This window comes from Macaca thibetana, chromosome 9, assembly GCF_024542745.1.
Source record: "Macaca thibetana thibetana isolate TM-01 chromosome 9, ASM2454274v1, whole genome shotgun sequence".
Taxonomy (NCBI): domain Eukaryota; kingdom Metazoa; phylum Chordata; class Mammalia; order Primates; family Cercopithecidae; genus Macaca; species Macaca thibetana.
The window spans coordinates 119,692,980-119,764,615 of NC_065586.1; the positions used below are offsets into that span (position 1 = coordinate 119,692,980).

Genomic DNA, 71,636 nt, shown 5'->3' on the forward strand with positions numbered 1-71,636 from the left:
TTTTCCCTGATCTCTAGTCTGACATCAGGCTCTGACACTGACCTTCCTTAAATGAAGCCACTGGATCAGATGCCTTCCAAAGCTGCAGAAATGGAAGCCTGTGGAAAGTTCTCTTGGGGAACATAGAATGCAACAGCCATTGAAGTGGCTGGGTGTGGCAGACCAAAGCCTTCTGAAGAAAAGGAAGAAGTGATACCATTGCAATCCACTAGCAGGCCTTCCACTTAAGGAGGGAAATGAGAGCTGTGTGGAGATTTCTCTCAGCCGGTGTGTCTGCTGTGCTTATGCAGGTTGGTACAAAGTAGAACCAAGCTTTGAAACTGGTGATGCTGGAAAGACCCCTGCCCTCAGATCTTATTGGAAAATCAGCTCTTCTCTAAAAGGAGCAGGAGGCAGGGACTGCAACAAACTCTGCTGAGGGGTCAGGGCTGACAGGGCTTTGTGATGGATTCCAGTTTCTATGACTCACTCATTGTAAATTGGCAAGTAACTCCAATGGTCAAATAGACAGCATTGCTGTTTGGGAGCAGCAGGACAAAGAGGCAAGCCTGGGGCTTTTGAGTCATTTTATCTAAAAAGGAATCCCAGCTGGTCCTTCACCTGTGGCGTGACCTTGGGCAGAGATTTCCTCTCTCCCAGCCTTAGTTTCCTCATCAGCAAAATGAGATGCTAATAACCATCTTGCAGAGTTGTGGAAAGGATGAAATGCAAAGTACATGGAATCTAGGAAGAGCTTACTTAAAGTTAGATTTTATTCTTCCTTGGCAGAATCTGGGTCAGAACTTGGGCCAGCTCCATGAAGGGTGCAACACTGGGTTTTTTTTCTAAAAGTGCTGCGGACATAGGGACAGCCTAAGCCCATACAATCTGGGAGTGGGGACAGCTGCCAAATGAGGGAAGAGTGGCTTCAGAGGGCTCAGGGTCAAGGGCTGAAATCGGCGTACACATATTTGTAGGCAGAGATGGCAAGGAAGCTATTTCCAACATCCTTTCTATTCCATTTTTCTGTGGCCGACTGAAATGCTTGATTCTATTCTTTGCTAATGCAGACACATGCTTTCTTTTCCCCCCCTGGTTTTCCATTCTTATGTATTTTTAATGCCAGGGAGAAACACTGACTTTGTGCACTGTTTGGCCTCCTCAAATGTCTGATTTGTGCCCAATATTATCATTGCACTTGGGGCAGAAAACCTTTAGTTAGCCCTGTTATTTCATGAACACTTTTTACGTGCCAGCTCAGGTAATGCAATGGTGAATAAGGCAGGTGCTGTGTAGCCTCATGGAATTTACAGGCTAAGGCTAGTCTTGGAAAAATAAAAGGTTACCTCTTAAAGGAAAGTATTGATTTAAGTTATTCTTATTATAATATTATTTAAATATATTCAAATATAAAACTGTATATCAATTCCCTAATTTCGTAGGTAGCTTCTAGAGAACTATAGAAGTAAAGCACATTTACAAAAAATAATTAAAACTACAAAGCAATAACATTCGAATTATTACATTAGTTTAATGTGACATGACAGATGATGCAGTTTTGCTGAAACTAAATGTCGAATTTGGGATTCAAAAGTAGAAAGATATTGCCTCATGTCTAGTTCTATATTTAATTTTGACTTTAATACAATGCATGCACACACAGAATGGGAGAAAATATTTGCAAATCATATCTGATAACGGACTTGTATCTAGAATATATAATGAACTCTTAACGGCTCACAAAGAAAAAGTTAAATAACACAATTTTTAAACAGGAAAATAATTTGAATAGACATTTCTCCAAAGAAGCTATGCAAGTGGCCAAAAAGCACACAAAAAGATGTTCAACATCATTATTCATCAAACACAAATCAAAACCACAATGATATATCATTCTGAACCCATAGAATGGATATAATCCAAAAGTCAGATAACAAGTGCTGGCAAAAAATATGGTGACTTAGAACCATTATACATTCCTGGTAGGAATTTTAAATGGTGTGGTCATTGTGGAAAATAGTTTGGCAGTTTCTGAATGTGTTAAACATAGCATCAACATATGACCCAGAAATTCTACTCTTAGATATATAACCAATATAATTGAAAGCCCACATACATTCACACAAAAACTTGTACACAAATGTTCATAGTAGCAGTAGTCATAGTAGTGAAAATGTAGAAATGTCCTCAGCTGATGAACGAATAAACAAAATATATTGTATTCATACAATGGAATATAACTTGGCAATAAAAAGAAGGAAATACAGATGCATGACACAAGGAATCATGAATGAACCTTGAAAACATTATAAGTGAAAGGAGTTAGTCACAAGAGACCACATGTTGTTTGATTTTATATACAGTGTCCCTTGAACAACATTAGGAGCACCAACCCTCATGCAGTTGAAAGTCCACATTAACTTTTGGCTCCCCCAAAACGTAACTAATAGCCTGCTGTTTACTGGAAGCCTTACCAACAACATAAACAGCTGATTAACTCATATTTGTATGTTATGTGTATTGTATACTGTTTTCGTGTAATAAAGTAAGTTAGAGAAAAGAAAATGCTATTAAGAAAATCATAAGGAAGAGAAAACATAATTCCTAGTCATTAACTAGAAGTGGATCATTAAGTGGAAGTGCATCATCATAAAAGTCTTCATCCTTTTTGTCTTCACATTTATTGGCTGAGGAGGAGGAGGAAGAGGGGTGGTCTTGCTGTCTCAGGGGTGGCAGAGGCAGAAGAGATAGAAGTGGTACAAGGGGAGGAAGGAGAGGCAGGCACACTGGGTATAACTTCTATTGAAAAAAATCTGCTCATAAGTGGACCCACACAGTTCAAACCAGTGTTGTTCAAGGGTCAACTGTATATGAACTGTTCAGAAATAGGCAAACTCATAGATACAGAAAGATTAGTGATAGCCTAGGCTGCCGGGTGTTAGTTGGGTTGGAAGTTGGAGATGGAGTGGGGATGAGAATAACTAACTGTTAATGGAAATGGGGTTTCTTAATTACAGTAGTAGAGGGGATCCAAAAGCTTACAAAATTAGAGGTGGTGGTGGTTGTACACTCAGTATATTTAGTATATTCAGAGTACTGAATATACTAAAAAAATTGAATTGTATACTTTAAATGGGTGAATTGCATGCTATGTTAATTGTATCTCAATAAAGTTGTTGTAAAGTGCAGATAAAATGCATGCCCAGAATGTTTGAAAAAATAAAGTGTATCCAGTGGCATCAGTTCTGCCAAAGCTCTGTGCTGGATATTCACAGCCTTCATGAAACCGAAACTTTCCACGAACAATCTGCCAATGCCAATATTTTAATGAGGTGTCCTGTCCCTTGATAACTCTAAAAAGCTACTTTATGGCACTGAAGATAGTTAGTGTCGCAGAATTATTTAGGTCCTAATTAAAGAGGTGCCTAATCCAATTATTGCTGGAATTGGAAACGAAACATTTTTTTTTTCATGATTTACTTACAGTGGTAGCTGCACGTTGGTGCACATAGAGATAAATCCACAGAGTGCACGTGGTTCACTGGCAATATTGTCTCACACTAGGGCTGGAAAGAGCCCAGTTCTTTGTTAAATGGCTTCACTGGTGCCATATGATGTCCTGCTTTTTTTCTTATCCAATCCACCAAACCTTCTATACAGAACACACTGACATGGTTGGTGTTTGCTTGACCCAAATGTGATTGTCAATACATAAGCTGACGTTGACATTCTAGACTAGAAATAGATTATTCAGTGGTCATCCTAGAAATCGTGTGTGTGCATATGTGTGGTTGCCATGCACATATATGTGCACAATTGTCAGAGAGAAATCTCAGGCCTGAACTGAGAAATACAAATTGAAAGGCTATAGAATCAGGGTTTGGGCAGAAGGCAATAAAAATGAGCCACACAGGAGAAAATGGATGTGTGTGCTGGTGGCGAGGTGGGTAGGGGTTGGTACAGGATCCGGGACAATAAATTAAGCATTTGGACCACAATGGGCCAAGGTGAGGCACCACAGGTGGAAGGGGGTCAGGCTTTAAAGGCCAGAAACTGTATTTGAAGAGAAGAATTTGAATGATAAAATGTCACCAATCTCTTCTGCTCCTTTAAAAGACCCTGGAGGCAGTTCCTGGTCTTTTTGCTATCCTGCACAAGGATTTGCAGCCATTTTTAGGTAAAGAGAAGAAACCACAGATGCAAAAAGTCTTTGGAAGCTGCCAGTGGTGAGCTGTTCCAGAGACTAGCCAGAGGGGCTGGCCTGCAGCCAAGGCCTGGTGCCTGGGTGTCTTCACATCTTTTGTTCCCGGGGATGGAAGGGAGAGAAATTGACTCAATTAATGGAACCTAGAGCCACTAATGAACAATGTGGATAAGTAAGGACTGAGATGTCAGTCCCTTTCCTAAGCAGCCTCAATGGTGGGGAGGAGCTGGTGAGTTTTCCATGCTGTGTAGCCACATTCGAATCCACAGACTCCTCTTAGCCCCATGCCTTCCAGAGTGAACACACTCTTTGCGAAGTGCAAATCATCCTTGAACAGGAACCCAGGGAGCAAATCCTCTTTTATATCGAGCACATATAAAGGCCTACGTTTTGCTTCCAGAAGGTGGTGCTAACTGCAGATGCTGAGCAATGGGAAGTTCAAGGGTGAGTTTTCATTGGGACTTGGGGAGTGGAGAGCAGCGGCAATGAGGAGAGTTTCCTATCCCAGCAAGTCAGTTTCCTCTGCCCCAGCACCTGGCTCAGGACCTGGCCCACAGTGGGAGGCAGCACCCATGGGCTGGCATGCCTGAGTGATGGGGAGACTGAATACCCACCTGTAGAGGACCCTGGTGTGGAGAAGTTCCCAGGATCCTGGGGTCCAGGCACCGCCACCCGTAAACCTGAAAACAGGGGTTAGGCACTTGCCACAGACTCTTAGAAAGGAGAGGTCCTGCACTGCCACCCTGGGGTCACATTCTGCACCTTACCAACTGCATGATCTTGGGCAAGTTGCTGAACCTTGTTTTCCATCCATAAAAAGGAGCTTACAATACCTAACGATGACTGTGACAATAAATAAGAAGATGCTGAGTGGCAGTAAACGGCCACTCCCTTCCCCATCCTCACCGCCCCCTCCACCCTCCGCCCCAATCTGTGGTTTCCTTCCTGTTCTTCCACTCACGATGGAGTGCTGGTTCCACTCTGTAGCATGATAGTAGGAATCCCTTACTTGAGCATCTGCATATCCACCACCTTATCGGGTCCTTCCCCAAGGGCACGTGGCTCATTATTTCTGTGCAGCTGATGAGTCAACGGAGACTTGGGAATTTAGACCACCTGGCACAGGTTCACTGGCTCTAAGTCAGGTGTCTGTGTCCCCTGCTGCCCCCTGGCGGAAGCGGCTGGTGGAGCCACTGTCGCGCGGAGCTCGCACTTCATCAGCCCTGCAGCCACTGCTTCAGGGCTGACAGCCCACCACCCACGGCCCACACTCTCACCTCCCAGCCTCAGGTATCAAGTGTCTTTCACAAAGGTGACATCGATGTCTCTTGTAAAAGAAGCAAAGGGATGCGTAAGTGAGAGCTGGACATGGAAAGGTCACTTTTTGGCCCCAACTCCTTCCATGTTTACCCCCACCCCAGCTCCCTCCATGAAGGTTCTGGAACATCCTTCCAGCCCTTTTCTAAGCATTTACATACATATTCATGTGAACATATTTTAAAATGAATGCTGCCATATAATATATATCATCCGAATTTGATCTCACCACTATGCCCAAAGGAGCCTTCTCAATCAGCTGCTTCACTTTTTTAAAGGATTTTCAGTGCTCTATTGTTGGCTGACCTCTTTTTGTCCAGGTCCTTAATGATGGATTTTAGGTTGCAATAATGTCACAATGACCATCCCTAGACAAGCATTTTTGTGCACATGTGTAGAATTCTGCATTACACTCATTTTACAGGTGAAGAAAGTAAGGTAAGACAAGGTGAAGGGATTTGCCAAAGGTCACCTACTACCCCACGTGGTACGACAGACTGGGTGTTCAGAATCCCCCATCCATGCTCTGTTCTCCAGAACACAAAGAAGGGAATTGTAGGATTCCCACGGAGGAGTGATTCTCATCCTCATGTGGAATTCTGCACACAGGCCCTTCCTCCCACAGTCGTCCCATGCTTGCAGCTCTGCCTATGCCTTTCTGTGTTTAAAACAGCCTGGGGTTCCCACTGTCTTCAGCACGGAGCCACACCGGGAAGCCTGTGGGCCCCCCTGCCCCTGTCATGTGCTTCCCAAACTCCTAATCCACTGGGAAGGAGCCAGCCATGCCACATGTTTTCCCGGAGAGCTCTTCCCATTTCTCCACAGTCTTGTTCTGGGACATCCTTTTGCCATTGCCCCCTGGGCCAACTCCCACTCAGCTCTCAGATCCCCACTGACCTGTCACTCTACCCAGGAAACCCTCCTTAGGCCCCCTCCGCAGACCTTCCATCCTAGACTGTTGTGATTCCCTGCTTACCTGCTCTTCTCAAGCCAGGTTGCGAGCTCTGTGGGAGTAAGGCTGCATCCGCCACCTACCAGCACATCTTCAGTGCTATCAGCCTGATAATGAGTGTGGATGTGGGGAATGAATGAACACATGCATGCATGCCAGAGACACACTGTGCTCCACCTTTGGTGCCCCTGGGATGCTGGAGATACACCAGTAACTTGAGAACACTGACATTTAAACTCAAGACCACCCCCTGTATCCCAGGACGGTCCTGTATGCACAGAATTAGGCCACTTCAGTTGATTGTATTTCTACTGTTGACATAGCCATAAGGTCTGAATTTCCCTCAATGAAAGGGGAAGAGAGAAAAGAAGGAGGCCAAGGAGGAGCATCAGAGATGCCCTGAGGGGTCACAGGTGAAGATGTCTTCAGACACTGGCATCTCAGTGGTTGTGAATGTCACAGACTTTTTTTGTGAACAGCTTGTGTTTGGGGACCATGAAGTATGAAATACTCATGATGGGCAGGGTGGTGGTGGTGATGATGGCACTTGGGACTCAACAAGGTGGGGAAGGAACAGGGCAAGGAAATGAGACAACATTGTGGTTACACAATGAGCACCTCCCTTCAGCCTCCATTCTAAAAGGACCAGCTCCCAGGAGCATATCCAACTGACAAGACCTGGGAGAGCTCACCTTCTGGCTCATCTACCTGGTGTCGGCTGGTCTTATGAATGTGAGCACAGACAGAACCATTCTGGGGCTTCCTGCTCAGGTGCGTGATGTCTCAGCACCTTCCGCACATGTGTTCATCTGTTATTCCTGCACTCATGCCTTCCTGCGATGCAGTTATTATTATTCCCATGGTACAACTGAACAATGAAAACCGGAATCTGGAGGATGAGCAGTGCACCTACAGGCCCAGGAGCCCCAGCACGGTGGTTCTGACTCCAGGGTTCCAACTCTGCCTGCAAGGCATTGCTGCTGGATCTTCGGGGTGCACAGACTTAGTCAGAGCCACAAATGAGATCTGTGTTTCTCTCTCCCTGCCTTCTTATCCAGCCTTCTTGCTTCTTTTCTGCTGCATTCTATGCCAAGCCTCTCCTTCAGAACAGACCCCATGAGTAATTGTTCCTAGGAACATACAGTCTCCCGGGAAGAGACCCCTGCTGGCCTGTGGAAGGGTCTGTGCAGCTAAAGCAGATTGAACGCTCGGGGACTGGAATATGTTTTATTTTGAGGCAGGTGGTTGAGGCAGAGTAATCCCTAAAATTAGAGAAATGTGTAAAACGTATGCTTTAGATTTTCTTTGAAGATTATTTACCAGAGACTGGTATACCTCTCAGGCCCCAGTTTTCAGCCCAGCTCAGCATCTTCCCAGGAAATTTGCAATGAGTTTCAGGTCCTTCACAGGTGGCTCCAATGTTAGAGTAATTCAGAGATTCCTCCAAATTCCAGGAAAGGCCAGATGGGAGCATCCAACCCACAGGGGAAGGAATCAGAAGACAGAGACAGGCTTTCCACTGTTCACAGGGGGAGGCGCCCAAGTCCAAAGAGAGACACAATTAAAGGAGAAATCAGTGAACTCATGCATGTCGGTTACAGGGAAAAAAATGGTTACAGAAAATTCAGGGGAGAGGGGAATTAGTTAATGCCACCATGAGAAAGCAGCTGGAAAAAGGCTGGGTGCGGTGGCTCATGCCTGTAATCCCAGCACTTTGGGAGGCCGGGGCAGGTGGATCATTTGAAGTCAAGAATTTGAGACCAGCCTGACCAACATGGTGAAATCCCATCTCTACTAAAAATGCGAAATCAGCCAGGTGTGGGGGCACACACCTGTGATCCCAGCTGAAGTGGGAGAATTGCTTGAACCCAGGAAGCAGAGGCTGTAGTGAGCTGACATCATGCCATCGCACTCCAGCCTAGGCAACAAGAGTGAAACTCTGTCTTAAGAAAAAAGAAAAAGAAAGGAAGGAAAGAAAGAAAGAAAGAAAGAAAGAAAGAAAGAAAGAAAGAAAGAAAGAAAGAAAGAAAGAAAGAAAAAAAAAAGGAAGGAAGAAGGAAGGAAGGAAGGAAGGAAGGAAGGAAGGAAGGAAGGAAGGAAGGAAGGAAGGAAGGAAGGAAAAAGAAAGAAAGAAAGTAGCTGGACAAATCCAGCCAGTGGGTTTGTCTGTAGACACTGGCCTGGTCTCTTCATCAAGCTTGTATCAGTTAATTGGGACATTGCTGAGCTCAAAGGGACCTAAGGGCATAAAAACATGATCTGAGTGGTCCTGCATCAAATGCTGCTTTGGGAAAGTCAGCTCTAGAAGACATTGTTGGGTCAATCAGGAAAATCAGAATATGGTCTGGGTACTAGATAGCATTAAAATGTTCCAAACAGACAGCATAGTGGAGATCAATTACTGAAAAAATCAGATTATAAAACATTATGTGCAGAATGATCTCATTTGGTGAAGTAAAAAGGGAACGATATGTGTACTGAGGTGTTAAAAGTAGAAATTTCTGGGTGGTAGGAATGTGATAATTTTCCTTTTTATTTTTGTTTGACTGTATTTTCCATTTTTTACAGTGCACACGTGGAGCTTCTGGAACAATGAAAGATTATTTAGAATTTATAAACCAAAGAATTTGGGCAATATTAGTAAGTGAGCATGGCAGAAAAGGGTTCACAAGCCAAGGCAAGTGTTCCCGGAAACTAATAAGAAAGCCAAGGCAGGAATGGAACCGCGGGCGTGGGAGGCAACTAGAAAATCCACCAACGAGGAAATGTGAAGGACGCGTCTACTTAAAATGCTCAGCCTCATCAGTAATCAAGGAAATGCAAACTAGAAAGAGGAACCAAATTTCTACTCAACACATGAACAAACACTGAGAAGAAAAGGAAGATCCTGCCCTGAGGATGGTGACAGGGGGCGCCGATGGGCACACTCACTGGCACCGCTGCCGTGGAAGGTCACTTGGCAATGAACACCAAGACCCTTCAAGTTGTCTGCGCTCAGCAATTCCATCTCTGGGATTCTTTCTTCTAAAAAAAAAGAAACCGTAATATGAAAATGTGATGCTCATTACATTATTTATAATTCTAAAAAATTACAACTCCTCCCACCATCCGACATTTGGAGGATGGTCAAGTAGACTGTGCCAAATCCATTGAACGCAGTACCAGGCAGAGGTGACAGTGTGTCCTGAGAAAGTCGAGATGCACGTGGACTAGTTTTGTGATAACATAAGTAAGTAAAAGAACAATTAACAGTATAGTCCCAACTGAGAAAAATGAATAGTTAAAAAGAAGTATTTAAAAATACAATAAAGAAACACACGGAAACGTTCACACCATTGGGTTGTGGAGGTGGAATTACATTTCTCTATTTCCAAATGTTGACAAATGCCTATTACTTTTATAATGAGGAGGTAGAAAAGAATAGAAGGCTGACCGTAAAGTATTTTGGGGTTTGGTAAAGTTGTGAAAGTTTTAGACATGTAGAAAGATCAACTTAGCCAGGGCCATAAATGGCAGGTGCCAATAGGCTAAGCAATTCTTATGGATGCTTGGGAGCTGGTAGGAGCCCCCATCTCCCAGGAAGGGCATATGAGTGACAAAGGGGAAGGAGGCCTGGCCAAAGGCAAGACCCAGGCCGGAAAGTGGGACTTTGGCAGAGGCTGGGAAGTAGCCTCAGGGAGGTGAAGACAAGAGCCAGACCATAGTAAGCTCCATCCCAGAAGCAAAGCCACACAGCACAGAGTAGGACCAAGGACACTGTGCCACCTGCTCAGCAGGTTGCCAGGGATTGCAGAGGCTGCTCAGTATGCAGGACTGAATGGCAAGGCTGTGCCTGCTGGCCTGCTTCAGACCCTGGGCCCCCCTCTTCCTGCCCCCGACATATTCCACCTCTGTCACTTCCTGGTCCTGTGGCTTTGGGCAAGGTGTTTGTACCTGTCTGTGCCAGTTGCTCCTCTGTAAGCTGGTGCATTCATTTCCTAGGGCTGCCATAATATATCAGCACCTGACTAGGGAGTTTGAAACATCAGACACTGATTCTCTAACAAAGGAGGTTTGGGCTTCCTTTGAAGGTAAATTAATAAGACTTGAGATTCGCACGTCTCTGGCTATCAGACCAATGAAAACAGCATGGAGAAGAAAGCTGACATGGAGTAAGAGGAAGGGGTGAGTGGTGGGGAAAGAAGGTGTCAGAGAGGGTGCGTTCCAGCACCAGCTTCCAGACATCTGCAGGTCCAGATGCTCCTGGCTCAAGGGTGCATGAAACCCAAGAACTCTCCTGCCTGAAGTAGTTAAAATTGGGCTTCTGTCCATTACAAACACAAATGTCCTTACTAAAATAACTGGCTATGTACTTGGGACTTGGATGTAGTCCCCGTCCTCTTGGGACAGTTTTTCTAGGGAAAGGAGAAAATTGAACAAATAATTCCTACTGTAGAGAGAGTTATAAACAAGAAAGACATCAGGGACAGTGTGGTCTGATGCTACTGCCGTGGGTTTTAGTTTGCTCCCTTGTTCCTCGAGGGAAGAAAACAAAGAGGGGTGTGTGTGTGTGTGTGTGTGTGTGTGTGTGTGTGTGTGTGTGTGATTAAACACAAAAACAGCATCCTGTCTGCCCTAGCTGAATATTCAGAAATAGTCAATCTTCAAAAACGGAAGTGTTTGCCCAGGGTTTTATTTCTCAGGTGTTGGTGGGTGACTGGTGTTCTCACATCCAACTTGTTTGTCAACTCCTCGGGATGTTTCTAACCATATTTCACAGGGGAAAAGACTGGCTAGCGGAGATGTGGGAGCCCCCTTCTGATTGGAGAGGAGCTCCTGCCTGCAGGGCACCACCATGGAACAGGTTGCCCACGCGGCTGAACATGGTCCTGACAGATGGTCTCCCTTCCAACAGGGGCAGAGAGTGGCTGTTGGCACCATTTGTCTGTAGTTAGTGGTGTCTGTCACCTTGCTGGGGCCTTTCAAAACCTATTTTTGTGGATGTTTTTTGCTCACTCCCAAGTATGAAGCAAGGCTGAGGAATAAGATGTCTGGCCCCTTCGCGCGAAGCACTAGAGATTCTCCCACTGTTTGATCTGCATTTGCGCAAACCCTGCCTTCTATGGAAGATGCCCTCCTGATGGTATAAGTTCAAAGCATAGCTCATAGCTCAGACATTTCTCTTTCTTCAGCCAACACATCTTTAGCAAGCAGGTACCTACGATTTGCCAGGTACCAGCCTTGGGGGCAAGGCCTGGAGCTTCTTGGTCCTTGTACTTTCTGCAAGACCCAGAGACCTTCCATAGTCTGTTGAGTAAAGGAATGGACAGCACGTGGGATGCCAAACAAATGGGACAGAGCTTTATGATGACTTGGAATTATTAAAAGCTTCTGGTTGCAGAGCTGATGTCCCAAATATTTGATGAGACACTAACTGGGAGATCTTGGGAGACAACAAACACTCTGATGGGGCAAGTTTTTCCCAGGTTTTCCTCTCTTTTCCTGGGTGGATCCCCAAAGCTTCAAACCAGAGAAGCCCCACCCCAGCCGGCACGGGCTTCCTGTTGAAGCTCCATTCCTTCCACTGGAGAAAGCACCGGATTGCCTTGTGGATTTACACAGCAAGCCTTACCCAGCCCAGGGGAGCCATGGCCCTGGGTCTTGGCTGAAGCACAGTTGTGACCCATTGTTAGGGTTTTGAACCCTTTGGGATTCCCATAACTGAAGCTGCAGTGACAGCATAAGGTCAGCACAGAGGGTTATGTAAGATTTCAGGGCCCTGGTGTTGAAGTCTCTTGGCCCTTTCCTTCACTTCCTGCTGTAGGACTGTGCCCCCAGTGATGAGGATTCGAGGTCTGTGCATTGTCAGGAAGTTCTGGAAGCTGCCTTCAAGTCCACCTGGACATGACTGGCCAGAACCTGGAGGGAGTGAGTGGAACCTTCCAGGAGCTGCTTGAAGAAGCAGCCAGTAGCAGTGAACCCACATGCTGGCCAATTTGATTCCCTCTTAGAATTGACAAAAGAGGTGGCCCAGCCCAGAGATTGCTTAGCGTGGCCAAGGACATGGGCTTTAGAACTAACAGGCTGGGTGTGGTGGCTCACGCCTGTAATCCCAGCACTTTGGGAGGCCGAGGCGGGCGGATCACCTGAGGTCAGGAGTTCAAGAACAGCCTGGCCAACATGGCGAAACCCCGTCTCTACTAAAAATACAAAAAGTAGCCAGGTGTGGTGGCAGGTGCCTATAATCCCAGCTACTTGGGAGGCTGAGGCAGGAGAATTGCTTGAACCTGGGAGGCGGAGGTTGCAGTGAGCTGAGATAGCGCCATTGCACTCCAGCCTGGGTGACAAGAGCAAGACTCCATCTCAAAAACAAACAAAAAAACCCAAAAAACCTAACAGGCCCTGGTTCTAACAGTCCTGCCCTCTCTTGTTGTAACTCAGGCCGGTTGGCTCATGATGGGCCCCTCATGGGGCTGCGTGACAAGGACGACGACATTGCAGGAGAACCCACATACACTGGCTGGTACACAGCAGCCTCAGCAACTGGGAGCCACCCCACCCTTTCCTCTCTTGTGATGCTTGTTGACATGGAGGAGAGGGGAGCTGCCTGTGCTCTCCTGAGAGGACCCAGTTTCCTGAAAAAAGCTGGAAGCTGGGGGCTCTGACTGCTGGGTATTTAGGAAGAAGGGATCTTGCAAGGAGCAGGAGATAAGGAGCCCACAGGAAGCCAGAAATTCATCTCGGGGTGAATCTGCCTGGGTTGCAGTGGGGGCAGCTCCTCCCAGGGTACCATCATGGGGACCACCCCTCTGGCTTGCCCTGCAGGCCTGTGGGCATCCTGGAATGAGTCCCTCACTGCGGCCAAAAACCCTTGAGGCTGACCCACCCAGGAAGACACGGGCTCAAAAGGAAGAGAAGCCTCACTTCGGCCTGGCATGGCCTGGCTCACTTCCCTTCCCTCAATAATCACAGTGTCAACCCTCAAGGATACCACTTGTGGGACTCCTGATTGACCTCCTCTTTGAAGGCAGGGAAGTTACACTCTCTACAAGCAAAATAGAGCTCTTGTTTTTATTTTTATACTTTAAAAAAATAGAAACAAGATTTCACTATGTTGCCTAGGCTGGTCTTGAACTCCTGGGCTCAAGGGATCTTCCTGCCTGGGCCTCCCAAAGTGCTAGGATTACAGGTGTAAGACACCATGTCCAGCCAAAATACAGCTCTTATCCCAGATTTCTCAGGGCCTGTGGGGTTGGGGAGAAGATGGATTGCCTTCCTATGCTGTCTCTCTATTATATAAAGTGGAAATAAGGAAGGATAACACACGGCTGGGGAGCTGGAGGTGGGGATCTGGGTTCTAGGTCCCAGCGCTGTGTGACCTTCACCAGCACCCTCACCTTCACCCAGAGCTTTTGATTTCCAATCTATAAAATTCGGGGGCTGCAGTAGATTATCCTCAGGGTCCTAGTAGCCTTCCATGGATGTGACTCTGAGGATATGAGCTTGCCTTACTGGGGACTTAGTGAAAGATGATCAAGAGGGGAGACAGCTGGGGGAGCCTTGCAGACATGGTTGAAATCCAGACTTGTGCCTCCCCAGCAAGTTGGGCATGAAATGAAAGATCTCATGCATGTGAGAAAAGACAATGAGTTACCAACAACAACCTGAAGGATCTTGCTACATAAAGCTACAACAAAAGGGTTCTGCTAAAAAATAAAGAAAAGGTTTTATTGACAAACCAGAAATCTTCTTTTGAGGTTTTGTGCTGAGTTAGCTGCAGATTTTAGTGCTGGCAAAGATGTTGCAAAGATGAGTCTGATCTCAGGGTACAGAAGGGCTTTGGCAAGAACCCTACTCTCTTGAGCCCACAGGCCCTGTCTCCCTCCCCAAACCTGGCTGGTAAACCTACGTTTTCTTACATGTTGCTAGCGCTTTAGATCAAATTTTCTCAGAAGGTAATGATAGTGGAGTGGGAAGAGTAGACAGAGCATTAAACCCCATCTCTGCCACTTGCTACCTGTGTCACTTAAACTATATTGGTTTTCTCATCTGTGAAATGGGTATAATAATACAAAACTGTCTTCTTTTGCTAGGCAGTTGGTGTTAAAACAATACTTGCAGTGGTCTTACTAATACTTACAAATGTTTTATATTATTAAAGGATGCAAGACTAGAAGGCCAGTATTTGGAAAATCCTGAGTGCAATGCAGGAGTCCCTGGAAGCTGTGGGCTACCTGCCTCTTCATTCAATAGGAGGCCTCAGTCCTGAGCCATTCTTTTGGGTTCTGGATGCTGCTTGGCAATAAGAAGCCCTAGGTGCTGGGCACGGTGGTTCATGCCTGTAATCCCAGCACTTTGGGATGCCAAGGTGGGAGGATCACTTGAGTTCAAGAGTTTGAGACAAGACTGGGCAACATGGTGAAACCCTGCCCCTAAAAAAAAAAAAAAAAAAAAAAATTAGCCAGGTGGCCATGTGTACTTCCAGCTACTCAGGAGGCTGAGGTGTGAGAACCACTTGAGCCTGGGAGGCGGAGGTAGCAGTGAGCCAAGATTACATCAGTTCACCAGAGCCAAATCCTGTCAAAAAGGAAAGGAAAAGAAAGGAAAGGGGAAGTGGAAGGGGAAGGGGAAGGGTGAGAGGGAGCGGGACAGGGAGGGGGAGAAGAGGGATGGGAAAGGAAGGGAAGGGAGTGAACAAATAAACAAATAGAAAATAAAATTTACAAAACAATGGTGCATAGAATAACATAAAACCATATTTAGAGATAAAAGGGAGAAGTGTAAGCCTGAAAATGACAAATATTGCTGAGAAGAATTAAAGGAGCTCTAAATAAGTGAAAAGATGTACCATGTTCATGGAATGAAAAACTCAATATTGTTAAAATGGCACGTTTCCCCAAATGTATCTACGAATTCAGTGCCATCCAGTCAAAATATCAGCATGTTTTAAAAATGTTTAAACCAATTATAAAATTTATATGGAAAGTTAGAGAACCTAGAATAATGAAAACAATGTTGAAAAATAAGAATAGAATTGAAGAACTCCAGTAGCCTTATTCTGGCACTTGGAGATCCCACTAAGGGGTCTGATGCTATTTATTTTAAGGTGATTATTTTAAGACTTACTACCAAGAAAATGTAATCAAAACAGGATAGATTGATGTCAAGATATAAAAAGAGATAAAACACAGTAAAGAGTCCAAAAATAGAATCTCTCTCATAGTCAGTGATTTTTACAAAGCCCCCAAAGTTATTTAATGTAGAAAATATTTGTTCAACAAAAGTTTCTTGAACAACTAGATACCAAATGGAAAAGAAATGAACCTTAACCTTACCTCACCATCATATACAAAAATTACTTTACTTTGAACGAATCCTTCACCTAAACATGAAAGTTAAAACTATAAAACTTCTAGGAGAAAACATATCTTTGCCAATTTGGGATAAGAACATTTTTCTTAGCAGAACCAAGAATCATAAAGATATAGGTTGGACTTCACAAATATTAAAAAGTTCTGCTCATCAAAAGACACCGTTAAGAAAAGAAATATGTAAGCCACAGATTAGGAGAGTATTTAAAACACATATATCTAATAAATTGCTTATATCCAAAATATATTTTAAAACTCAATAATGAAAGATAACCTACTTTAATGCTAGTTGCATCGTAAAATTGTATAGACATTTTGGAAAATTGGCATTTTCTTATAAGGTTAAATATATATGCAGGTATTTACTGAAAAAAAACCTAAAACATATGTATATTTAAAAAGCAGTGGAAGAAGGCCAGGTACAGTGGCTCATGCCTGTAATCCTAGCACTTTGGGAGGCCAAGGTGGGTGGATCACGAGGTCAGAAGTTCAAGACCAGCCTGGCCAACATAGTGAAACCCAGTCTCTACTAAAAATACAAAAATTAGCCAGGTGTGGTGATGGGTGCCTGTAGTTCCAGCTACTTGGGAGGCTGAGGCAAGAAAATCGCTTGAATCCAGGAGGTTGAGGCTGCAGTCATCTAAGATCATGCCATTGCATTCCAACCTGGGTGACGCAGCGAGACTCTGTTTCAAAAAAAAAAAAAAAAAAAAAAAAAAAGTAGTGGAAGAGTGTCCAAAAAAGCTTTATTCAGAATGTCCCCAAATTGAATATAGTGCAGATGTTCATCAACAGGAAAATAGCTAAAAATCAAAAAACAAAAACAAAAACAAAAAAACAACCCTGTGGTATATTTATACAACAGAGTTCTGCTCAACAAGAGAAAGGAATGAACAACTAAAATACACAACAGCATGGACAAACTTAAAAGATATTATGCTGAGTGAAAGAAGCCTGATGTAAAAGAGCACACACTGTATAGTTCCATTCAGATGAAGTTCTAAAACTTGCAAAATGAATCTACGATGATAGAAAGCAGAACTCTGTAAGGCTAGCTGGGGAAGATGAGATGTGGACTGCCTGGAAAGGGGCATGAGGGGGTTTTCTGGGGTGATAGAAACATTCTGTATCTTAATAGGTGTGTGAGTTACTTAGAAGATGTGTTTATCAAAACTCATCAAACAGTATACTTAGAATTTTTACATTCAAGGTATGTAAACCATACCCTGCTAAGAAAAAATTTCTTATAATAAAGAAAAAAACTTGAATCTGCACAGAGGGAAAATACGCCTCTACTCTCAGAGCCATGAAGAGCCAGAACAGAATGACTCCGGTGATCTGACTACTGGACTGCATCACCAACAGGGAAGGTGGGGCTACCAGGAGCAGAAAGGAAGGGGAGGTGGTGTGGGCAGGATCAAGGCTTCTGTTCCCATCTGGCTAGGCCAGGCCCTGTGACACCTCCTGGTGGAACCTCCAAAGTGTCAACACTACAACTGGTTGGAAGGGTGAGCTTCTGAGGCCGACAAGTGATATTTGAGAATGCATAGTCAGGCAACAGTCAGAGAAAGGCACTAGATGAGCTTGGCAATCCCCTTTCTATAACAGGCTCCCTCTAACCTCTCTGCCGTGAGTAAATAGCTTGGTTTTTCCATAAAATGCCCTGAATATTTATGCAAAATAAAGAAATGACCTTTTTTGCTTTCCAAATCTTGCTAAGCCCCTAGGAGAGTTGAGTCACTTAGTGAAAGAGGTGTATGCCTGCCTTGGTTTCCCTGCGTACCTACACCAACTTGCATAAGAAAACATCACTTTGAGGCTACTAACCAGACTTGAGCTTTTTGCTCTTTCTTGCACACACTCAGACACAGCCACACAAATGCACTGCCCCTGTCCCCAGCAGACTTACAAGTAGGCTTTCTCCCTGAATGCATGTACAGAGTGGAGCCTGAAGTGCATAGGCCCCTTATGTGTGATGAGGGCCAAAAGCTGAGCCCAGTGACTGTTCCCAGCCGTGTGGCCAGAGAAGAGTGAATCCTCCTCCACACATCTACCCACACAGACCTCCGAAGCAAAAGTGGTACATGGGCTTCAGCTGCCACTGCAGTGGAAGGGATTTAATTTCAGCTATATGGGGGAAGGAAGGCCCTAAGATGCTTCTGTTTCCTTTTCCTAGCCCATTTCCCCTTATCCAAGTTCCTTGTGTGGCATCTTCAAGGGACCTAAGTTGCCAAGTGAAATCACCTCACCCACCCACCTCATTTCGCAGGTGGAGAATCTGAGTTACAAAAGCAGAAGGAATCGCCCAAATGCATGTGATCAACTAGGGTCACTGACTAGACCAGCATCCCGAACTCCTGGTTTGCAGTTCAGGGTGACGTCTGCTACACGATGCCGGCAGCCCACAGTCTCTTTTCCATCAGAGAAGGGGGCTTATTCCCATTGGAAAGTACTGGAAGGTGGCACCCAGGCTATGGGCTCCCCCAGTGGTCTGCTGGGGGCCCCACAACAGACTGCTTTCCCAGTCCTGGTGTGAGGGCACAATTAAAGCAGCTTCAGAATCACCAGTAAAGAGTGGGTCTCCCCTTTAGCTGTTCACTGAGAACATAGCCACAGAGGTACAGATTATGGACCCCAGGAAGTCCAGGGGAGTCAGATTAAGTCAGGCTGCACATACCACTGAGAGCAGCCTGGTATGTGCTCCGTGACGTGTATGTTACAGGAGGATAGACAGAGGAAGTGGAAGGCATAGTTTTGAAATATTCTGGCCGGGCACCATGGCTCATGCCTGTAAACTCAGCACTTTGGGAGGCTGAGGTGGGCAGATCACCTGAGGTCGGGAGTTTGAGACCAGCCTGACCAACATGGAGAAACCTCATCTCCACTAAAATAACAAAATTAGCTGGGTATGGTGGCACATACTTGTCATCCCAACTACTCGGGAGGCTGACGCAGGAGAATCACTTGAACCTGGGAGGCAGAGGTTGCAGTGAGCCGATCATGCCATTACGCTCCAGCCTGGGCAACAAGAGCAAAACTCCATCTCAAAAAAAAAAAAAAAAAAAATTCTGTATTTCAAAATGATGGGACCATACAGTTCAGTGATTAAAAGCATGGCCTTTGGAATTCAACAGACCTGGATGTTGCCTCTCACTGGATATGTAGCCATGAACCCCACTTTCTGAGCCTATAAATGGAAAGGAACAGTTATCCCAGCATCTACTCAGTGAATGGTACCTGAGGATGGCTTGCTTTGAAGATCTAGTTTCAGAACTCAGGAGACACAGCACCCATAGGCCAGGTCTGGGCCTTCACAGCCAGGGAATATAATTTTTTTATTTCTTTTCTTTTTTGTAGAGTCAGAGTCTCACTCTGTTGCCCAGGCTGGAGTGTAGTGGTAATCACAGCTCACTGCAGCCTCCAACTTCTGAGCTCAAGAGATGCTCCTGCTTCAGCCTCTCCATTAGCCGGGACTACAGGCATGCACCACCACACCTGGTTGTGTTAGTTAGGGTTCTCTAGAGGGGCAGGACTAATAGGATAGATGTATACATGAAAGAGGGTTTATTAAGGAGTATCGACTAACACGATCACAAGGTGAAGTCTCACAATAGGCCATCTGCAATCTGAGGAGCAAGGAAGCCAGTCCAAGTCCCAAAACCTCAAAAGTAGGGAAGCCAATAGTACATCCTTCAGTCTGTGTCCAAAGACCTGAGAGCCCCTGGCAAACCACTGGTGTAAGTCTAAGAATCCAAAAGCTGAAGAACTTGGAGTCTGACATTCAAGGGCAGAAAGCATCCAGCACGGGAGAAAGATGAAGGCCGAAGACTCAGTCAGTCTAGTCCTTCCGTGTTCCTCTGCTTGCCTTTATCCTAGCCACGCTGGCAGTTGATTAGATGGTGCCCACCCAGATTGAGGGCGGGTCTTCCTTTCCCAGTCCTGACTCAAATGTTAATCTCCTTTGTCAGCACCCTCACAGACACGCCCAGGAACAATACTTTGCATCCTTCAATCAGATGAAGCTAACACTCAATATTAACCATCACATTGGCTAATTAAAAAAATTTTTTTCTTGTAAAGACAGGGTCTTGCAGTGTTATCCAAGCTTGTCTTGAACTCCTGGTCCCAAGCGATCCTCCCACCTCAGCTTCCCAAACTGGGATTACAGGTGTGAGCCTATACGCCTGGCCCCAGTGTTGCTTTTTTATTTCTTTTTGTGGAGACTGGGTCTTGCTCGGCCGGGCACAGTGGCTTATGACTGTAAACCCAGCACTTTGGGAGGCCAAGGCGGGCGGATCACGAGGTCAAGAGATAGAGACCATCCTGGCTAACACATGGTGAAACCTGTCTCTACTAAAAATACAAAACAAACAAACAAACAAAAACCCTAGGTAGTACCATTCAGGACATAGGCATGGGCAAAGACTTCATGTCTAAAACACCAAAAGCAACGGCAGCAAAAGCCAAAATTGACAAATGGGATCTTTTGCACAGCAAAAGAAACTACCATCAGAGTGAACAGGCAACCTACAGAATGGGAGAAAATTTTTGCAATCTACTCATCTGACAAAGGGCTAATATCCAGAACCTACAAAGAACTCAAACAAATGTACAAGAAAAAAACATACAACCCCATCAAAAAGTGGGCAAAGGATATGAACAGACATTTCTCAAAAGAAGACATTCATACAGCCAACAGACACATGAAAAAATGCTCATCATCACTGGCCATCAGAGAAATGCAAATCAAAATCACAATGAGATACCATCTCACACCAGTTAGAATGGCGATCATTAAAAAGTCAGGAAACAACAGGTGCTGGAGAGGATGTGGAGAAATAGGAACACTTTGACACTGTTGGTGGGATTGTAAACTAGTTCAACCATTATGGAAAACAGTATGGCGATTCCTCAAGGATCTAGAGCTAGATGTACCATATGACCCAGCCATCCCATTAGTGGGTATATACCCAAAGGATTATAAATCATGCTGCTATAAAGACACATGCACACGTATGTTTATTGCGGCACTATTCACAATAGCAAAGACTTGGAATCAACCCAAATGTCCATCAGTGACAGACTGGATTAAGAAAATGTGGCACATATACACCATGGAATACTATGCAGCCATAAAAGGATGAGTTTGTGTCCTTTGTAGGGACATGGATGCAGCTGGAAACCATCATTCTTAGCAAACTATCACAAGAACAGAAAACCAAACACCGCATGTTCTCACTCATAGGTGGGAACTGAACAATGAGATCACTTGGACTCGGGAAGGGGAACATCACACACCAGGGCCTATCATGGGGAGGAGGGAGGGGGGAGGGATTGCATTGGGAGTTATACCTGATGTAAATGATGAGTTGATGGGTGCTGACGAGTTGATGGGTGCAGCACACCAACATGGCACAAGTATACATATGTAACAGACCTGCACATTATGCACATGTACCCTAGAACTTAAAGTATAATAATAATAATAATAATAATAGCTAGGCGTGGTAGTGGGCGCCTGTAGTACCAGCTACTCCAGAGGTTGAAGCAGGAGAATGGTGTGAACCCAGGAGGTGGAGCTTGTAGTGAGCAGAGATCGTGCTACTGCACTCCAGCCTGGGCAACAGAGTGAGACTCCACCTCAAAAAAAAAAAAAAAAAAAAGAGACAGTGAGAGAGACTGGGTCTTCCTATGTTGCCCAAGCTCTTGGTGGGCTTAAGCAATCCTCCTGCCTCAGCGTCCAAAGGTGCTGGGATTGTTACAGGCATGAGCCACTTCTCAGGGCCCAGTGCTCTCTTTTTTTTTTTTTGGAGTGCAATGGCACAATCTCAGCTCACTGCAACCTCTGCCTCTCGGCTTCAAGCGATTCTCCTGCCTCAGCCTCCCAAGTAGCTGGGATTACAGGCGCCTGCCACCACGCCTGGCTACTTTTTGTATTTTTACTAGCGACAGAGTTTCACCAGGTTGACCAGGCTGGTCTCGAACTCCTGACCTCAGGTGATCCGCCCGCCTCGGCCTCCCAAAGTGCTGGGATTACAGGCATAAGCCACCGCGCCCGCCCCTCAGTGTTCTTGAAAGTGATCAGAGGGCGGGAGGATGAGTGGGAGGAGAGGAGCTGTCCACTGTCCCAGTGCTGACCTGCTGAGAACTCCAGCCTGGGCAGGACCCAGCAGGCTTGCAACCACTCAGGCACCCTGGTAAATTTCTAGGCTGTGGTTGTGGGTGAGTGGGGACTGGAGTGGGACAAAGAACTGGGAGAAACAGCTTTTCCTGAAAGCTTCAGTCCTGGGAATACAAGACAACCTCCACTGCCTCACTCCAGCTCAGAGACAGGAAATGAACAGGGCCAGACATCTTTAGAAGTCAGTTTAAACCCAGAGAAGCTGTTGTTCATGAACCGGTTCAATGCCTCACAGTCTAACACTAAGGAAGATCAATCACACACTTCTCTGCTCCTGGAGTCAGCCTGCATTGCAAATAAAGAAGCTGCTGCCACCACAGACACATTTAATGGATTTTCAGAGCAAGGTGCAAACTCACTGGCTGGCTGCTTGCCTGTGAGTTCAGTGGAGAGGAATGGCTTTGAGTCAGGTAGACTGTAGCTGAACTGCAACTCTTTCTATTTGTCCAACTGTGGGGCAACTGTGGTGTAGGTGATGAAGCCCTGGGCTGAGGGAGAACCCGTGTTCTGATCTCAGATCTGCCACAGGGCATCTGTGAAACCTTAAGCAAGCTGCTTGGTTGCAAGTTTCTGACACCCAGTCCATAATCAAGGTAATTATCCCTATCCCATGAATGATAAGGGGTGAAATGAATTTAATGTGCTTAGCAGAAGGTCTAGTCCACAGTGAGCCCTCAGATAGACACTGACTTTCTATACTACTCAGCTGGCATTCAGTCCAAGCACTTGGTTTGGGAAGAGAGTTAGAGGAGAGAAGAATGGGAGTGATGGGCATTTGGACATCATCCGTAGAGACTGGGAGAACCAAACCTGGGCATTAGAACAGAGTCAGCATGTTTATACACATAGGCCTGGGTCCACATCACCTCCCTCATCAGCTCTGGCTCCCTGAGAATGCTGCTTAACTTCTTTGAATCTCAGTTTCCTCATCTGTATGATGGAGTAACTAAAGTATGTCTGGTAAAGGGCTGCCATGAAACTTACGTGAGATAAAGCAAGGGATCCTAGCAAACCTTCAATAGATGTTGCTCAGCATTCTGAGTCCCATCAGACAGTGGGGTCTCAGCTTCTTCCAGGAGATTGTCAGCTGACACTTCCAGGCAGCAGGCTTCCTCTTCTCTCTGGCTGGGCCCTCTGCCTGGCCTGTGGGGCCTGGGCCAGCCAGAGACTCAGGAGTGGCAAAGGCCCTGTCTAGCAAGCCAATTCTTGTCTTATCTGATAATGAGCAAGTGAGCCAGAGACCCAATGGTGCTGTTGGACTTCGTTTTCATGATTCTGCTTACCCCACTTGAGGGCTGGGCCAGGGGTATGCATAAACAGCTTTCCTGGGGGGGCAGGCACCACCTCTCTGATAGTCGTAGCAGAGAGACCATTAGACAGCAGTCAGGATCCTGGGTTCCAAACCCTGATCTGCCACATGTTCTTATGCAGTGAACATCCCCTGTAGGGTCTCAGAATTCTTATCTGTGTATCATTCTTAGAACTCCCAGGGTTCTACAAGAATCCCATGAAGAATCAGATGTGTAAACGCTTAAAAATAGAGAACTGCTGGTGGGCCAAGGTGGAGAGACTAGAAGGGGCCTATCCCCAGAATGACTGGATGCTACATGTCCTGTAAGTTATCATCTGAATAGGACTGACCTTTCTGTCCAGCCTGGCATTGGGCTGGCATCCACAGTTTGCATTCAGAGTTTGCCAATGTCCTTTCTTCCCGCTCTTCTACAGACCTGTGGTATACTCAAGGGCCACAACCACATGCCAGGCTTCAGGTTCCAGGCATTTGCTCAGGCACTTCCTTCCCCATGGAATGCCAGGCCCTGGCCCCACTCCACTTGCAGAGCTCCAGATTCCCCCAAGGGATGTGCTCTCTGTGTCCATGGCACTTTTACAGAACTTCCCTTGGGGCATTGGTGACATTCTGGTTTGTGTTCAGTTTATATCAACATTTCATCTCTTTCTAAAGATAACTGTGGAAAGGACCACTGCAGTCTGCAACCTCTCATTGGAATGTGTATTCAGGCACATGCAAGGGTTAAAGACAGTAGCACAATGGAAATAACAGTGGATTTGAATCCTGACTCTTCACCAATTCATTTTATTCTATCTATTGGTGTGTACTTGGAGTGACCTCAAACAAATGTGGATCTCTCTGAGTCTCAGCTCCTTCACTTGTCAGGATGGAATCATGATATTTATGCCACAGGGTTGCTGCAAGATAGGCAATGACGTGCACACCCATCTGCCTCTACCATAGTTCTGTTTTGAGCCCTCCCTTGGGTCCCAGTTACAGCGTTTAGTGATTCACGTTGACTCTGTCACGAACATTCCATTGCTGCTGACTTCCCTCCAGCTTGAAGGAGCATGCCATGCAGATCCAGCCACAGTGTGTTCCGGTGGGCACACTCCAGGCCTTTTGCCCCTGGTCAGGCAGGATGGATCATTGTGGCTTTTCATGGAGGTGCAGTGAGGACGTGTATCAAGGCCTGGATAAGGACGTGCATCTCCTCTCCTTGCTGAGTGTGATCTCACTGCCAACTGGTGTCTGGGGCCATGTGGAACCCGTGTTTGGGCAGGCTCAGCCTGACTGAAGCCAACAGGGCTGGGGGCCTAGTTACTGTAGGATATCAGCACCCCCTGCCAATGGCCCAACTGAAGGCAGGAAATGTTGCTCAAAACTAGAGGAAAACGAGTTCAGTTTGTTTCTTTAGGAAACTGAGTTAATATATCCTGAGTGTCTTTCTGGCATTTTAACCTTTCAATGTTGCCTTTAGGAATTTAGAAAGCAAATGATCTTTAAAATGATGTGAGAGGGTATATGAATGTGTGTGTGTGCGCGCGTGCACGCGTGCGCATACGTGTGTGTGTTCATTGGTTTATTGATGTTGGACCTAGTTACCAAGTCACCAACATCAGTTTGGTGTTGCAAAATTGAGATACTTTTAAGTTACAGTCCAAGGACACCTTCCTGAGAAGGTGGTTGAGAACCGCTGGAGTATGCAGGAAGAGCCAAGTCATGGAGCTAGAAGTACTGGCTTCATCCCTCACCAACTCTGTCACTTAACTTCTTTGAGTCTTTGGGTTCTCATCTGGAAAATGTGGGGTAGCGATAAAAGCTTTTCTTCCTGTCTTTGTTGCAAGAACTAAATAAACATAGTACTGTTTGGACATGTTTCATAAACTCCAATATGCTGGGAGAATATCAATTGACATGTTATATTGTCAATATAAATATAAATAAATATTTATATAAAGATATAAAAATATAAATGGGATCCTGTGTGTCTAAAGTCTCTGGTGAGGCTTCAGTGAGTGCCTCCAGGACAGAACATCAGGTCATGGTTGGAGGATGTGCCCAAGTGATTGTTTGGCATCCAGTGGCTTACCCTGACCATTTCTCATAGAGCACACTCCTGAGAGCATGACCACAGACCACCCTCACCAGAACTACCTCAGGAGCTCATGAAAATGCAGACTTCCAGACCTTTTTATTTAGAAACCCCTGGGGGTGTGACCCAGGAATCAAACTCTTTAACCAGCACCCCAGCCTTACCAGGTGACTCTGATACACATGACAGTGTGAGAATCACAGATCCAATAGTGACCCCAAAATGTTGGTTGATTTACTCCATAGACAATACTTGGGCACTATCTTAGTCTGTTTTGTGCTGATAAAACAGAATACCTGAGACTTGAGACTTGGTACTTTATAATGAATAGAAATGTATTGTTCATGGTTCTGGAGGCTGGGAAGTCCAAAATTGAGGGACTGGCATATGGTGAGGGCCTTCTTGCTACATCATCCCCTGGCAGAAAGTGGAAGAGCAGAGGGAGGGAGAGACACAGGGAGAGAGAGAGAGAGAAACGGTAGGGGGGCAAACTCATCCTTTAATAAGGAACCCATTCTCATGATAAAGGCACTAATTCACTTATGAAGGCAGTGCCTCCATGACTCAAACACCTCCCATTGGGCCCCACTTCCCAATACTGTTGCATTGGGGGTTAAGTTTCCAACACATGAACTTTGAGGGACACATTCAAACTATAGCACAAATAGCTCCTATCTCCTGCCAGGAGCTATTTGTAGGGGACACTTCTTTGGCAGCAGGAGAGACACACAGATGAACAGCGTCCTCTGCTGTCATATACCAGATATTTAATGAAGACATGTAGTCAACACTGAAATCTGTAGGCCACATGAGGGGGCCAAGGATGAGGATCTTGCTAGCATTCTGCTCTGTTTCCTTCTCTGGGAAGCAAAGCTAAACATACACATTACCTTATGTAGTTATCACCACAGCTTTGAAAGGTAAATAAGAAAACCTAGCCTCAAGGATGTTGAGTAACTTGCCCAGTGTCCTATGAAGTCAGTGAGTGGTGTGTTGTTAAATGTTTAACCACAGGCTGGGATGTGAGAAGCCCTGATTGTGGAGTTTGCTGATTTCTATAGTGCAAAAACTCTCATTGTGGTGGATTTTAAGGTACCAACATGCTGTCACTGAAGCAGAGATGGAGAGAGATGCCCATAACAGGCCCTCGTGAGCTGGTGTGAGCTGGCTCCAGAACTCCACTGTCTGCAGCTGTCAGTCACTCAAATAACTGTCAATGAGTGTCATCTGTGGACACACAGAGAAGAGAGGGCATCTTGTTTCTGCCCTCCTGACACCTCATTTCATGAGCATTTAATAAAGTTTGGATGTTTGTTCCCTCCAAATCTCATATTGAAACATAATCCCCAATGTTGGAGGTGGGCCCTGGTGGGAGGCAAAGGCGATTGGGTCATGGGGGCAGATCCCTCATGAATGGGTTGGCACCATCCTGAATGACTTCTCAGGCCATGAGGGATCTGATGGTTTAAAAGCCTGGGATCTCCCCCTTCTCTTTCTTGCTTTCACTCTTGCCATGTGACATGCCTGCTCCCACTTTGCCTTTAGCCATGATTAGAAGCTTCCTGAGGTCCTCATCAGAAGCTGAGCAGATGTTGGAGCCATGATTGCACACCATGCAGAATCATGAGCCAGTTCAACCTCTTTTATTCATCAATTACCCAATCTCAGGTATTCCTTTACAGCAAAGCAAAATGGTACAATACGGCGTCTACAATGTGCTTGGTACTATGTGAGGGAGATACTTAAGTATAATGAGGTCCCTACCTTCAGGGGGTAGAGTCAACCACATCCTTGCTTGGCTTACTTTATCTAGTGGTTTGAGGCCCAGGAATGTCCAGTCACCACTGGCCACACTGGGAGGCTCCAGGATAGGGCTGTCTGTGTCCAGGACAGGGACCTGAGGTTGCTGACATGGTGCAGGGGGTCACTGCAGGGCAGTGTCTCATAGAGTTGAAGGGGGCTGCAGGGGCTCTGAGAGCTGCCCCTGTCTGTCCATCCCCACCCCTTCCCCACAGAGTCTTGGTTGAGAACAGAAGGGCCACAGTCCCTGCACATTTTCCTGAGGATAGGCAGGGGTACCCTGTGTCCAGGGTCTCTGTGGCCTGGACCAGGCCTGCCAGCTGGCACCCTCCCCATTTTCTGAAGAGTTCTGGCACGTTATGTCAGGCAGGTCCCTCATAAACTAGAATGTGCTGCCTCACCAGTCTCAGGGCAGATGGGTGTGTGGCTTCAGGGCTGCAGAAGGCAGCTGCTGGAACTGGGAGCAGGACAGCACAGTATCCACCACACCAGGGCTGCTATCTAGGCTGGTTGTGGACAGCCTGGCATGCCCAGGTGGGAGCAGTCAGGGTCAGATAAAGGCCTCTCCCGGCTGGAGAGATGCCCAAGGGATGTTACAGAGAGCCTCGGGGTCCCTGCAGCAGGCTCAGGATACAGTGGAAGCTCTGGCTGTAGGGCGAGGGGAAGAAGGTACTGTGAATCGAGTAACCCCAGTCGTGTAGCAGCTGTTCTTGGGACAGGCAGGCTGGGACACTCATGTCAAGGTCTGCCAGGATGGCATGCAGGCGGGGACAGGTGGCACTGGGGCGTGAAGGTGTCCAGGCATCCCTTCCTTTTCTCAGAGAGATTTCCTTGACTCAGCCTGTCTTTGACACACACGGGGGGATGGAGGATGATGGGGGAAGGGAGCGACAGTGAGCCAATCACCCTGCACCAGAGCCTTCAGGGCTGGTTCCCTCCGAGCCTGTAAGTGTGAGTGTGTGTGCGCGAGTGTGTCTGTGTGTGCACCAGTGGGGATTTCCGTGATAGAAGCAGCCAGATTCCAGAGACAGAGAGAAGAGGAGGGGGAAGAACGAGAGGGGGGAGAAAATTGGGGGTGGGAGAGACAGACGGAGAGAACAGCGCGGTGGGGCGGGGAGAGGGAGAGAGGTGGAGGGGAGAGCAGAGAGAGAGCGCGAGTGAGAGAGCAGAGAGGGAGGAAGAGAGAAAGCAAGAGAGCGGGAGGGTGCGCGGAGCGGAACGGAGACAGAGCTCGCGGGGATGGGGTGAGAGCGGGAGGAAGCAGAGGCAGAGGCGGAGCGGGGGCGCAGGTGCCTGCAACCCAGGATCCCGGGGCACTAAAGGCTTCGGCTTCGGCCGCGCGCTCAGTCGCTGGCCCAGAGGTGCAGCGAGGGGAGCCGGGGTTCACTGCTGCGCGCCAGGTGCCTGCCCGGGAGGCGGCGCGGGGCTCCGGGGTGGCTGCGCGCCCAGACGCCTGCCCGGGAGGCTGCCCGAGGCTCCAGGGTGGCCGCTCGCCCTCCGGGGAGCCATGGCGGCTGGGGCCGGGGGTCGCCGGGCGGCGGCGGCGGCGCCGAGGGGCTGAGCCGGCCGCGGGCTGCGCTATGGCGGCGCCGGGTTGCGGGCCCTGAGCGCCGGCGGGGGGCGCGCACCATGAACTCGTGGGACGCGGGCCTGGTGGGGCTGCTGGTGGGCACGATGGGCGTCTCGCTGCTGTCCAACGCGCTGGTGCTGCTCTGCCTGCTGCACAGCGCGGACATCCGCCGCCAGGCGCCGGCGCTCTTCACCCTGAACCTCACGTGCGGGAACCTGCTGTGCACCGTGGTCAACATGCCGCTCACGCTGGCCGGCGTCGTGGCGCAGCGGCAGCCAGCAGGCGACCGCCTGTGCCGCCTGGCTGCCTTCCTCGACACCTTCCTGGCGGCCAACTCCATGCTCAGCATGGCCGCACTCAGCATCGACCGCTGGGTGGCCGTGGTCTTCCCGCTGAGCTACCGGGCCAAGATGCGCCTCCGCGACGCGGCGCTCATGGTGGCCTACACGTGGCTGCACGCGCTCACCTTCCCAGCCACCGCGCTCGCCCTGTCCTGGCTCGGCTTCCACCAGCTGTACGCCTCGTGCACGCTGTGCAGCCGGCGGCCGGACGAGCGCCTGCGCTTCGCCGTCTTCACTGGCGCCTTCCACGCTCTCAGCTTCCTGCTCTCCTTCGTCGTGCTCTGCTGCACGTACCTCAAGGTGCTCAAGGTGGCCCGCTTCCATTGCAAGCGCATCGACGTGATCACCATGCAGACGCTCGTGCTGCTCGTGGACCTGCACCCCAGGTGAGCCGTGCCCCGCTAGGGCTCTGGGAACAGCCGCGCGGTATCTTGGTGGGAGTGGGAGGTCCCTAGCCCCAGGGGCTCTTTTCCACTCAGCCTCTGTTTCTTCTGAGAACACGAGGGTGGGGAGAGCGGCCCAGCTGTGGGGCTTAAGGAGGTGCTTAGGGTATCAGCAAACCAGGGCCACCAAAAACGTGGGTGAGCCCATTTATACATCGTTTTTCGAAGCATCAGGGTAAGAATCACAGACAGTCAGAACTCTGTTGGGCTTCTTCATGCTCATTTTCTGTGTTTGTAGCTTTCACTTTAAATGGCACATGGGAAGTCCGTGGTCTTTGTTCCCGTTAAAGACCTTCAAAGTGTTTGATTCTGGTCCTGAGAGGGCAGCCTCGAGGCTTAGGGAGCTCCTTAAGAGCTCTTCAGACCCAAGTGTGTCGCTTCTCTGAGTCTTTCCCTTCTCGGGTGTGTGGCGCCGACTCTGTCTCCCGACTCTGTGTGTGTGTGTGTGTGTGTGTGTGTGTGTGTGTGTGTGTGTGTGTGAATTCTGATGGACTCGAGCTGCATCCTTCCCTGTGGTGGGCCCTGAGGGGTGGGGCGGGGGCTCTTCCTGCCCTCCCCGGAGAGCACTGTCCAGTGTCTGCCGGACTTGGTGCCTAGAGGCTCCTGCAGAAGGAGTGTTACCCCAAGGCTCCTGGGGATGAATCTGCCCCTACCTCTGTCCTCACATTGGCTGCTGCTCTCAGGAGGGCAGATGGAGCTGGGCAAGCATGGGTACCCTCTGGCAACCCCTGCTATCCGCAGGAGTCTGTCAGAGAGAGAAGGAGGGAACTCTTAGCTGCGCTGTCCTGAGCTCACCTCGGCTTTCCCCAGGAGAATAGGAAATCGAGGAGGGAAACAGCTGGCAGCGTCTAGACTCTGCTATTTTACATCCTGTTGTCCCAGGGGAAGGCAGGCTCCCCCTCTGTGTCTTGGGACCCTAGATAAGGGGGTGCTGGGGTCCAGATGGTATGGCAGGTGAGGCAGGCAGAGAGCTCCGACAGGGCCAGCAAGGGCCCTCCATATGAGAGAACCTGGGAACCCAGGGGAACCTCGGGGCAGAGGAAGCTGTATCCTCTGTTGGATATGTTCCACACCAAGATTAAAGGGGACAGACTGGAGGTATCAGGCTGAGCATTCTGAGTATTTCCTGCATGAGAGCAGTAACAAGCAGTCCTTGACCTTCACGGTGCTGGCACATTGAAGGGCAAGTGTGCATGTGTTCATTGTCCCCTTGAGCACAGCCATTCCTGATTGCACACTGGACCAATCGTCCAGCCACAGAATCCCCACAGATTCAGGAACAGAATGTACATGTGAGTGACTGAGAGCTCATAGATACCAGGACATGTAAATGTGGGAGCTCCACACACAATCTTATGTGTTCACACATAAACTGTATATGTACCAGACAGCTGGCGATGTGTACACAGGTTTACAAGAGTGGCATGCGTGCATTCTGCCACAAAGACATACACTGGCTCTCACAGCACATGTCTCTGCATGGTTCAGTGTCCTTCAAGGAAATATTTGCAGCCACGATTGCAGAGCTATTGCCCTTTCCATGACTCGGGGCTGAGAGGGTCTTCCTTAGAGGGTGCATCCTTAGCACTTGGGCTGGGACTGCTCTTAGAAGATGTAGGGCAATGTCATTTAACTCCCGAGACTGAAGACTCCTAGAGCGGGCCCTCTCACCATGAGTCTAACAGCGGAGGAGGGTTGGGCTGGGAGTGCAACCAGTTCTTATTTAGAGCAGTACAAACTGCATTCCCACTCTTCCTCCAACTTCCAGAAGAGGAGGGGCCATGGTTCCTGTTCAGCCTATTTGGGATGTAGGGCCAGCTCCACTCCTGCAAATCCCCCTGGCTGATGCCAGGCCAGACACTGCAGAGAGAGTCCTGGGGTCTCAGGAGTGGAGGCAGCTACTCTGCTCCCCTTTGATCTCCCCTCCACTCCTCTGGGAGGACCCTGATCTCTTCTTAGCCCCAGGCCGCTTTGAGGAGCCCCTGCTCCCAGCGCCGCGGGACCCTCCAAGCCCAGTCTTGTTGGAGAGAGGAAAGACTTCTGGAGCCGGGGTTGCCATCGGCCAGTGCGAACAGGCCCCCCGGTCTAATGCTCCCTGAGGTCATGGAATAGTGGCGGACCTGATAGCACTGCCCCTTCAGTGAAGACAACTTGTCCTTCTCTGAGGGGCTGATCTCCACCAAGCATGTGGAAGGGACAACACAGGAGGGGACAGTCAGTCCGCAAGAGACCCTGACAGCCAGTCCACCAGCTTCTATCTTGGCAGCACTAAACTCTTCCTCCCTACAAATGAGCAAGTACAGAGCTAGCTCAGTGGCTGCCCCGGGCACCACCAGTCTCAGGCAGTAAGCCTCCTGGGGCCATTCCGTGCTGAGAGCCTATAGGACCTGGGAGTGCTGGTCTTGGGCAGCGGGAGCCGGCTTCTCCCTCTGGACAGCCAGGGCAGAAGCTGGAGTCTTTGTTCACTGGAAGTTGTGTCAGCCTCCACACTGATAGCCTCCTGGGACTTAATTACAAAGGATCTGTTTTGAGGACCCAGGGTGGCGTTTGTCTTTGTCAGGAAGCTCCCTGGTGGTGTCCGCTCTACCTGCGGGATGTTTGGTATGATAAGGAGCAGTCCTCACCCCTTTGCTTCAACCACCTCCAAAATACCCAGGACCCTCTCTTCTTAATTCAGTCTGGGACCCTGGCCCTGGGAAGCATTCCCTACTCCTGCCTTTCTGTGTTGATTTCTTCAGTTACATTTCTGAAGAAGTTTGGAGTTTCTAATGTTTGTTAGACACCTGGTGCTCCACCTGAATGAGCAGCATTCACTTCTCCTATACCACAGCCGGGGACTAGTTAGAGGCAGCCCCTCTCCCTGGTGCTCCCAGACATGGCAGAGCAGGTGGGCCCCAGGGCGTGGTTGCAGGGACCTTGCTTTTCCCTGACTCACTGGCTTGGCTTAGTGATTTAACAGAAACAGAATGTTGATGATGAGGTCTCAAAAGGGAAGCAGTGCCAAACCTAACTGGAGCTTCCTGTGAGGCTCCCCCAGGCTCTGCTGGGTCCCCCAGCATATCCTCCGTGTCCTGTGAGCAAAGTCTGCAGATGTTGGCTGAGTAGCTGACTCTAGAGGGTGTCAGAATTGTGGCTCAGCAGACAGAAACTACACTGTACCCTAGACTTTATAGATGAGAAAATGAGAGACCCAATTTTCAAGGAGAAGAGAAGCACTCTCCTAATTCAACAAATCTAGAAAGTGTCTCAAGCTAAGACTCACAATCAGGTCTGTCCCTAAGAGTTATGGATGGAGCAAATAGTGCAAATGGAGGCTCACCAGCTGTGCATATAGACGTTCTACATTAAGCTTACAAACTGTTACATGAAACGTGTTCTGCCCTCCTACCTTGGTGAATATACCTTTATAATGACCGGCAAGGCTGGTTTCACGTTTAGAATTCTCAGGCTCCTTGGGGATCAGCCTCATATGTGCTGGGAGAGCCGAGCTGGCCCACCTGTCTTGCCTACCACCCCAGCTCTACCCAGTACCACGAGGGGCCTCCCTTGCACAGGTGCACATTGCAGGTTGCACACCCACATTCCATGCACGTGTGTTGCTCACAAATACCACCTCTCAGGCGTCTAGCTGGGCACACAGGTGGCACAGTCTACCCTCAGGAGGATGGGACCAGGGGAGATGCCCACACACATCTTGCAGGCAGGATGAGGGCATTTGGGCAAAGAATTCCATGTCTTAGGCATTTAGAGCTTGGTTTGAAATAGAAGGTGGGGGCTGTGGGTAGGCACATCCACTTACCCCTATGAACTCTTTATCATATGGGGAGGGATGTGGGACTCTTAATGTGCAGGGCCCAGGGCAGGGGTCCCTCTTGCTGGATTTGAGGGCCAGACTGCTTATGCCGGTGTCCTGACCCCAAACTCAGGGCTCTTGCCCTCCGTTAGTCAGCTTGTTCCCTTGCCTTAAAAGCCAGAAAAACCAATCTGAGTCACTCCCCAAATACTCAGAGCGTGGGCTCTAGCTGGACTCCAGTGGTCTAGGGATCTTTTAGGACCCAGGCCTCTTGTGGAGAGCAGGGAGGTGTCTGTGGATGGAAGGTTTTAGCTGAGATCACCTCGTTGATTGACTTTTCAGATATTCCTGAATAGTGCCATCCCCTCTGCCCTAGGACTGGAGCCACTGGGGAACATCTCTTCAACCTCACATGTCACAATGCTGGAGGGCCTGTCTCCTTTGGTCTCAAGGAAACTGTTGTGTCACAGCCTCGGGACCTTCCCCCTCCCCCACTCAGCCACACCGACACACATGCTCGCACTCTGGCTGAATGTACCTGACTGGGTTGCCTTGGGAGAGCTTTGAGTCTCACACCCTCTGCACCACAGATCCCGCCTGCAGGTCTGAGGACCCCGGGTATCACCACCAGGCCCTGGGATGTTTGAGAATGCCCACCTCTCAGTGATTCTATGGCAGGCAGTGGGGTCTCAGGGAGTCAACCCAGAACCACTCAGGAGACCTGGGAGGAGGCCTGCCTCTGTCCTGAACTTGCTGTGTAAACTTGGGCATGTTGTAAACTTCCCAGTCCTCAGTGTTCTCATCTGAAGATAAGTAAAATAACAGCTCACAGGGCTGCAAGATTTCAAGGAGCTCAGTTTTGCAAAGCTATGGAGGGGGAAAAAAATGACAGCAAGTGCAAAGTGATGTTGTTCTGGGAGCGGATGAGCTGTTCTCATACTGTGCTTAAATAATAATCATAATAAGAAGCAAGAGGGCCGTGATGTTTCCCTCAGAGCCTGGGGGCCGCTCTGCCTTGCTTACCTCTTGCCACCTCCCTGTTCTCACCTGGAAAGCAGGAGAGCCCCAAACAGAGGAGATGGATTTATCATTTTCTTTCAAAAGATTTCAGGAAAGGAGTGATGTGGCTCCCGACTAGGAGCACTGGACTAGGAATCAGTGACTAGGTGCTAGCCCCACATGAACTGCACTCCCTGAGTGGACAAATCACTCTCTCTTTTGAGCCTCAGTTTCCCCATCTGTGATCTGGGGTGCGTGGATGAGCTGACCTTTCATACTATACATGACTGTGGGATCTAGCTGGTCTGTCCCAGAGCAGAGGCATGACCAGGCCCATGTGGATGTGAGCCCCAGGCACAGTACCCACTGTATAGACACCCTTTGTGCTCCACGGCAGGCCCAGTGTCATTAAGGTTAGGAAACCATGTCCACCAGGTCCCTGGAGGCCCAGAGAGGGTCACAGAGCCAGCACGAGCATCAGATCTCCGCCTCAGACCTCCTGACTCTTGATTCATTCTTACTACACCTTTGACACAGTTTCTGGTTACAGCTGTTTCTGTCGAATGCATGGGGCAGGAAGAGAACTTCTGCAGTGGGGGAGCTCTGTGGTTTTGGAGGTGGTGCACATGGCCCCAGAGTCAGAAGGTCTGGGTTCAGGTCCTGCCATCACCTAGAGTGACCAACCATCCTGGTTTGCCTGAGGTGGAGGAGGGATTCTCAGATCTAGGCCTTTCCCTTTAAAAACTTGGATAGTCTCCTGCAAACTGTTCAGGAACAGTACCAGATCAACTGGAACAATTGGTCACCCTACAGCCACCATTTTCCAACTGTATGATCTTGGGCCAGTTACTTAACTCTTCTGTGGTTTATATCTTCTCATCTGAAAAATGGGGACCGTGATGATATCAATCCCTCACTCACATACATGTTGTGAGTTTTAAATAAATGAATAATCTCCCATCACTGTTTCTAGTATGGCACACATATTATAGACTCAAGAAATGTGGGTTAATTAATATTAATTTCTAGAAATTAATTAGTAATATTAGTCGTGAGTAATACATTTTCAGCCAGGACAAAATCTGTTTATACAAAGCCCGACTCCGGTTCTTAACTCTTTAAATTCCTGGAAATGCAGAAGTCGGGGGAAAAAGTCTTTGAAGAATTTTAGGAGGCTTCAGTCTAAACTAATATGAAATTGTCCATCTGTGATAGGAAATATAGTTAAGAGGAGTTTTGATTAAGTATCAAAATCATAAGTCTCCTGGCAGGCAGGGAAGGCTGCCCTGGCATTAGCGATGTACATGAACCTGGCTCATGAATATTCTCTCCACTGCTTGCATTTTTTGAACAGACTGGCCTATTTTTGGAGCTAGACCACTGCAACTCAGGCCTGGCACTGCTAAGTTATCTTCACTTCCTGGGCAACTGTATCCACAGTCTTCTTTCCTGTTCATTTTTGATCCTCTGGAAAGGTCCCACAGCAGAGTGGAGCAGAAACAGGGTTACAGTTAGAGGCATAGGTGGCTCTTAATTCCATCTTTGAAGCTATGTCCCTGATTCCTTGGGGACTTGGGAGTGTCTTAGATTCTTCAAGCTTGGTCCCTGGAGGAACCAAATGACTCCTCCTTCAATGACCCCATCATGTGGTGTCTGTAGCTCCAGGCAGAGGTGAGGCTGTGGATGGAAGAAGTAAGGTTGAAGACGTGGAGGAAAGGAAGCCTCATGCCACAAACTGTATGACTGGAGTCCAGGCTGCCCCAGGTGAAAAAGATTTGAGTCACGCACATGGGTTCAAATCCTGCCTCCACGTAAGCAAATCATTTGGCCTCACAGAGCTCATGCTTTCTCCTCCTCCTCCTCCTCCTTCTTCTTCTTCCTTCTTCTTCCTTCTTTCTTGTTCTTCTTCCTCTTCCTCCTCCTCCTCCTTCTTCTCTTCCTCCTCCTCCTCCTTCTTCTCTTCCTCCTCTTCTTCCTCCTCCTCCTCCTCCTTCTTCTTCTTCTTCTCCTCCTCCTCTTCTTCTTCTTCCCTCCTCCTCCTCTTCTTCTTCCCTCCTCCTCCTCCCCCTCCTCCTCCTCTCCTCCTTCCTCCTCCTCCCCCCTCCTCCTCTCCTCCTCCTCCCCCCCCTCCCCCCCCCCCCTCTCTCTCTTCTTCTTCTTCTTCTTCTTCTTCTTCTTCTTCTTCTTCTTCTTCTTCGACAAACTTTTGCTGTTCTTGCCCAGGCTGAAGTGCAATGACGCAGTCTCAGCTCACTGCAACTTCTGCCTCCTGGGTTCAAGTAATTCCCCTGTCTCAGCCTCCCAAGTAGCTGGGATTACAGGAGCCCACCACCACGCCCTGCTGATTTTTGTATTTTTGGTAGAGACGAGGTTTCACCGTGTTGGCCAGGCTGGTCTCGAACTCCTGACCTCAGGTGATCCACCTGCCTCGGCCTCCCAAAGTGCTGGAATTACAGGTGTGAGCCACCGCGCCTAGCCAAGCTCACGGTTTTCACTGTAAACGAGGGGAGGTAAAAAGTTGCCTTGCAGATAAAACACACCTGCCAGGATTGATTGTGGTAAAGACAATAATTCGAGATACTACTTAGAGAGTGGGGCACTCTGGAGCCAGCCCATAGCAGATGGTCAGTGAATGATATCAGCAATAATAAGAGGTAATGTTTAACGTTTCTTTGTACTGACTTGGGCACTGTGCCGGTGGCTTTGTGTGCTTTACACACGGAATGCATTCCATGCGTCTCTGTGCTTTATGCATTTAATTCTCAAAGAAGCCTCTTGTAGCATCTTATTACATTATGTGTAATACACTAAAATATATGATGCATATTATTATTTTACACACGAGGACCTTGAGGCTTAGCAATGTCATACTGCTTGCCCAAAATATCTACAGCCAAGAATTGACCCTGGGTCTTTCCGACTCCATAGTCAAGTTCTCACACTAGAGACTGCTGCCTGTGTTAGTAAATAGTGCCTCATCCTGACCTAGCAAGGGTGCCCTGTAGTTCACCTTCTCTCCTCTCTCACCTACAGTGTGCGGGAACGCTGTCTGGAGGAGCAGAAGCGGAGGCGACAGCGAGCCACCAAGAAGATCAGCACCTTCATAGGGACCTTCCTTGTGTGCTTCGCACCCTATGTGATCACCAGGTAAGCCTGATTGGCAGGTGTGTGGTGGGACTTTGAAGAGCAAGGCAGGGCCCAGTGGCCTTTAGCAGTGGCAGCCTCTCTTGGTCACATGTTCTTCTGCAGGGTGTGTTATGAGGTACAAGAGTGAACTTGCCAGATTTAGTGAACAGGAGGCTGCACGCTTTTCCTCTCCACCCTCGAATTCTTTTGGATTCAACTCAGAACCCAAAGGGTGTGAAAGACTCTCTCCCACTCGATTTCTAAATCACATAATTAAACCCTTTATCCCAGGCTTCCAACCCCCAGGAGGCCCTAAAGAGGAGAAGGTGAGAGAAGACGGAGGGAAGCATCATCTTCCCCAAACCCCAGCTCCCCACATCCTGATTCACTGCCACTGAATGCAAGACAGCCCAACCCCCAGGCATCCCCAGCCCAAACACCCAGGTCAACAGCAAGGTCACCTGCCACCTGCACAAGGAGCAGGTAGCGTGCTCTGTTTCCAGCCAGGTGGGCATACCTGTCCTATGGCTCAGGGGCTCTTCCACTGTTAGGCCAGGTGCTGTGAGGCTTTTCGTGTACTCTCCCAGATCTCCAGATCCTCGAGCCAGCCAAGGTTTCAATACACTAGCCTTGGGCTGTGCGTCTCTCAAGCCAGCTTGCTCTAGCTGCAGCACTCCCCATATGTGTTAGCCAGAAAGAAGGAAAATATGTATTACCCAATCAGTTTTGTGCACTGGAGGGAAAATAAAAACTCCACAACTTTGCATCTAAAGAGGGTTAACTAGATGAGAAGTTGACAATAGAAAAGGAACTTTGATGGTTATTAGAAGGTGGATATGGAAGCTTTCATTGAATCTGGGAAGCAGAATCTGTGCAGGGTGTGTGTGTGTGTGTGTGTGTGGTGTGTGTGTGTGTGTGTGTGTGAAAGAGAGAGGGAAAGAGAGAGAGAGAGAGAGAGACCCAGGAAAAGAACAGATCCCAGCTGCCAGCAGCCCCCAGCATCCTCAGTTGCAGGAACCACACGGGGTCCCCCATGCCTCACCATCATTCAGCATCTTGCACGCCCCAGTGAAGAGGGGGCCCTGTGGACAGTTCGCCCCTGTTTCCTCCCATTTGTCCTTACACTGAGCTGAAGCATGATTTGCTCTGGCCTCTGCTGCTGCTCCCAGTTCTTCTTTCTGCCATCCAGGAGGCTGTCCTCTACTCCCAGGAACCTCTGTGGATTGCAGACACTGGGCCTGACTTCCTGAGACCAGCTCCCCTCTTCTTTTCCCCAGATAGACAACTCTGTGGTGCCTTCCCCTGTCTCCTGTGGCTGCTTTCTCTAGGGGAGATCTAGTTAGCCTGTGTCTCGCTTTGAACGTGGGGCCAAGACCTGTCTGCAGGTCTCTGGATGGGTCTGACCGGAGCAGAACTATTGGTTCTTCTTTCTAGAACTGTTCACTAGACCTCAGCACCACTGACATTCTATGCCAGATACTTCTTTGATGCCATGGCTGTCCTGGGCATCATGGGGTGTTCAGCAGCATCCCTGACCTCTACCCACTGGATGCCAGTAGCACCTCCTAGTGAGGCAGGGGTACCTCCCCAGGTCCCTCTAAATTTTGATAACTAAAAATGTCTTCAGACATCACCAAATGCTCCCTGGAGACCAGAATCACCCCTGGTTGAGAACCACTAGTCTAGACCCACCACATCCAGCCGGGAAGCCAGAGCTTACATCATTCAGGGATTTCCACAAGACACAAAGCCTAGGCATGGCAACAGAGGAGAAAGGATTTCTGTTGCTCCCCAAGGGAGGCATAGGAGAGGACTTAGCAGCATGACTCTGGAGTGTGCCTTCCCAGAGCCCAAACCCCAGCTCCCCCACATCCTGCTGTGTGACTTTGGGCCAGTGATGTGGCCTCTTTGGGCCTCCAGAAGAGAGTGCAGTGTTGTGAGGATCTAAGGACAGGGACCATGAACATGCGGCACATGCCTGCTGAGGATATCTGTGGTCTTCACTCTCCTTCCTTCTGGCACTTACAGCACCATCCACGGTGCCCCTGCCCCGGACTGGCTGCTGCAGCAAGAGGGGATTTGATCCAGTGAGGGAAGGTGCATCAGACAGGGAGGGCACACAGATCCCCTCCTCTTAGGTCACAGAGGACGGGCAGCCGTGGGTTAATGAGGTAAATGGGAACCCTCAGAGGATAGGTGACACGGCTCCAACTTCAAACTATTGGACTTTTCTCCGGCTTAATTTCCTTTCCCAACAACATTTTCCATTTAAAAAAAAAATTACAGCCGGGTTCTCTCTCACAGTGCCCAGGAAGTAATGTTTCAGTAAAATGGATGATAGATTACAACTCAATATGCTCCCTCCAAATGGATTTGATGCATCTCGGATTTTAAAAACATTCACAGAACAGTTCATCCTCCATGGAGATGAGCAGCAACTTACCTGGGAAAGAAGCAATGCCCAGGAAACCTCATGAGTACAAAATATGTCTCTGGCAAAACCCCGCCAGGCCACCACCCTGGCTGCTCTTGCCTTGGCTTTCTCTTGTGTGTGGAGGAGCCATCCTAAGAACACCCCCTAAAATGAGCACACACACCCACATTCCAGTTCGGTGCGTCTCTAGAGCACCTTTTTTGCGGAGCATACAGGAATCCCTGCAGCAGAGGCATGGGTTGGTATGACCCCAGGAGTTCCCCTCTCTTGGGGACATTGACCTTGTAGTCCTCTAACCCAGATGGAGCACCGTGTCATGCGAAAGGCCCAAGCTCCACAGGTTCTGGGGCAGAAATGAGCTCTCACGGCTGGGGCTTCACGGACAAGCCTTGTGAAGTGGGCCTGGCTGTTCAGGGCGACTGTCCAGGGAGAAGGGACAGCACGAGCCAGGTCTAGAGCTGTGCTGTGCAGCACGGGGGCCACCAGCAACAGGTGGCTACAGGGCACTTGAAACATGGCCTGTCCAAATAGATATGCTATAGGTTTAAAAACACATGAGCTCTGAGACTTAGCATGACACACTCTATACATGAAATTAATACATTTTTGGCCAGGTTCAACAGCTGACATCTGTCATCCCAGGGCTTTGGGAGGCCAAGGTAGGAGGATTACTTGAGGCCAGGAGTTTGAAACCAGTTGGGGCAACATAGTGAGACCTCTTTCTCTGCAAAAACATTTAAAATAATAACTCCTAATTTTATATAGAATTCATAGTGAAATGATAAAGTTAAATAAAACATGTAATTAAAATTAATTGCACCTGTTTCTATTCACTAGCAGAACATTTCAGGTGACACCCGTGCCTGCCTTCTCTCTCTGTTGGCCCTTGCTGGCCTGTGGTCAGGGACGTCTGGGGTGCGAGGTGTGCCGGTGCCCTGCTCCCCACCCCCCTCCTCCTAGACCTTGAGCTGCTCATATGATCCTTCAGTGGCCAGGACCTCCATGTCATCCACTCTAAGAGGATGCACAGAACTTCCTCCTCCACCTTTCTCTCCCATCAGGGCCCTGCTCAAAGTCAGGGTTTATCTGGGAATGTTTCCTGAGCAGTCAAATCAGTGTCTTTCTCCTTGGGGTCAGGAGGACTGAAGGGAGGAGACATCAGACCCTGAAACAAGGCAGCAGGGAGAGGAGTGCAAGGCAAATAGAGCCTCCTGGTGGGTCCTCCTGCAATCACACCCCTCTTGGAGCCGCCTGACCTTGCCAATCCCTCTACCCCTACATGGCTTCCACAATGTCCAACCAGATGCTTAGTCTTTAGGGTGACCGGAAGTCCCCCCCAGGCACATCAGATGGGCTTCTGTGAATTTATATTCACTGCACCAGGGGCCATCTGAACCCCAGCTGTGCATGGGCGCGGCCAGGACCCCATCAGAGCTCTACTTCCCCTGCCAGAATATGGACTGCCAGGCTGGGCAGGGTGCAGAGGGGACAGGATTAATCTCACAGCCACCTCCAGGGAGCCTGATGCAAACTCTTCCATCTTCCTTTGAGTCAGGGTTGAGAAACACATTGCTTGTGAGGAGAAGCCAATCAATGGTAAGGAATAAGCAAGATCATCCTGCAAAGCATTCAGCACAGTGTGAACTTATCATCCATGCTGGAATCTGGATCACTGACATTTCCAGTCACAATTTTTTATTTTTCTGCTGTTCTTTTCAAGACGATTTCCAAGTATAGAGATGACCGGTCTCAGAAGAAGCTGAAGACACACCTCTGAAATGTAGTTGAGGATTTAACTTCTTATAGAAAATGAGTCCTTGTGGAGAACCAAGAGCCATGGGTTTTGGAAGCAAAGGATCCCCTAAGCTATCATCTCATGCAGGGAGGGTGAGCTGGTTGCACCATGGAGACCAACTTGAACCCACTGCTGGTGACCAGCAAAGCACTGTGTTGAAAGCAGTTCTGAAGCCAGGCTAGGATTAGCAGGAAAGTGCTAGGAATGGCTGGGAGAGGCATGCATGCTTGAAGTTTTTCTTGGGTTTGCCAGCTTGGCTTTACCTTAGAATTGCCTGGAGAGCTTTACATCCAAACTCATATCTGGACCTCACACTGAACCAGTTCAGTTAAACTCCCTCGGTGTGGGGCTGAGCATGGGTGACTTTAAGGCGCCTCCGATGATTCTAATGGCCAGTGTGCTGACAGCCATGTCTATTGCATCCCAACCCATTTTACTGCTGGAGTAAGTGAGGACTGGGGTCAGGGAGTGTTGGAATAATTGCCCGGAGCTACGCATCTAGTCGGCAGTGGAAGTGGACTTCCAACCTCATTGGGCTCTCTACCCGTCCTTCAGGCTCTCAGAGGCCTCTGGGGAGTCTTTGCAGACCCAGCTGTCCCCTCCTTTCTTGTGTAGGTCTGTGGCTGTGGCATTAAAGCTCATGGCATGCAGGGAGTGCCCCTAAACCCCTTCCCCAAGATCCTCTACCCACTCCCAAGGCAGATCTTCCAAGGCTTGCTGAGTGAGTCATACTCCTAGACTCCCATCAGCCCACTGCACTGCAGCTGCAATCGTGGACTGCGGCCCTGGGGCAGGCAGAAGCCTGGGGAAACAGCCAAGGACAGGTCCTGGATGGCTGGACGGTTCTGGAGCTCCATATGGAGGGAGTCACTTCCTACAGGCTCTCTCTCTTCTTTATTTTTTATTTTTTTTGAGATGGAGTTTCACTCTTGTTGCCCAGGCTGGAGTGCAATGGTGCAATCTTGACTCATCGCAACCTGCGCCTCCTGGGTTCAAGCCATTCTCCCACCTGAACCTCCCTAGTAGCTGGAATTACAGGCATGTGCCACCACGCCCAGCTAATTTTGTATTTTTAGTAAAAGCGGGGTTTCTCCATGTTGGTTAGGCTGATCTTGAACGCCCAACCTCAAGTGATCCACCCACCTTGGCCTCCCAAAGTGCTGAGATTACAGGCATGAGCCACCATGCCCAGCCTAGGCTCTCTTGAGAACAGCCGCCTGAGTTGCATCCCTCCAACCTGCCAGGTGCTCGGTGGTGGCGGCTCAGGGGCATTGAGCTCAGCTGCAGCCCCAGCACTAAATAGGCAACACAGAAGATGTGGGAGGTGTGAACCCTGTTCTAGGTCAGATCCCTGAGACAGGGGGCTCCTGGCTTAGATAGGATGAATGGGGACCAGGAGGCAGCCCTTGGGTGGAGCTTGTTTGAGCTAAGAAGTGTATTACTGCAACAGGTTCAGCTGGATCTGACGTGGCTGTGCCTTCCACAGCACTCTACAGTTTGCTCAGATGTTATTCTCCTGGGCCCTAAAGTGCCCCCAAGAAATGGACTGGGTGAGCTATGTGAGCTCCACTCTGCAAATGGGGGCACCAAGGCTCAGAGAGGAAAGACACTGCACGGGTCATTTAGCTGGAGAGACTCGGGGAACCGGGCAGCCTGAGCCCATCTGCAGATGCCACTGGGCAGCTCCAGGGCCCCCTGGGCGGAAGGATGTCTCCCTTGCATGCAGCACCTCCTCATTGTTCTCTGCCTCCTCACTGTCCATAGAAATAAACATCAAAACCCACTGAGGCAGTGACAGGCTGATCCTGGGGAATTCAGAAAGGAAAAGTAAGGACAAGCTCTATCTCCTTAACTAATTCAGGAAAGTCCCTTCATTTTTAATCCTGTAAGTCCTCACTTTGTACCTGAAGCTGTACCAGAGCTGTCCTGATACCCTCTGCACCTAGTTAACATTCTCTTGGTTTGTTTGTTTGTTTGTTTGAGACAGAGTCTCACTTTGTTGCCCAGGCTAGGGTGCAATGGTGCGATCTCAGCTCACTGCAACCTCCACCTCCCTGGTTCAAGTGATTCTCCTGCCTCAGCCTCCCGAGTAGCTGGAACTGCAGGCGTGTACCATCAGTCTGGGCTAATTTTGGTATTTTTAGTAGAGAGGAGGTTTCACCATGTTGGTCAGGCTGGTCTTGAATTCCTGACCTCAGGTAATCCACCTGCCTTGGCCTCCCAAAGTGCTGGGATTACAGGCATGAGCCACCGTGCCTGGCGCTAACATTCCCATTTTATAGATGAGGAAACTGAGGCTCAGTCAGGTTCCAGCCTTCCCCAATTCCATCAAGTGACTCGGCCTCAGTTCTAGTGTGGGTCTGCCTGAAACCAGCGCCTGTGCCCAGCCCCTCACAATGCACCACTCTGCTTCTCCTCTCAGTAGAAGCAGAGGTTCCTACTTTCCTCCCACAGGTGTGTGGGCAGACACGTTGAGGCATGACCCACTCAGAAGTGGAATGCTGCAGTTTCTGAGATGATTGAAACCAAGTTGTTCATGTGTCATATACACCCTTCATTGAGCTGTCAGCACAGAAACTAATATTCCCCACAACTCCCCAGTGACTGTATCTAGGCAGTCAGCCTTGCTGCTTCCACCTGCCTTGTACCTTATAAATGGAGATGTGTCAAGAGCATAGGTTGACGTCAGATGGCGGCTGGAAATGCTGGGAGCTGGGAGGCCAGGATATTGAGGAAGAGAGGAGGATTCTGCTGTAACATCTGCCACCGCTTTGAGTTGATGGAGAAGATCCCACTGGCTGGGCAGGGGATTCCCTTCTCTTTGTACCCTATCTATTCACATTTGCCTGTTAACTTTCTCAGATAGGAAAGCATAATTCTTGGGTCAAGTGTTTAAAAGAACCATTCAAGTGTTCCTATAGGTTATCAAGCTTTCTATTGGAGAGCTTGAAGTCTTTATAACCATACCTGTCACTTAGCGAACACCTGCCAAGCACCTGGGGCTATCAGCGCATACATTGTTGCATCTGGGACAGCTCTAACAAGGTAAGTGCTAGAATCCTAGTCTCACAGAAGTTCAGAGAGCTGAGATGAGTTTCTCAAGGACATATGGGTAGTGAGTGACCGAGCCAAGAGTTAAAGGTCAGTGTCAGGCCAATTGGCTATAACTCAGTCTTTAGGCCATGCCACAACTCCAAAGACTGGGGCAGGCACTGGAAACACAGAGAAGCCACATGTGTATGTTTTCGGCCCAATTTCCAGTAGGCCCACGCGTAAGTACCATGGCATGAACTCAGATGGCCTCCAAGCTCCTGTGAGTGAAGCAGGCATTGAGTTTCTCTAGCAAAATTGGTAGGTTCTCCTGCAGTCATCCCCAATCTCCCATCTCACTGACAGCAGTTTGTGTAGCTGGAGTTCCCAAGAGACCATCAGCGCTAGTAGCCAGAGCCACTGGCGAATGCAGTTGGCATCTTAGAAAGACAGGACATCCAACTCTACCAGCCAAAGAGCTGCCTGCACTTGCGTACTGGGGCACACAAGGCCACAGTAGGAAACATATTTGCAAAGCTGCACCTTCACTCTTAATAGAAGTCTGACACCTCCAAGTCACAGTCACACTGTTCTGTGTCCTCAAAGCCGTAGGTCACAGAGGACTTTTCCCAGAGTCTTTGAGCAGGGTCTGCAGATCCACAACAGGTTCTCATCCAAAAGCTCAAATGACATATTTTCTGAATTAAAATCCACATGTCTAGAAGCATTTGTAAGGCTATGCTCTCCGCAGCGATCTACGCTTACAAATAATTGTGGTTGTCATATATTATTGGAATCAGGCTTTGAGGCACTTGAAAATCTGACAGCACCATTATTGTGGCTTTTCAAAGTCAGGAAAACGTGTAGATGGGAGAGGGGTCTCATATGTAGGGGATTCCCGAAGATTGATATTTTATTAATAAAATGACTTCTCCATTCTGTCTCATGAAAATTTAAAGCATCAGCTTATTACTTCAAATATGCAGGTCTTCAAATATGCAAGCTGAGTTCTCCAGAAGTCTTAGGAAGACACCGGGCTGGTTGTCCAGGGAATGTTCTGTGGCCCATGTTGTATTGCATTCAGTATACAATGTGTGTGTGTGTGTGTGTACACATGTGTATGTATGTATGTGTGTGCATGTGTTTATGTGGATGTGTGTGTGTGTGCATTTGCATTTATGTGTGTGTGTGAGTGAGAGAGAGAAAGAGGAAGAGAGAAGAGAGGAGAGATGATGGTGGCATAGAAGGTGTAAATAGAGGGTGCTAATTTGTCACTGTAAATTCAGGATTTGAAAGTACAAGGGCTTGATCACACTGAGGAACAGGAACTTGAGTCAAGGAGGCCGGTGGGGCAGCCTGGCACCAGGAAGGCACGTGGTTGCCGGCACCTGCCTTCCCGTTTCAAATCCTGGTTCCTGCATGTTCAGGCTATGTAGCTTTGACACTTCTCTGCCTTGGTTCCATCTTCTGTACCATAGAGAGAGTGATATTGGGGTCCTGAGATGGTCTCTGTGAAGCAGTTAAGGAGACACAGAGCCCCTGGGGGCCCACAGGAGGTGCTGGGTCAGGGGCTACAGGGGTTACTGGTCCTGTTCTCACTTTGGAACTTGCTTCCCTTGGGGATTCCCACTGTGAAGCAAGATCAGGACACTGGTCTCTCCAGAGGCTCAGAGAAGGCCTTGGAGTTCTGGCAGACATGCCTCCCTCCTCCCTCCCGGGACAAGGACTGCCTAAGCTGCTGGGTGGGAGTGTGAGGTCCCCATGGATGAGGAGCAAGGATGGGCAGCTTCTTGTCTCCATCAGCCCTGGACTGTGGCAGCCAGCTCAGATGCGCCAGTGACCCACATCAGAGGGGTTTGTTACTGGACTGTGGCAGCCAGCTTAGACGTGCCAGTGACCCACATCAGAGGGGGTTATTACTGAGAGAGGAGGCATGGCTCCATGGGATATTTCCCTAGACAGCTATCAGAACATAGGGGTGCAGGCACACAGGGTTTCGGGGTCTGGCAAGATCTGTGGGTATCTGCTCTGTGTGTCACCCTAAGTCAGAAAAACACACATCTCTGTGCTCTGCTTCCTTTTCATCAACAAGCTCTGTGCCCCGCAGTGCTTTCTATCCTCTCCAAACCTACACACCCCGGCTTACATAGGGGCTGGGCTCCTGTGTCAGAATCCCCTGATGTGCTTAGAAGAGGGGATCCCGGCCCTTTTCCAGCTCCGTCCCCTCCCCTTGCCTGATCTGCTGACCAAGGGTGTGGACCTCACCCCAGGGGATTTTCCCGGGGAGCTGGGTCAGGGCAGGCACGTGTGCCTTTTGAGCACAGAAGCATGAATGCTTCCCCCTGAATGGAGCCTCATGCTCCAGAGAGCACATGGAAAGTCATCTATTGCTCAGTGGAAGGTCGGGGGAGGTGGCAGGCAATGACGATTGTAGGGAAAGGTCCTGCCTTCTCGTGGGTGGCAAGGGGCAGCACCCTGCTCCTGGGGCTGCTAATCTTTGTCAGATCTCCAGGGTTGACCTTGGCATACATGGGCTCTAGGAGTGGGGCAGGGCTGGTTGATGCTGTTATAGCCAGGGGTCCCCAGAACAACCACACAACCACACAGCCTCCCCTGCTCCCCATGGGGTTCTTCAGGGGGCGTCTTGGTTTGCTAGGGCTGCCGTAACAGAGTACCACAAACCGAGCGGCTCTAACACAGAAAGACCTCTCACAGTTCCCGAGGCCCGAAGTCCAACATCAAGGTGTTGGTTCCTTCCGAGGGCTGTGAAGAAGAAGAGCTCACTCCACCCATTCCCTGAGCTCCTGGTGGTTTGCTGACCATCTTTGGGTTCCTTGGCTAGCAGATGTCTCACCCTGATCTCCGCCTTCGTGTTCACATGGCGCTCACCCTGCATGTGCGTCTCTGTCCAAGTTTCTGCCTTTACGGGAACACCAATAGTACAGAATTAGGGGCCCGCCTTACTCCATCATGACCTGATTTGTATCTGAAACAATCTTATTTCTAAATAAGATCACATTCCGGCACTAGGGCTTAGGACTTCAACATGTGAATTTTGGGGGGAGACGCAATTCAACCCGTAAGAGGGGCCATGACAAAAGGAAGCCAAGTCCTGCTCTGTCAACACCTGAGCCCAATAACCCCTCACTGCGGGACTCTCGGCCAGAACTAATCAGGAGACAGGGCCTTACACTAGAGACTTCTGCTCGGCGAGCTGCCTCCCTCCCACGTCCCGTCCTGAGACCATCCACTCACTTTGACTGCGGAGGGGAAGGAGGGAGAGGGAAAGGCATTAAACAATCTGACCACATGGAGGAGGAGAGGCTCCCTTTAGCACACTGTGACCCTGCCCACTAGTGACATGTGACTGGTCAGAATCATAACGCCCCTTTCCTGGGGGGAAGGGCACCAGGAAGGGGTGAGCAGAGCTAGATCTGGCAGGAAAACATGGGCTGAATAATCCCTCTCTAAAAGGTCATCTGGAAGGGATCTGGTGCTTATCCAGAAGCCTGCCCAGATCTGGAATTAGAAAGAAGTCGTTGTGGCAATATGGAAACCCTTGCCTCTTCTCATCAACAAAAGGAGCTGGGGGCTGTCGGAGCTAGTGTGGATCATAGCCAGCAGCCAGCCACAGCAGGCACAGGGAGCCACCTGCATGGGGCCATGAGAAAGCAGCTCAGCCAGCCACAGCCGAGCCTGGAGGGGGCATTCCAGCTACCCCCCGCCAGTGGTCACTGGCAGCAGCGTCCAGGCCTGTATTCAGCCAAAGCATCTCTTTGCTTGGAGGCCCTGACAAAGGCCAGACATTGACTTTTCAAAGCAGAAATTGTCATTGTGCACAGTGAGGAGGGGCAAGGGACAAAAGTTCCAGACAGCATATAGTGACCTCATGGAAAAGGGGTTCTTGGAGCCAGAAGGGACCCCAGAGCTTCCTTTGTCATGTCTGCAATGCTGAGATTCACATCTTGGCATGGCCACTAGCCAGGACTTGGACTGCAGTTAGATGGAGCTGGGCTTCCCATGCAGGAGACCCTGACTTGCTGCTCACCTCTCTGAGCCTCGATTTCCTCACCTGTAAAATGGGAATAATGATTCTCATTCTGCTGGATAATTGTACAGTTAGGGATTGTACACACAAGTGCTTGGCCCAGAGGAGACATTCAACTGGGAATTATGATATTTGAGCCAGGTGGAGAGCTCAGACTTGCCATGAAATCTCTGAGAAGCAAATGCAATAGATTTTACCTCTTTATTATCTAAATGGTGAAATTTTAGATTGTCCTGAATGATTTTATTCTGTGAAATCTACAGAGCCTGCAAATAACAGTTTCGATCTTGCTGGACGGTTTGATGATATCTGGTTCTGTTAGTAAATCCTTTTGGGAGAGCCAAAATGCTAAGCCTGAATTTAGCAAATGTATAAAGAACTATAGACATTTTGGAAAAGCAATTTGGCACCGCATAGCAACAATGTGTTGGCATTCAGCTATTTCATTATTATTATTAGGTGTGAATTCTAAATTCAGGGTTTTTTTTTTTGTCCCTTTGAATTCATCACTTCTCAAAATAGATTTCTTAAAAGTATAGATTTCCTAAATGTTCACAGCTCCATTTCCCCATTCAGGCTCCCAAGCATATGAGAGGAGACATAGTCACAGTCCCCCACAGGGTCAGAGGGCAAAGGTAGACAGTGGTGCTGAAAATAGAATGCCAACTAGAGGGGCCTCAGAGTGGACTCCTTGAGAGCCTGTTCCAGAAAGGGGCATTTCTGTGGAGGATCGTGGTCCACAAGCTTCCTCCTCCTCCTCTTTGCCAGCTCTACAGCCCAAAGAAGGCTTAAGCATAAACAACTGAAGATAGCAGCACTGAGTTCCAGCTCAAGCTCAGTTCTTTCTGTACCTGGGTCCTCACCTGGGCAGTTCCCGAAGCTGAGAGCCACCACCACCTTCTATCTGCAGGCACTCTAGGTAGAATACAGGTACTAGACCCCCAGTCAGAGGGGAGTATAGGTGCTGCAGCTTCCATGGCCACTGACTTGCTGTGTGATGTCTGGCAATCCCTTTCCATCTCTGGGCCTCAATTTTTTTCATATGACGACAGGTGGAGAGAGTGATATGTGATCTCCAGACTCTCTCCCAGCTCTGTGGGTCTTTTCTATTTCATGTTAATGCTGGATAATGTCCAAATATGGCCAAGGGTGCTGGACACACTTGAGAGAGTAAATGGCCTGATTTGGGTGGAGGGTAGAATTCTGTTGAAGGCTTTCCCTGAGCTCATAACATGGTATTAGCACCCTCGCATGGAGCTGTCTGATGGTACCGAGAGGACTCCAAGATACATGGGCTGTGTCTTTCCCTGCCCCTCCCCCAAAGAATGAGGGTCCCTTTAGGATCCCCTGATGGCGGCTATCGTCGAAGACCACCAGGATCCCAACCCAGGGAACAGGACTTCGTGGCCAGCATTGTTTCCTGTGCATGACATACTTTGAGCTTTGCAAAATGTTTTCACAATTGTTCTCAGCCCTTCCTCCCATGCAACCTCCTTAGGAAGACAAAGCCAGGATTGGAAGCCAACAGTGGGACCAGACTCTTCTAGTGAAAAGATCATTGACACGATATTGTCCCACCTTTTTGTTTTTCACATGAGACATACAGGTCCAAGGAGTGAACAGAGGTGCCCAGGGCCACATGACAAGTCAGCAGCAGAGCTGGCGCCAAAGCCAGAACAGCCAGCTATTAGCTAATAGCTGGGTTCTCGCTGCAGCTTGGATTTCAGAGTCAGACAGACCTGGGTTTAAATCCTGTCTTTACAATTACTGGCCATGTGACCTTGGGCAAAATATTTAACCTTCTGGGACATCTGTTTCCTTGCATGTAAAACAGAGATGGTCATATCTCCCAGGGCTCAGCAAAATCACCTATGGAAAGTGCTTAGCACAGTGTGTAGAATAAAATACAGCCTGGAAAATGTTCACTATCATCATCGTTATTGGTGTAAACTGTTATCATTGTTATTTGAAGAGGCAGTCTCAGATAAATTGAGGGTTGGGCTGGGAAATTGTGGTCCACAGGGCACAGACAGGCCTGGTCCATGGCCACTCCAGGCGGTGCCTAGCTGTGTCCTCATTAACAGCTTCCCTGTCTCTCTGCAGGCTAGTGGAGCTCTTCTCCACCGTGCCCATCGGCTCCCACTGGGGGGTGCTGTCCAAGTGCTTGGCCTACAGCAAGGCCGCGTCCGACCCCTTTGTGTACTCCTTACTGCGACACCAGTACCGCAAAAGCTGCAAGGAGATTCTGAACAGGCTCCTGCACAGACGCTCCATCCACTCCTCCGGCCTCACGGGCGACTCTCACAGCCAGAACATTCTGCCGGTGTCTGAGTGAAGGACCACGCTCCTGCTGAAGAGTTTAGAATGAGGCAGCGGTGAGAAGAAGGGAGGGAGGGCGTGGGGGCCCCTGGGTGGACACCACCAGCCACCAGTCCCTGGCACACCCAGTGATCCTGGTTCCCTGGCTTGTAGGGGCTCCAGAGCCTGCTTCCTGGTTCCTCAAGGGCAGACATTGGACACTCACTATTTGTCACCAAAGGATGACTGTGGGCCGTGTGCTGGCCTTTCTTTCTAAGAAGCTCCTTTGAGCTCCTGGACTCACCTGAGGCTCCCTGGGGGATGACACTCAGTTCTGTCACTGTCAAGGATGCAGACAGCTGATGGTAGGTGGGGAGCACGGTGTCCACCTGCCTGCTGACCACTGGGCGCTACTCCATGCTGAAGAAAAGTGACAGTCTCCAGGGGACATTTCAGCCATGCTGAAAGGGAGGCTGGCAGTGGTCATTTGGCCCGGATCTAACGTGGCACCTCGTCTCCACAGGGCAGTGACGGCTGCTTCAACCCAAATATTATTCAGCTGGTACTAACGACATTGTGCCCAGCTGGGACTCTTGGGCTCTGTGCCTGAGGGAAAATGTTTCACAACTAGTGGCTGCCCAATTGCTGCTGACCAGTTGTCTTAGAAATGGTCAATTGGATTCCACTTTTGTCCTCTCCTTCCCCCAAAAGCGAATGTTTGTGTGTGCGACAATCTCAGCATGAAAATGGTTTAAATAGGCTGGTCCTACATGTATTAGGTTCTTTCAGGTTTGACTGGGAGGTCACCTTTTTCTGATTTACAAGTCCCAATTGTTGGAGCTCAGTAAAGGCAGGAGGAAGGTGGCTGGTTAGTCCCCCGCTCCCCGTTTGTGACCTGAATTTACAGGAAGTGTTTCACTTTGTCTTATGTATCTTGTCTGGCATGTCCTGGGAGATGGATGGGCAAGAACTGGCCTGAGCAGGGATTTTTGCCTTGATTTTAAGTCACTGGGTTCCATTGTCCTGGCACCTCCATTTCCTTAGTTTCTGTAAACCTATTAACAGAAAGTACAGGCTGTTCAAGGTTATCAAGAAATTGCCCTGTGCTAATGATGAGACAGTGAATTTCTTTTTTTTCCGAGATGGGAGTTTCACTCTCGTTGCCCAGGCTGGAGTGCAATGGTGCAATCTCGGCTCACCACAACCTCTGCCTTCCGGGTTCAAGCGATTAAAGACAGTGAAATTTTTATGGAATACTGCACCTATAATACATATGCCAATCGGTTAGCAGTCCTGACTTGATCTAATAAAAACCAAGGAGAGCCACCCCTGCTTTCTGGCCATCTCTTCTTTGTCTACCATTTCTAATTGACTTGCAAATACTCATAGCAGTTCTTTTTTCTTTTTTCTTTTTTTTTGAGAAGGAGTCTCGCTCTGTCACCCAGGCTGGAGTGCAGTGGTGCGATCTCAGCCTGCTGCAAGCTCCGCCTCCCGGGTTCGCACCATTCTCCTGCCTCAGCCTCCCAAGTAGCTGGGACTACAGGCGCCTGCCACCACGCCAGGCTAATTTTTTGTATTTTTAGTAGAAACGGGGTTTCACCTTGTTAGCCAGGATGGTCTGGATCTCCTGACCTCATGATCTGCCCGCCTCGGCCTCCCACAGTGCTGGGATTACAGGCGTGAGCCACCGCACCCAGCCCAGAGCAGTTATTTTTCAATCCTCCACTCTAAGTGATTCTTCCAGGGTGGAAAGCATGGGAAGCAATGGAATCAGATGGCTCATTCTCTCCTTCCAGCTCTTTACATCCTAACTTTGGAGGTGTAGAAGGAAGGATGTGGTCCAACAGGAAGGAAGTGAAAAGAGTTTATTGGTTTTTACTTCTAGGCAGTCCCAATTTTTAAAGGCAGACAAGTATCTGCATATTTATTTGAAAAGATGTCTTATTAACTCTTATCTCCTCAGTTAGAAAACAATTGACCTGGCTTAGTCTTTTCTAGTTTCAAAGTTTCTTTGGAGACTAGAATGGAGACAGGTGTGGCTTCCAAGGAGGCTTTGGCATTGTGCAGTTGCTGTCAGAGATGGGCCCATACCTGCTAGAGGAAGCCAATGGGGCACTATCCTTCCCAATTTCATGATCTGGGGCGTCATGTTGGTAGCTGGAAATCAGCCACGGTGGGAGTGTTTATACCATGAAAATCAGCAAATGCTATAAATCAGGCCTTGTGCCCCACAGAGAGCTGATTGTGAAACATCTACTAGCACACCACTGCCAGACATGACTGTGTGTCACTGAAACAAAATTGCTCTGGTTCAGAGCTCCTTTGGCCACTCATATTCCAGTAGCTACAGACATTTGCTTCCTGGTGGCAAGCAGCTGTGCACCCTCCATCATCCCAACCCCAGAAGGACCACTGGGATTAAAAACCAGCAGAAGCCGAGACAGGATGCACAGCTGAATGGGAGGAGAGTAGCTCCCTTCTCACACAAACACTTTCAAAGTTGGGCAAAAGTGGCCCAGTGCATGAGGTCAGTCGACAGCCAAATTCCAGCAGCAAAATACATTTTCATCAATATCACTTTGGGAGAATAACTGTGGCACACGCTCTTTCTGCTTTCTCTGTACTGTGTAGGCAACATGGTGTCCTCCCAGTAGCAACTAGATCTCTTTTACCTCTTCTTTAGCCAAGAAGCAAGATCTGTCACCCACGACACTGCATATCTTGAAAATATGCTTTTCATAATTTTCACTATACCTCTAAAACCAATCGTACCGGCATCATGTAGACAAAAACTCCAGAAAAGTCGATTCATTGGGCATTTTCATTATATTTGGATACATGAATTAAATCCCAAGGGAAAGTGAGAAGAAAATTACTTTATTAGCAACCAGCGTTAGCCAACTCTGCTGTCATCACCTTTAGATAAATGTTTATTTTCATCGCTATACAGTCTATCAAATTTGCCCCCTGGTTTTATTACTCCGAATTGAATTATCTACCTCATTTTGTTTTAATTTAATTTATCAAAGGTAACATTGTTTTCTCAGGTATAACACATAGAAACACCAAGATTTTCAGCATCTGAGTCAAACTAAACTACTTGCTTGACTTCACTCCAGGGTGAGACTTGACCTTTAAGGCCCAAACTCTGGTGAGCTATTGGACTGGGTGGAAACTTTTCAAGAAGGCCATAAAGGAGGGGCTTTCAAATTCCTAAATCCACATATAGGACTGAGTTCCTAGTCCTACACAATCAGAATTTGCCTTTTTAAGTCACCCTGCAACAATTCCGGCTTTTTATATGGCACCTTTCTGAGGGAGGGGATTTTGCAGTGGAGGGACCTCCAAAGGGAACGTCCATTTGCATGTGTGCTGTGGTATTTAGGGTTTGTCTCGTGGTAAGCTCACCTCTCAGAGATGGCTCACCAATCACCTGCCTGTTTTCGCTTAGAAAGCAGGCTTGGGCAGGAGGGAAAATGGATTTGAGCCATCTCAGACCAACTGTATCTCTTCTAGGACTCAGCTCAGCCTCCTGTCCCCATGAGCAATAAAACTCTCTCCTTGTGTCTGTGAGATTCGTTTTCTTTTTCATGGTGCCTTTCTTTCTAGAAAAGATGGAAAGAATGGGGCCAGGTTCATGTCCTGGTTGTCACCCTTTTACACGCTTGGGTGCAGGTAGATATGGCCTTCCCATGGCTGCAATGTGACCCTTGGAGGAACCAAAGTCTGTGCATTGTAAGAATTTAGCCCAGATGCAGGATAAACTAACTTTCCTGAGTTTAATGAGGATATTTTATCAAGTGCCAGGAATCCCTTGGGTCAGTTCCTATCCTCTGGACTGGGAGCAGCATGGGAAAAAGAGGTCCGAGACATATTTAGGGTCTCATGTGTCTGGAAGGGAGCCATTGGCTCTTAAATTACTATTCACAGAAGCCACCATGGAAAGTTGTTTAAAATGCAGATTCCAGCATCCCCTCCTCAGAGATCAATTTCAGCAGGGCCAGGCAGGACCTAGGTTTCCGCACTTTTAATCATTGATTCCCAGGTAACTGATAGGAGTTGTCTTCAAACCATCCCGTAAGGAAAAATGATCTTAGACACTTGGATAAATTCTATAGAAAACTTGAGTGTTTCTATTAATAACTATCTAGGTTTCAATCGTCTTATATCCTTTCCCTAATTCTCCAAACAGTTCAATCTCCAGCTTTATTCAACGGCTGGGCCATTTTGTTCTCGGAGGGACAAAATTGATCTCTCCATGAAATTGTAAAAACCCATCTTCATTACTTTCTACGGGGCTCCAGGTCATAAGGATGAGATATATTTTGGGTGCTGGCAGAGGATGGCAGTGCTGGCTGGCTCTGAGCCAGGAAGCCGTGTTAGAGGAAGGGACCGTGGCATTCAGAGGGGTCCCCTTGGGGGCACTTGCTTGGGTCTTGGATCAAACTCAACTGGGGCAGCCTGGCTGTGGGAGGTGATGACGTCTGCCACCTCTGCCACTACCCAGAGCTTGTCCTGCCCTTTTCCCAGCCAGCCTCATACACAGGAACTGAGCCAGGCTGAAGCAAAGTCAGCAAGAGACAGTTCTGCCTGCCAGTCTCTGGGTGTGGGTCTCTTGTTGGCTCCCAGCTCATCCCGTGTGGCTGATCCTTCCAGGTCACTTGGAGCAGCCAGTATTGACAGTGTCCTAACAGCTGGTGGGTATGAAGGAAAGACCAGGCTATGGACTCACATGGAGTGCCCTGGTGTTGGCTCTGGGATCTGGGCTGGGCTGGACCTGGGAAGAGGGTGGGTGGAGCTTGGCCTCTGCAGTTTGCACTTGCAGGTTCAGGGGAGAAAGTTGCCTGAGATCAGTGTTTAGGGGTAGTGTTTCCCATTAATCTTCATCATAATCTTTTGATGTAGGTGCTGTTATTATCTCTACTTTACAGATCTGGGAAGATTTGAAGGTCCTGGAGACAAGGAGGTTTTGGGGAGAATGCAAAACAGGGCAGGGCTCTCAAGAAGGGAAGACCAGTGACTATGGGGAAACTGAGTGTTTCTATTAATAAGTATCTAAGTTTCAATTGTCTTGTATCTTTCCCTAATTCTCCAAACAGTTCAATCTCCAGCTTTATTCAAGGGCTGGGCCATTTGGTTCCCAGAGGGACAAAATTGATCTCTCCATGAAATCAGCTGCACCTCACTCTGGGCAGCTCTAGGCTCAGCAGATGTTTTTCTGCCATTAGGAAATAGCCCCTTACTCTCAGCTCCTGCTCTAACACCCATACCCACCAGCTGGGCCTTGGGACCTCTCCCTTCATATGGCTCCCACTTGCTTGGCAAGGAATTCTCTAGACTTCTCTTACTCTGTATGTTTCTAGGGGAATTCTGAGGGAAGAAGCTTTGCAGCAACCTCTGTGCCCAGAACATATGGCTCGCAAGCCCTTTGCGCCAACAGGGAATCTATCTAACTAATTGTTTTAGTGTGTGAGGCTCATTGTCAACCTGGATTTCCCTGAAACTCTGGGCCAGCAGCCCCCAGGAGCATCAGTAGGACCCAGAATTTCCCCTGGCACCAAACTGGACCACTTTGCACCTTGCACCCAGGAGAACTGACTTAGAGGGCCCTGGTGTTGGCTCTGGGACCTGGGCTGAGATGGATTTGGGGAGAGGCTGGGTGGAGCTTGGCCTCTACAGTTTGTTCTTGCAGATTCGGGGGGAAAGTGGTCTGAGAGCAGTGTGATTTGTAAGTTCCCCCACCTTCCCCGCTGGCTCACACTGTCTCCCCAGACCAGTGGCCTATTAGCCCCCAAAAAGTTAATCCAACCCCAGGCCAGCTGCCTTTGCTCTGCTGTGGCCTAAGTTCTGGCCTGGTCAAAGGAAGGTGGCAGGAACCCCAGGCTTGCTCTTGCCTCCTCGCACCTCCTTCCAAAAATGCGGAGTGAAAGAGTAAAAGCCAGACACTTTTAGGGGCTGACTGTCTAGAAAGGAGGAATCAGAGGTCCCAAGGAACACAGTTGTGCAACTTCCTAGGGAATCTGCATCAGGAGAAAGAAGCGGCTAGGACACATGGTGGCTTCGCTCAGCCTGGCTGAGACATCACTGTGCAGAGGAAGAGATCTGTCAGGGGTCCGGAGGAGCAGAGTCCTGGAGCATCTGGGAGGGCGGCATGTGGCAGCTGCAGGCTCTGGCCCAGAACTGTGAACACACCTGCCCGTCACTCTCCAAAGATTTACTGAACACTTACTGTGTGCCAGGCCCTGTGCTTTGTCAGGCTCTGGGGAGACAAGTCATTACTCTGCAATGTGGGAAGCAGGGCTGCCCTGGAACTGTGTACTCAGTGCTGTGGGGGTACAGAGGGAGGGCTGAAGAACTTAGCTGGTGGGAAAGGAGGGTTCTGGAAGGCTTCTCAGAGATGGTGGCATTGGGCCAGAACTTACAGTAGGGAAGAGCATGTGGCAAGGCACAGAGGAGATGGGAGCCTGCCTGGCGAGGGGTCCAGTGGTGACAGAGCTCACTGTGGGTCCAGAGATGGTGTCAGGTGAGGGCTGAGAGGGAGGGCAAGCGCCCCTTGAGATGGGCTTAACGTGATGGTGATCTGTGTCCAGTGGGAGATGATAGAAGTCTCGAGGTTGGGAATATCAGAATTAGGTCTCTTTTAGAAAGAGAGGACAAGGAGAAAATCCATATATTCTTAGCTACCAAAAAAGAGAAGGAAGAAAGAAAAGAAAGAAGAGAAGCGAGACAGAAAAGAAGGAAGGAGAGAAGGAAGAATGGGAAAGGAAGGAAGAAGGAAGGAAGGAAGGGAAAACAAAGGAAGGAAGGAGAAAAAGGGAAGGAAAGAAGGAAAGAAAAAAGGAAGGAGGGAGTGGAGGAAGGAAGGAAAAAGGAAGGAAGGAGACCTAGCCACTTCTTTCTCCTGATGCAGATTCCCTAGGAAGTTGCACGAAGAAGGAAGGAAGGAAGGAAAGAAGGAAGGAAGGAAGGAATGAGAGAAAGAAGGAAGGAAAACGAATCTCATTCATTTTGAAGGGCATCTGCATTACACAGCATGGGGAAGGAAGCATAATTCACTCTCAAGAACCAACCACATCAGGCAGGGCACATCTTCTGACAATATCCTGAGGGGAGCGAATGTTTGTCTTCAGTAGGGGAGTGCCACACATTTAATATCAATGCAGGGTCCTGATGGGCACTGCCACATACCCCCGGGACAAACGGAAAAATCCACACAGCAGAAACAAGCAGTTGGCAAAAGCTGTCCTCATGCTACTTGGCAATTCGATCACCCTCCCTTCACTCCCACCCCTATCTCCGGGTGTTGCACAGTTTGCCCGTACAGTGTGTCATGTAAATAGCATCTAGCACTTAAAGGTCAAATTTGATGAGTCTAATCAATCTCATCAGCAGTGTTTTAGTTCATCACGTATACCCATATTTAAGGACTTTTAAAGTAATTTGGATTTTTGACTCAAAAGATGATATGCCCCCCTTGGGGCACGCGTGAGTTCTTAGGAACACCAGCGTGTGGCATTTCCTGTGTCCTCTCACGCATGCTCAGCATGTCAGTGTTGTACTCATTCCCTGGCACGGAAGAATTGTTGCACGTCTTTAATGGAAGCCAAAGTCCATGATTTGATGGTTTCAAGAGCCTAAAAGCTGTATTTGGAGACAGGAAGTCTACTCTGAACTGTGAGAGTTAGAGTATCACCATCAAGGCCCAAGGCTTCAGTCTTATCCTGGACAATCCTCAGGGATTGGGTTTGGTGTTGGGGGAGCACTGGATGCCATCACATTGACACTCAATTGATTGGGTGACCCAAGATGGTCAGTTGCCTAAGGACCAGACCATAGTGACTGCTCATGCATCCGCTAAAATACCAAACGCTCTGCACCAAAAGACTCAGCTTGACATTGCCTTGCATTCAACTCATGTATTACCAAATCTTTGCTTGAATTATTAATAGTAACCAAACCCTCTGCTCTAACAACCTTCGAATGTCAAGTTCCTTTGCAAGCTGAAATTGTTCCAAACCTCAATACTCCTGTTTTACAACAAACATGTAAATACAACCTTTTTTGGAGTGCAGAAACATTTGTGGAGTCTGGTGTGCCACCAACCCCATCAGGATTTCCCCAGGGGAAAGTGGCTAACTCTGGATCACAAACAGCCTTGGAAGTCCAGCAACAAATCAAAAAGGTGCCTTGCCTGACCCCCATTACCACCTGGGGTGGTTTTTCTAGACACTGGAATAGGCCAGACTTAATTTTCTCAGGCTCATCTGGGAGAAGGATCAAATCCTGCCATCTGGATGTGCATTATTCATGCTGGTGTTTGGTGAGGAAGCTCCTAGGAATGCATATATCTCTCCTTCTGCCATTGTATGTCGTGCGTAGTGGATGCCAGTAGACAACTTTAGCCACTTCCGTACGTCCTTCTTTATGGAACACCCTCATTTCCCCACATGGAGGCTTTACTCTGCCCAGTGTCCAATGGGAGAACCATCCCTTCCCTTTAGTGAGAGGACAGTTGGCTAAATGCTATTCTCAGTGCTCCTGGAGGCTCCTAGTAATGAGGGCACTGAACACCAATTCTTTACATTCTTTGAATTTTCAGATTCCTATTTTTTCATGTTTGTGCAAAGTGGGGTGAGGAACTCACACCAACCACAGCTTGGGGCATCCAGAGAGTGGCTAATAGATGATAGAAGGGAGTCCAATTAAGGAAACCCAAGGTATGTGCCAGCTGGTTTAGTATTCAATATGGAAATGCACTTTATATTTATTTGCACACATCAAGAATACTCTTGGAAACCAGGATTTAGAAAAATAAAAGATATTTCATTCCTGGGGACAAAGTGACCTGCAAATGATTGGCTTTTGTACAATGCTGTAATCCCTTAATGTCAGACTCTTAGGAAAATGGGTGGGACATCTGTGTGTTTGTGTTGGAGTGAATGTGCCCATAACCCTGTGCTCCTGTGTGCCTGTGTGCCCATGATTATATGCACATGGGTGAATGTTTGTGTGCCCATGATTATATGCACATGGGTGAATGTTTGTGTGCCCATGATTATATGCACATGGGTGAATGTTTGTGTGCCCATGATTATATGCACATGGGTGAATGTTTGTGTGCCCATGATTATATGCACATGGGTGAATGTTTGTGTGCCCATGATTATATGCACATGGGTGAATGTTTGTGTGCCCGTGATTATATGCATATGGGTGAATGTTTGTGTGCCCGTGAGTATATGCATATGGGTGAATGTTTGTGTGCCCGTGATTATATGCATATGGGTGAATGTTTGTGTGCCCATGAGTATATGCATACGGATGAATGTTTGTGTACCCATGGTTATATGCATACGGGTGAATGTTTGTGTGCCCATGATTATATGCATGAAGGTGAATGTTTGTGTGTCCATGATTATATGCATGTGGGTGAATGTTCATGAACAGCAACAGCTACACTCGGAGTAGAAAACAAATGAAGCAAAAGTTTAGCATCCTCTCATGTTTGTCAACATCGTAGTTTTACGTTTACTTTCTTCTAATCTATTAAACATAAATATGGCTCCATTTGTTTAGTATTACCAGAAACTCTCCCAATACGGCAATATTACCTTCTGTGTAATCCACTTGCCAACAGCTGTTTTCTGTTGAAATGGGACTCAAGAATTTTGAATCCAAGGCCAATGCTGCCTGCTCTGTTTACAATGGTTTGTGTTTCGTGAATACATATCAAATGTTGTAATATATTTTTATGATAGAATTGATGGTTAACACAGGGAAAAAGTATATATTGTGATTCTGTCCAATAAAGCCTCCTGTTATAAAATCTCATGCACCTTTTGATGACCTGATGTAAACACATTTTTAGGTACAGGTTAATTGCCAGAAATGTTAGTTTCATGTAATTTCATGGTGACACTGAAGTTTCTATTTCTTGTCTTTCCTGTCTTCCAATATTGTACTCCTTTTCTCTTCCATCTCCAATGCCCTAGGTGCTCCTGCCCACCCCTGCAGCCTTCTGAGTAGTAGGTATTTATCTTTCGGGGGCCATCTCTTAACTTGCCCAAAAGCACAGCAGCCCTTCCCTTCCCAAACACCCCTGACCAGGGGGATGTGTATTCCCCACCCTCTCAAATACCTTGCAATTTTTGCCACTTTGGCCCGGTTCCTCAGGCTTTGCTAGATGACTAATTAACTTCTTGGATCTCAGAAACAGAGTAGGAGGGGCCTGGGAGAAGGAGGACCAGACTTCTCGGTTGCCTGCTGTGTGCTTGGCACTTTGCTAGGGGTCTTGGCTATAGTTTCTCATTGAAGAGCTCTAGAGGTGGGGCTTCTCAATTAGTAGATGCAGGGACTGAGTTCAGAGAAGTTAAATGACTTACCCAGGATCACACAGTAAGGGGGCATAGAGATTTGATCCCAGGTGTGACTGATACTAAACTCATATTTTTACCAAATCCATGAAGACGCTTCCTGAACTTAGAGATGATTCAGCAAAGGCCTGTCTTTTACAGTTGGGGAGAATGATGCATAAAGAAGGAACTGACTTCCTGATATCAGATAGTAGAACTCGCATGTCCTAGGAGCTTAGGCAAGTTACTACATTCTTTCAAAACTCTCTACTATTTTCTGGTTCAAATATCAGATTTGCCTCTTTCTATCCCAGCACATTCCCCTTTCTGTGGCACCATTTCCTCCCCTCCAAATAGGGAGAAGGACCCTCTGTTCCTCAAGGTCTTGTGGGGATTAAATCAGCATGGCACATAAAGCACATAGCGGGTGCTTCACATCTGGAGACACCAGATGCCCAATCCACATCACAGTGGCTCTCATGGGACTGGGGTCCCCCAGGCCTCAGCTACTGCTTCCTTAGGACAGTACTTCCTGCTCAGCCAAAGAATTAACATAAAATTAATATCCCAACATGCACAGTGACTAAGAGCCAGAGCACATGTTATCAAATTACCAGCATTGCCATTAACTGGCTGTACCACCTAGAAAGAGTGACTTATCCTCTCTATGCCTCAGTTTCCTTGTGGATAACACTGGCTAGCATCACTACTGAGTCATCATGCTTCAGGCACTCAGAACAGCACTTGACACAGGGTCAGCTGCACAGTGAACATTGCCAGTCAGCCTTAGTGCTGTCTTTTTAGATAGCACTCTGTCTCCATAGAGGGGGTATAAAGGCAGGCTTGGGAGAGATTGTGGATGAGGGGACTCGGCTGGGGCTCCTTAACCTTGTTCACACCCATAGTGCTCACGACATGGCAGCTTGATCCATTTCTGAGCGAATTTTCACAGCAGTCTCAAGCCTGACACTGGGGCCAGGTATTTGAGCAAGAAGATCCAGACATGATGCAGCCGGGTATCCCGTGGTGCTCGATGGCCCAGCACCCACATAGGACTAACGCAGCTGATTCTAACTTCGCTAGGCCCATAGAGCATGGACATTGCGTATGGGGCTTTACTCCTGGGAAGTGAAGGAGTGGCAGGGGCCCCACAACATTCTTTTAGGGTGGGCTCCAGGCCACTGTTCTGAGCAGACAGACCTCTTCTTGCCCTCCAATGCTGAATTGGGCTGTCTTCAGGGGAGTTGTGAGTTTCCTTGAAGGTCAGCCAAGTCCCAGAAGAAAAAGGAATCAGGAAAGCTGCTGTATCTGGGAATGGGAATGGGATGCTTCAGTCTGTGGGGGCCACTCTCCCCAGCATGGGAGCATCTCTAGTATCAGCTCCAGGGGAAGACCCTTATGCTGATTAAGGCTGTGAGTAGCTACCTACCCTGAACACCTACCCAGTCCCAGATGCTGCACTAAATACTCCAAAAGCACCATCTCATTTAGTATCTCAATACTCCTATGAGGTGAGTGTTTTCTTATCCCCTTTTACCATTGAGGAGGCTCCAGGGATGGAGCAACTTGTGCAAGGTCACACAACTGCTCCCAGAAAGGCCAGCTCCATCTCTCTAGCTCCTACTGCCTCTCCCTTCTGCAGGGGCCCTGCAGGCAAGGTCGGGGCCATCCAGGGAACCACTGTCCCAGCATCAGTATCCACACCGCGACTTACTACTCCCTCTTTGCTGACTTTCAACAAGAGTTTAAGATGGATATTTACAGAGTCACATTCCATCTTGGCTTTTCTAACTTATGTCATTTGGCCTGATACAAGGCTCTTCACTCTCTTAGCTGTAATTTTCTCAACTTTAAAAATAAATCTGGGTGTAAGATTAGACATAGAAACCAATAGAATAGAGTCCAGAAATGGACTGACCCATAGATGATCAATTGACTTCAACAAAGATGCTAGGATAAGTCAGTGGGGGAAAGGATAGTTTTTCTTCATATGGTGTTGGAATAGCCACATACAAAAATAAATAAATAGACAGACCTCCACTCATCCCTCACCCTATGTGCTGAGCTTAACTTGAAATGTCTCAACACCCAAATGTAAAGACGGAAAATATAAAACTTCCAGAAGAAAACATAGGAGAAAATCTTTGCAACTTTAGGGCGTGCAATGGTATCTTTGACAGAATGTGAAAAGCATTAACTGTAAAATTAAAAATTGATGAATTGGAATTTCATCAAAATAAAAAACTTCTGCTCTTGAAATATCATTTAAAAAATGAAAAGACAAGCTACAGAATGGAGACAATATTTGCAATACATAGTCTGGCAAAAGAATGGTATCCAGAATACATAAGACAAATTATCTGTTTAAAATGAGCAAAAGATTTAGGCCACACTTCCAAAAAAAGATATGCCAGTGGCCAAACAAGCATATGAAAAGGTCTCAACATGATTAGCCATCAGGAAAGTGCAAATTCAAACCACAATGAGATACCACTACATACCCATTGAAATGGTTAAAATTAAAGATTGACAATACTAAGTGTTGAAAATAATGTGGAACAACGGAAACTCCCACACATTGTTAGTAATACGAAATGATACAATCACTTTGTATCTTGTGAAAGAATGTTCACAGTAGCTTTATTTGTAATAAACAAGTGTGTACTTTAATTGTACTGGTGGTTAAGCAAGTATATACATTTATTAGAGCTCATAGGGTTGCAACACTTTAAATGGGTGCATTTTATTGTCTTTAAATTATGGCAGAATAGAGTTGATTTAACAACAAGGAAAGCTGTTTCTCTTAAAGGTAAACATGAACTTACTATATGACCCAATAACTCTATTCCTAAGTTCTGTTCCAGGAGAAATGCAAACGTGTCTGCAGAAAGAATGTTCACAGTAGCTTTAATTGCAATAAACAAAAACTGAAAGCAACCCAAATGTCCATCAAACAATTGTGGTATATTCTGTTTTATTCTATTTATATGAAATGTTAAAAAAAAAAAAAAAGACTAATCTACAGTAAAAAAAAAAAAAATAGATCAATGGTTATTTATGTTTGGGATGGTAGAGATTGTAAAGATGCACAAAACTGATATTTTGGGGGTGATGGAAATATCGTGTACCTTTTTTTTCTTTTTTTTTTTTTAAGACAGATTTTCGCTCTCGTTGCCCAGGCTGGAGTGCAATGGTGCAGTCTTGTCTCACCACAGCCTCTGCCTCCCGGGTTCAAGCGATTCTCCTGCCTCAGCCTCCCAAGTAGCTGGGATTACAGACATGCACCACCACGCTCAGATAATTTTTGTATTTTTAGTAGAAACAGGGTTTCTCCATGTTGGTCAGGCTGCTCTTGAACTCCTGACCTCAGGTGATCTGCCCGCCTTGGCCTCCCAAAGTGGTGGGATTACAGGCGTGAGCCACTGCACCCAGCCAAGGGAATATTGTGTACTTTAACTGTACTGGTGATTATGCAAGTATTTTGTTAGAGCTCATAGGGTTGCAACACTTTAAATTGGTGCATTTTACTGTGTATAAATTATGGCAAAAAAAGTTGATTTAATAACAAGGAAAGCTGTTTCTCTCTAAGATCTCTTCTAGCTCCTGGAAACCTTGACAAATATGCAGAATTACCTTCTCCTCGTTATGAAAATTCGCTTTTTCACACCGCCTCAAATTCTCCCAATAAAATGAAATTCATCTATGCTAACTCATCTTCCTTTAGAGCAGGGGTCTTTAACCTTTTATGTGGGCCTGCTGCCAGCCTGTGAAAACTATGGACTCCTCCAAATAACACATTTCAAAGGAGGTAAAATAGGTAAGATTTCAAAGGAAGCCAATTATATTAAAATATAGTTACCAAAATATTTTTAAACATTTGCATTTGCAATATAGTAATATATGTACTTTGTTAGCACATTAAATGACAAAATCTAGTGGCAGTCTAAAAATTACCATAATTCCAAAATATGAGCTGAAACAATATTTCAAATGCCTGCAACAATTGTAAAGTGATATGAAGATGCACCTGCTTTCTGTTGGTGACAAAGTCACAGGCCACCTGACATGCCTATAGTCTATTCCTCACTTGAAATTGAAAGTAATACTATTTTTTTTTTTTTTTTTTGAGATGGAGTTTTGCTCATTGCCCAGGCTGGAGGAATGGCGAGATCTCGGCTCACTGCAACCTCTGCCTCCTGGGTTCAAGTGATTCTCCGACCTCAGCCCCCCGAGTATACAGACACCCACCACCACGCCTGGCTAATTTTGTATTTTTAGTAGAGACAGAGTTTCTCCATGTTGGTCAGGCTGGTCTCAAACTCCTGACCTCAGGTGATCTGCCTGCCTAGGCCTCCCAAAGTGCTAGGATTACAGGCCTGAGCCACTGTGCCCTGCCAATACTAAATTTTAATTAAAAGTTAGTGAGAATGAAGACCTGATTTTCCATCCAACTTCATAGATTGAATTCTGTCTATGGAACCCAGTTCGAGAACCCTAGTTTAACAAGTGATTTATACCTAGTGTGAAATTTTTAATCAAGTTTATTTCAGTTAACTCCGAGACTAGCCCCTCACCCACATGAAGGTGAAAAGGAGGCTTGGAGCACCAGGTAGGGAGGACAGGGAGGACAGGAAGGGCTCTGAGGATGGGCAGAGCTGGAGAATGGACGCAAAATCAAGATGGGAAGGAGCCGCCTCAGGTTTCATGGGTGTGGTGGTGGGGGGCCTGGTTTAGCTACTCTCCTGTTCCAGACAGCTCTATAGAGAAAGAGTTCAGGGGGGGGTTTCTATGGGTTCCCCAGTCTGGAGTGCCCAGCTCCTGTGGGCCCTAACTGAGGCACCAGAGGAAGGCTGGACGAGCAGAGCCAGGAGGGGGCACTCCTTTGTGCCCAGGCTTCTAGGTCTTCTGGGTTGGGCAGGATACAGAGCAAAACCCCTTCCCCAACTCACACAGCTCCAGTCAGCTGCTGGCTGTTGGCAGGGCAAGGCCCACCCCCCAGAGCCTGCCCCCGACAAGCTGTCCTCTGAGATCTCACTGCCACAAGGGCGACCTTCGACCCAGGATTCTGGGCTTTGCTTCAGGGTGCTTTGCTCTCTGCCCAGAAAAAATCCCCCAGGAAAGGAAAGGGGTGGTTACTTGCTGAACTCCCCACAGGTTTACCCTGAACCCAGGCCCAGAGAGGGGAAGGGACCTGGCCGAGGTCACCAGGAGGTCGGGGACATGCTGGTGCCCTTCCAGCCCTGGGCTTCTGCCCTCTCCTCCCCTCAGACCAGCTCCCATGGGAATGTGAAGAAAGGAGGACCACAGGCACCAGTGAGGCCACCCTGGGGACACACAGGTGGTTCGAGGCAGCCCAGACCTCAGACATCATCCAGGGCACTTTTATAAACAGGAAAAATGTGGCCGGGCAAAGAGTAGAGGCTCCCGCTAACACCACCAGCTGGTAGGTGGTGAAACCGCATGTTAGCCCTTGGGTACGTGGTTCCCCAACTTGACCATGTATTAGAATCACCTGGATTGCTCACTCAAAACATGTCTGCCGGCACCAGGCCTGACCCTACAGAATCAGCAGTTCTGTAGAGGGGTCTAGGATCTGCACTGTCAATGAGCAGCCCAGATAGCTCCAGTATGCAGCCAGGTTTGGGGCTCATGGCACTGAGCCATTCCCAAGTGTAGCCTAGGAAGAAGTCCTGAGCTGTGGGCAGAGGGAGGGAAGAGCTCGGAGAGAGCATCTGGTTCAAGACACTTGATTCACTTCTTTCTTTTTGGTTGGTTACATCTAAAACTAAGGATGGGTGGCTGGGGTGGGGGCCAGAATTTAGTCTTAGCTGAGCTGGGGGCCAAATGGAGTGTGCCCTGAGGCTTGGGACAGGGGCATGTGGGTGGGACTTCCCATCCCTGACCCCCACACTTATCCTGCCCTTCAGTGGCTATGAGGGATGGCAACCAGGTCACAGGGCTGGACTTTGTGGCCCCAAGCCCCAAGGAGCAAAGCTGGGCAGGGCTTTGGCCTGGATCAATGGCCTTAGGACTCAGCCCACACATAAGTGGGGTGAGTGCAGCGCAGGACAGCGTTCGTGTTCTCCAAAATCTGTCTTCATTCTGACTCAGTCACCAGGGGATTCTGCACCCGGGTCTTACCAGAAATGCACCTCTGAGTTTCAGTTTAGCTCTCTGCCCATCATGTCACCACAGCGGTCCATGGAACCTGATGCATCCCGCAGCTTAGCCCTTCCACCTTGCCCAGCATGCCCTCCTCACCGACACCCCCCACTCCCAGCCCCTGCCTCTCAGCCTCTAGGGCTGCAATCTGCTTCTGTCTTCTCCTTGGATCACACACTTGGACCCAGCTTCCTCTTTTGCTCTGGGCTCTGCTTTCTCTTGCGGTGTTGGTGTCATGGAGGTCTCAGGTGAGAAACTCCTTTCTGCCATGTGGCTGTCTGTGGAGAAGTGGGGCACTCTGTGGGGAATGGGATACGAGGGGTGTCCGTGCACTCCAAGCTGTGGCCCCTTGGGTTATAGATCAGTTTTTATCCAAAGACCCTTGTGATGAGTCCAGGCTTGAGTTTAGTCCCTATTCTAAGACATGATTTCGCATTTCTTCTTTCATTGGAAGATGACATTTCAAAAACTTTCCTTGGCTTCCAAAAAGCTTAGAATTAGATGATAGAAATCAGCTCATGGGCCCCTTGCTTTTAGGTGATATCTATTGTGTTTCATCCTTGAATATCAATTTGTCGTGCATCCAAACTCGCTATGCCAAACCATTTGAATCAATGCAGGGTATATGTCTTAAATTAACTCCATAAAACTTGAGTAGCTAGCATAGAAATTTAAGGAAGTATGTGAGCAGGACGTTATGTCCCCCAGTTCACCTGGCCTTCTTGCACTCAGTGCTTTCAGCAGCTGGAGGGTGTTTTGTGTCATGTCTAAGTTAATGACAATGAAGGGATGGGAGTGAAATCAGTTATCGGATAACAAACAAGTGCTCTCATGTCTGATGGGTAGAAGAGAGGGGCACTCACTTCCTCAACACATGAGATGACACTGACCTTTCAGTGAGCTCTCCCCAGGAAAGAGGAAGAGCCCTGGGCGGGCGGGATGGGGAAGGACACTTCGGGAACCATGGAGGAAGCTTGGAGCTCCCTGCTGGAGCATGCAGCCTGCAGGGCTGCAGAGAGAAAACCTGGTACCACCCTGGTTTGGAGGTTTGCTGGCTGTGCGAACCTCGACAATTTACTTCTCCTCTCTGAATGTCAGTTTTCTCAACTGTATGAAGGAAACAGTAACAGCTACTTTGGTTGTTTGTGAGGGTCAAATGCAACACACATACAGAAGCCCTATAAAATGCAAATACTTTTTATCTTCAGTTCTGTGCAGAGGCCACTGTGTTTACTTATGTATTGATTCTCCCTGTCCTCTCTCCCACCCCTATCCTCCTGCCCACATGCCCTCACCTCCCAGAAGTAGGAGAGTACAGTTATTTGGTTAAAGCAGTTACACTTTTCAGGATTTGCTTCAGGCAAGAAGACAGTGAGCCCTGGGGATTGTAATTAATGGAAGCAGACTGATTAGAAATGAGCCAGTGGATTGGGGTGTTTGCTGATTCATCTTGGAAAACACTAGGTCCTGAATCCCAATCGGCTTCTACCACGTTGGTCATTGTTCTATGTCTGCACTGTCCTGTGCAGAAGCACCTGTGTTTACTTACAAACTTACATATTGATTCTGTTTCTTCTCCTACCCCCATCTTCCCCCTCATATCCTAAGTGCTCAGCACAGTGCTAGGTACACAGCAGGCACTAAATAAATGTTTCTTTAATTAAATTCCCATTAATAGCTACACTGTGTGAATGGTGCTTTCATGATAGATTTTTCTGTCACCCCTTGAGTTTCTGCAGACATTAGGATTCACAGAGAATGCTGTGTTCCAAGTCAAAATATTCATTATGACACACGCTGTTTGCAATTTCCACAATCCAAGTCATTACCCATAATGTGCTTGGGGAGGAAAACAAACCTCTCTTGGAAATGCTGCCGTGTAGTGGTTGGGGTCAGAGCTCTGCCTCCAAATTCTGTGACCTTTCCAGGAGCACTTCTCTGTTGACCATGACCAGGAGGGATTCCAGGCTTGGGAGCACCAGCCAGAGGACCCCCAACCAGATGAGATCCAGTCACACATCTCAGGCAAGGTCAGACAGCCCAGAGCCCCCAGGAATGCAGCCTCCCAGATGTGTGCTAAGGACAGCATGCTTATTTGGAACGCTGGGTCACCCTGTAATGCATTGCAGAAACATGGAGATCCCCCTGTTTGACACTTTCCCCTCTTAATCCCATTTTTTAGAAATAGCTGTGCAGTGCAGAAGTTTCCTCCTGGTCTCATTAGGTGTCTCCTCATAATTACAGGTTTTAAAGCAAGCTCAAGGCAGAGCCTTTCAGAGAAATTAAACCTAACGAAAAAGAGAAGAGAAGAAGAAAATGCGTAGGAGCTGGATAATTGCACGCCTGTGTCTCTAGCGGTGGGCTCAGGCACACAGAGCAGCAGATGGGATCTAAATTGAAGGAAAAATCGAAATGAAATGCAACTCAGACAAATGATCATCAAAGCAAGCCATGAGAATTTCTGGACAAGCCTCTAGCTAGTTATTTGCTTGGTGACTTTACCTAGGTAATTGCTTCCATTGTTTCTCCCCAACCCCGGATGTCACTCAGCTGCACCTCCTCTCTTTCCTCTTGGTGGGGGATTTCTAGAAACTGCTTCTGGGGCTACAGGTCATAGGACATCAGCCAAGAGACAGTTTTCCTCCACTTTGCCTCCCTGTTTCTCCCTCCAGCTGCTGCACTTTGATCCAACCATCTGCAAACCTACCCAGGGCACATGGGGCTCCTAACCCTGAACTATCACATAGCAGGTGCCAGTTTTGTTTTGTTTTTAACATGGGCTCGTGCTTAGAAGCACCTTCAGCATAGGTGAGTAGAAAGCCAAGGGCTTTGGAAGCAGAATGACCTAGAATGGAGTCCATTGCTTGCCATCTTTTTCACCTTAACCTTCGTTAGCAAACTGTTGACAACAGTAGCTGAACCCTTAGATTAAGTGAGCTATTCTGGAAGGTGCTGGCACACAACAGGCAGCATTCATGCCACTTAGCCTCTAGTTTCTCTGGGGTAGGCACCATGTTCAGAGTTTTTAGAACTTCTAGCCCTTCCAGGGCAGCATGAGGCAGTGTGGTCAGTAAGAGGAACCCCATGGGTTTGAGACTCTGGTTGCCAACTCTGTGATCTTGATCATGGCCCAATGTCTCTGAACCTATGTCTTCCTGGGGCCATCAGGGATACAGAGACATCATCCCAGGCCTGCCTGCCCAGTTCAGCGGATTAGGCTGCCATGAATTCTGGGTAGTAAAGCATGAAAACAGGTTCTATCAACTGTTAAAGGTGAGTCCAAATTAGTGCCTTAGGACAGCTCTGGAAACCCACAAATGAAAAGAGTTCTCAAGAACTTTTCCTGGGGACTCCCTACAGCATGACTTTCACACAATTGGTGCCATGGTGAGGGTGATGGCTTCGGAGCTGGAAGAACCATGCTGGCACTAGCCCACTGTGCAACTTCGGCCATGTCCCAAACCTCAGTTTCCTCACCTGATCATGGAAATTATATCCTGATAAGGAACATAAATGTTCTTTATGAACTGCAAAACCCACGTCTACGTGTTACTTGTTCTTAAAACTCTTCAATCTAGCCCCAGGGACGTTCTGCTCTCAACATTACTCACTTGTTGGTACTTAGTTTAAAACTTCTGTAGAAGGGAAGATACACACCTTCACTGAAAACCCACTTATGTTCAAGCATCATTTGAAGCAATTAGCTTACTTCACAAGGCAATGTTTAATGAAGATCGTGGCTGGCAGAATAATGGCTCCCTCAAGATGTCCATGCCCCACTCACCAGAATCTGTGAACATGTTACCTTATGTGGCAATGGGGACTTTGCAGCTACGATTAAGTGAAGGAGCTTAAGTTAGGATATTACCCTGCATTATCAAGGTGGATAATGTAATCACAGGGTCCTTAAAGGATGGTAGAGGGAGGCAGGAGAGTCAGAGGGGGAGCTAAGATGATGGATGCACGACTTAGAATCAGAGAGAGATTTGCAGATGCTATGCTGCTGGCTTTGAGATGCAAGGAGCCAGAAGCCAAGGAATGTAGATGACCTCTGGAAGCCGGAAGAGCCTCTTCTG

At 48.1% G+C, this 71,636-nt stretch overlaps 1 protein-coding gene across 1 annotated transcript; it reads left to right on the forward strand.

The window, feature by feature from the left end:
* The first annotated feature begins 28,762 nt into the window (after positions 1-28,762).
* GPR26 (G protein-coupled receptor 26) lies at positions 28,763-55,888 on the forward strand. Its single transcript, XM_050803775.1, has 3 exons — positions 28,763-29,466; positions 37,349-37,462; positions 50,852-55,888. Exons 1-3 carry the CDS (start codon positions 28,799-28,801, stop codon positions 51,081-51,083), a joined length of 1,014 nt encoding a protein of 337 aa, XP_050659732.1. The 5' UTR covers positions 28,763-28,798; the 3' UTR covers positions 51,084-55,888.
* The last annotated feature ends 15,748 nt before the right edge of the window (positions 55,889-71,636 follow it).

Excerpts from the sequence above, each read along its gene's own strand:
- GPR26 (XM_050803775.1), top strand. The coding sequence starts at position 28,799 with ATGAACTCGTGGGACGCGGGCCTGGTGGGGCTGCTGGTGGGCACGATG. Across the intron at positions 29,467-37,348 it reads CTCGTGGACCTGCACCCCAG|TGTGCGGGAACGCTGTCTGG; the intron begins GTGAGCCGTGCC and ends TCTCACCTACAG. Across the intron at positions 37,463-50,851 it reads GCACCCTATGTGATCACCAG|GCTAGTGGAGCTCTTCTCCA; the intron begins GTAAGCCTGATT and ends GTCTCTCTGCAG.